General features: G+C 39.8%; 1 protein-coding gene across 1 annotated transcript; it reads right to left on the reverse strand.

Moving 5' to 3' along the window:
* Positions 1-20,026: 20,026 nt before the first annotated feature.
* IRF4 (interferon regulatory factor 4) lies at positions 20,027-58,179 on the reverse strand. The gene is made up of 9 exons (XM_075212989.1): positions 58,108-58,179; positions 48,159-48,387; positions 41,060-41,246; positions 39,369-39,463; positions 37,379-37,520; positions 25,867-25,974; positions 25,279-25,632; positions 23,598-23,710; positions 20,027-22,388 (listed from the first exon to the last, which is right to left on the reverse strand). The coding sequence occupies exons 2-9, from the start codon at positions 48,357-48,359 to the stop codon at positions 22,245-22,247; spliced, it is 1,344 nt and encodes a 447-aa protein (XP_075069090.1). The 5' UTR covers positions 48,360-48,387; positions 58,108-58,179; the 3' UTR covers positions 20,027-22,244.
* Positions 58,180-72,089: the final 13,910 nt, after the last annotated feature.

A 72,089-nucleotide genomic window follows, 5' to 3' on the forward strand; every position in this document is an offset into this window, starting at 1 on the left:
GTCGGTCATCTTCCCAGAGGGGAAGTCGTAAGACCGCTAAGTCTTTCACCAAACAATTGACCGTCCAACAGTCGTTTGCCATGACCACCAAATACGATAGTAGTCACCCTATTGCAAAGCGTATAACTGCGGCTGTAACTGCAATGTTGGTGTTAGACGTGCGCCCGGTGTCCGCCATCAGTGGAGTGGGATTTAGAGGGTTGATGGAGGTATTGTGTCCCCGGTACCAAATCCCCTCGAGATTCCACTTCACTAGGCAGGCGATACCAAAAATGTACAGAGAAGTACGATCAAGTGTCCTCAGTGCTCTTAAAAATGCGGTTGTACCCACTGTCCACTTAACCACGGACATGTGGACAAGTGGTTCTGGGCAAACGAAGGACTATATGACTGTGACAGCCCACTGGGTAGATGCATCCCCTTCCGCAGCAACAGCAACAGCTGCATCAGTAGCAGCATCTACAAAATGGCTGCTCATGCAAAGGCAGGCAACATTGTGCATTACAGGCTTTAATAAGAGGCACAACGCTGCCAACATATTAGAGAAAATGAGGGAAATTATCTCCCAGTGGCTTACCCCACTTAGACTCTCATGGGGATTTGTGGTGTCAGACAATGCCAGTAACATTGTGCGGGCATTAAATATGGGCAATTTCCAGCACGTCCCATGTTTTGCCCACACCATTAATTTGGTGGTGCAGCATTACCTCAAGAGTGACAGGGGTGTGCAGGAGATGCTTGCGGTGGCCCGCAAAATTGCTGGACACTTTCGGCATTCAGCCAGTGCCTACCGCAGACTAGAGGCACATCAGAAAAGCTTGAACCTGCCCTGCCATCACCTCAAACAAGAGGTTGTGACGCGCTGGAACTCCACCCTCTATATGCTGCAGAGGATGGAGGAGCAGCAAAAGGCCATTCAGGCCTACACAGCCACCTACGACATAGGCAAAGGAGTGGGGATGCGCCTGAGTCAAGCGCAGTGGAGACTGATTTCCGTGTTGTGCAAGGTTCTGCAGCCATTTGAACTTGCCACACGAGAAGTCAGTTCCGACACTGCCAGCTTGAGTCAGGTCATTCCCCTGATCAGGCTGTTGCAGAAGCAGCTGGAGAAAGTGAGGGAGGAGCTGGTAAGCCATTGCGATTACAGCAAGCATGTAGCTCTTGTGGATGTAGCCCTTCGTACGCTTTGCCAGGATCCGAGGGTGGTCACTCTTTTAAAGTCAGAGGAATACATTCTGGCCACCGTGCTCGATCCTCGGTTTAAAGCGTATGTTGTGTCTCTGTTTCCGGCGGACACAAATCTACAGCGGTGCAAAGACCTGCTGGTCAGGAGATTGTCCTCTGAAGAGGACCGTGACATGCCAACAGCTCCACCCTCATTTTCTTCCACATCTATGGCTGCGAGGAAAAAGCTCAGTTTTCCCAAAAGAGGCACTGGCGGGGATGCTGATAACATCTGGTCCGGACTGAAGGACCTGCCAACCATTGCAGACATGTCTACTCTCGCTGCATTGGATGCTGTCACAATAGAAAAAATTGTGGATGATTACTTTGCTGACACCATCCAAGTAGACATGTCAGACAGTCCATATTGTTACTGGCAGGAAAAAAAGGCAGTTTGGAAGCCCCTGTACAAACTGGCTCTATTTTACCTGAGTTGTCCCCCCTCCAGTGTGTACTCGGAAAGAGTTTTTAGTGCAGCGGGGAACCTGGTCAGTGAGCGGCGAAGGAGGTTGCTTCCTCACAACGTTGAAAAAATGATGTTTATAAAAATGAATAATCAATTCCTCAATGAAGTACAGCACTGCCCTCCAGATACTACAGAGGGACCTGTGGTTGTGGAGTCCAGCGGGGACGAATTGATAATGTGTGATGAGGAGGAAGTAGACACTGTAGGGGGAGAGGAATCAGAGGTTGAGGATGAGGACGACATCTTGCCTCAGTAGAGCCTGTTTAGTCTGTACAGGGAGAGATGAATAGCTTTTTTGGTGTGGGGGCCCAAACAAACCAATCATTTCAGTCAAAGTTGTTTGGTAGGCCCTGTCGCTGAAATGATTGGTTTGTTAAAGTGTGCATGTCCTATTTCAACAGCAGACCTCTCAACTGCAGCTCATCCCTCCTCTGCGGGGATAATGTCTCCTGTGCTCTGACACGTCACTCTGTGTACTCTCAGCCTCAGGATCTGACACTACAGCTACCATGCCTCTTGTAGCAGCCCTCACTCCAGGGCCTCTTCCATGTGCAGTGTCCCCCTCTCTCTTGGGTTCACTATAGTGGCATGGAGTTCTCCCCCTCATCCAGGGCACACATTCCTTGCCCTGGCTCAGTCACCACGCTCAGACTTCCAGGCAATGCTGGGGGAGCCTGGGAGCTTCCACCCCAGGTCCCCAGCTACAACTCTCCTCTCCTGTGTCTTCTCTCTCTTTCTGACACTTGAAAGATCGTGCCTTTAAATGAAAAAGTCAGTCTTGATTGCACGACTATGTGCAAGTGCAACAGGGACATTTTTTTGGGTTTACAAAGTCAAACAGTAACACTACGACCCTGTCTGTCTGGGGTCTGTCAATGACGAATTGTCTGGAGCATGTTTTGAGGAGGTATTGTGGCCCCGGTATCAAATTGGGTACCGGGGCCACCCCACTATGCAGTCCAGATACTTGTTTGGTGGAATTCCGACACGTGGAGGGTTTTTTAATTATATTGTGGCCTCGGTACCAAATTGTGTACCGGGGCCACCACACTACGCAGTCAAGATACTTGTTTGGTGGAATTCAGACCAGTTGAGGGTTTTATTATTATATTGTGTGGACCACTCTATCTATACCACACTACAACTCTATACCACTCTATTTCCTACTTTAATTCTATTTAATTCTATTTCCTACTTTAATTCTATTACTAATTAATTACCATAAAGAGGAACCAAAAAAACCAATTTTACCAAAAGTATAATATGACTTAGACTTACAAACACTACACTTGAAAGATCGTGCCTTTAAATGAAAAAGTAAGTCTTCATTGCACGACTATGTGCAACAGGGACAGTTTTTTTCTTTACAAAGTCAACTAATAACACTTGGACCCTGTCTGTCTTTAACATACTTAATGGGATCTCAATGACGAATTGTCTGTAGCATGTTTGGAGGAGGTATTGTGGCCCCGGTATCAAGTTGGGTACCGGGGCCACCCCACTACGCAGTCCAGATACTTGTTTGGTGGAATTCTGACACGTGGAGGGTGTATTTATTTTATTGTGGCCCCGGTATCAAGTTGGGTACCGGGGCCACCCCACTACGCAGTCCAGATACTTGTTTGGTGGAATTCTGACACGTGGAGGGTGTATTTATTTTATTGTGGCCCCGGTATCAAGTTGGGTACCGGGGCCACCCCACTACGCAGTCCAGATACTTGTTTGGTGGAATTCTGACACGTGGAGGGTGTATTTATTTTATTGTGGCCCCGGTATCAAGTTGGGTACCGGGGCCACCCCACTACGCAGTCCAGATACTTGTTTGGTGGAATTCTGACACGTGGAGGGTGTATTTATTTTATTGTGGCCCCGGTATCAAGTTGGGTACCGGGGCCACCCCACTACGCAGTCCAGATACTTGTTTGGTGGAATTCTGACACGTGGAGGGTGTATTTATTTTATTGTGGCCCCGGTATCAAGTTGGGTACCGGGGCCACCCCACTACGCAGTCCAGATACTTGTTTGGTGGAATTCTGACACGTGGAGGGTGTATTTATTTTATTGTGGCCCCGGTACCAAATTGTGTACCGGGGCCACCACACTACGCAGTCAAGATAGATAGATGCGTATCATAGATAAAGTACATTCAGTGGTGTGGGGCAAATTGAAAAATATTCAAAATGCACTGACATTATCAAAAACAAGAGGTTGTCACATGCTAAAACTCCAACATGTATATGATGGAGAGGATGGAGGAGCAGCCGTATGTGTAGTGTAATGCAGACCTGTTGAAGGTTTTTTATATATTTTATTGTGGTGCCCAGTGCCCACTCCTCTACGCAGTCCAGGTACATTTATTGGTGCGAATCAAACCAGTTGATGGTTTTCTTATTATATATATTGTGGTGACCCACTCCTCTACGCAGTCCAGGTACATTTATTGGTGCGATTCATAAAAGTTCAGGGTTTTTAATATATTGTGGTGACCCACTCCTCTACGCAGTCCAGGTACATTTATTGGTGCGAATCAAACAAGTTGATGGTTTTCTTATTATATATATTGTGGTGACCCACTCCTCTACGCAGTCCAGGTACATTTATTGGTGCGATTCATAAAAGTTCAGGGTTTTTAAGATATTGTGGTGACCCACTCCTCTACGCAGTCCAGGTACATTTATTGGTGCGAATCAAACAAGTTGATGGTTTTCTTATTATATATATTGTGGTGACCCACTCCTCTACGCAGTCCAGGTACATTTATTGGTGCGATTCATAAAAGTTCAGGGTTTTTAATATATTGTGGTGACCCACTCCTCTACGCAGTCCAGGTACATTTATTGGTGCGAATCAAACCAGTTGATGGTTTTCTTATTATATATATTGTGGTGACCCACTCCTCTACGCAGTCCAGGTACATTTATTGGTGCGATTCATAAAAGTTCAGGGTTTTTAATATATTGTGGTGACCCACTCCTCTACGCAGTCCAGGTACAATTATTGGTGCGAATCATAAAAGTTCAGGGTTTTTAATATATATTGTGGTGACCCACTCCTCTACGCAGTCCAGAAAGATACCTTGTTGCAACGTTTTGGACTAATAACTATATTGTGAGGTGTTCAGAATACACTGTAAATTAGTGGAAATGCTTGTTATTGAATGTTATTGAGGTTAATAATAGCCTAGGAGTGAAAATAAGCCCAAAAACTTGATTTTTAAACTTTTTATGTTTTTTTCAAAAAAAATCCGAATCCAATACCTTAAATCCGAACCGAGACCTTTCGTCAAGTGTTTTGCGAGACAAATCCGAACCTCAAAAATAACGAAAATCCGGATCCAAAACACAAAACACGAGACCTCAAAAGTCGCCGGTGCACATCCCTAGTCTTAAAGGAACCGACTAAGAATCCACAGCATCTGGACATCGATCTTTGGGAACCGCCAAACCGGAATGCCGTCCTGGGAGTCATAGCAGGAGTTCCACAAAAGCATCCACCTGCAGGGAAACATGGACAGTCCAAACTAGCATTGGTCGGTGATGTCGCAGATGAGCCCACCCAGCCTGTCAGTGAGGATACGGACTGGTCCGCAATACCAATTTTGTTTCCTCTGCAGGACTTTGCTCGAGACCAACTTAATGATGCCACTTTGGAACATGCCTTTAAAAGTGTGACTGAGGTAAATGGGGTAGCGAAAGCCGCCCAGCCTGCAGAAGGTATACCATATTTTATTGTTAAAAATAATTTCCTGTATAGAGTTGCTACTGTACAGGGGGATAAAGTAGAACAATTAATGGTTCCTCAGGTCCATGTAACCCTAGTGTTAAAAGCAGCACATACACATGTCTGTGGGGGACACCTAGGGGAGGATAAAACACAGGAACGAGTTCTGCTTAGGTTTTACTGGCCCGGTGTACACATGGCAGTGAAAAAGTATTGCCGGTCCTGTCCCATTTGTCAGAGAACCTGTCCCAGACCCATGTACAGGGCACCTCTCATTCCGATACCAATAGTACAAGTTCCCTTTGAACGGATAGCTATGGACCTTGTGGGGCCACTGGAAAAATCTGCACGTGGGCGCCAATATATACTAGTGGTGCTTGACTATGCAACCAGATATCCAGAGGCAGTTCCCCTACGATACATAAAGTCCAGCACCATAGCTAAGGAACTTGTATTGATGTTTACACGATTGAGAATACCCAAAGAAATTCTCACAGATCAGGGTACTCCTTTCATGTCTAAACTGATGAAGGACATGTGCCAGTTGCTAGGGGTTACGGCGATTCACACGTCTGTATACCATCCACAAACAGATGGCTTGGTGGAACGCTTTAACCGCACATTAAAGCACATGCTCAGGAAAGCAGTGGCTCAAGAGAAAAAGATTGGGACACTCTTATTCCCTATTTGATGTTTGCCATCCGTGAGGTACCTCAAGCTTCAACAGGGTTTAGTCCCTTTGAGTTATTGTTTGGGAGACAGCCCAGGGGTATCTTGGATATGTTAAAAGAAGGGTGGGAGCAGCAAGGTCCCAGGGAGCCAAATCTGGTACAATTTGTGTCACAAATGTATGAGAGGCTAGGAAAGATAGGGCCCATTGTGCAGCAACATGTTAAAGAGGCTCAGGAACGACAGAGAAAAGTTATGATAAAAGTGCTGTTGTTCGATCTTTCAAGCCTGGGGACAGGGTCCTAGTCCTGGTTCCCACCCAGGAAAGCAAACTTTTTGCCCACTGGCAGGGTCCATATGAAGTTCTAGAGGCTGTCGGTCTTGTCAATTACAGAGTCTGCCAATTAGGTAGGAGAAGGGAGGAGCAAATATATCATGTCAACCTCCTTAAACCTTGGCATGATGAGGAAACCTCTCCTCAGATAGTGAGTACTGCCATTGAAAAGTCTGAATTGCCCATAGAGCCAGCTTTGTCCATTCAGCAGAGACAACAGACTGAAGAAATGGTTCGTCGGAACAGGGATGTCTTCTCTTCCATTCCTGGGAAACTACCTTAATCGAACACGACATTGTCACTGTGCCAGGAGTCATTGTAAAGCAGAAGCCGTATCGTATTCCAGAAGCCAGACGGGTGGACGTGAGAAAGGAGGTCGAGAAGATGCTCCAGTTAGATGTGATTGAAGAGTCCACTAGTGAATGTAATAGTCCCATTGTGCTTGTCCCGAAACCCAATGGGACAATTAGGTTCTGCAATGACTTTAGGCGCCTAAACAGTATGTCGCAGTTTGATGCCTATCCGATGCCACGTGTGGATGAACTAGTGGAAAATATTGCTGGTAGCAATTATTTAACAACCCTTGATCTAACAAAGGGTTATTGGCAAGTTCCCCTGACTTCCACGGCCAAGCCAAAGACTGCATTTTCCACCCCTGATGGTCTCTATCAATATAAAGTCCTACCCTTTGGGTTGCATGGGGCACCTGCCACCTTCCAAAGGGCCATGAATAAATTGCTACGACCTCACACAGCTTATGCAGCCGCTTACTTGGACGATATAGTGATTTATACCCCAGACTGGGGATCACATTTAGCCAAAGTTGAGGCGGTCTTAGCTTCATTAAGGTCAGCAGGGTTAACAGCTAACACAGAGAAATGTGCCATAGCCATGAGAGAAGCCAAATAACTGGGGTACATTGTTGGTCGAGGGCATGTAAAACCCCAGCTAGACAAAGTGGAGGCAGTCAAAAATTGGGCAAGACCAGAAAAAAAGTCACAGTTAAGAACCTTTTTAGGCTTAGTAGGTTACTACAGACGGTTTGTAAGCCACTTCGCCACTAGAGCTGCTCCACTTCCGGACATGTTAAAAAAAAGTTGTCCAGATAGATTAACCTGGTCTGATTCTGCAGAAACCGCCTGGTCTGATCTTTGGTTAGCTCTTTGTTCCTCCCCAGTTCTACAAACACCGGTTTTTACCCAGAGGTTCTTCCTCCAAACTGATGCTTCTGGTGTTGGTTTAGGTGCAGTCTTGTCACAGGAGAAGAATGGAGTAGAAAATCCTGTCCTGTGCCTAAGTCGTAAGTTGCTTCCAAGGGAACAAAAATATGCCACTGTGGAGAAAGAATGTCTCGCCATAAAATGGGCTACAGAAGCTCTGCGCTATTATCTCCTAGGCAGAGAGTTCACCTTAATAACAGACCATGCACCATTGAGCTGGATGCAGAGCAACCGGGAGGTAAATGCCAAGGTAACCCGCTGGTTCTTGGCACTACAACCTTTCAAGTTCTCAGTAGAACATAGACCTGGGATTCTGCACAAGAATGCAGATGCATTGTCACGAAAATATGCGCTCCTCGCGAAGTCCGCGTGCCCCGACTTGGAGACGCTAGGAGGAGGGATATGTAACAAAAGGAGGCATTTAGCTGGCAATATACAGAGAAAGCAGGGAAGTAGAGTAAAACATTTGTGCAGTAATGCACCTAGAGTGAAGACTTATGTATGAAAAGCAATAGTTTAAATTTGGTTAAACTTACATGATCTGAAATCCTTCCTTTCAGCAAACAGACAGGGCGTGTCTGGTTGTGCAAACAGAGGCAGTGATGGGTGTTTTCTTTTAAAGAGAAGGTGGGTGTGTCACCTGTCCATCAAGCTAAGGCTGGGGGAGGAGCATCATGTATAAGAGCTTGTTTGTTTCATTTGTTCAGAGAGACCAATGCTGGGTGAGCTGGCTGGTCCTGAGAGAGAGTTGGACTATGTATAGCTAGTGTTTAGGGTCTCCATGATTGCTGTACAAGTATACGGTGTCAAACATTTACCATCCTGACAATAAAGCACCATAAAAAGGAAGTTGTTGTTCGCGTGTGCTTCTGCAGTATCAGGCTCTTGCCAAAATATATATATATATATATATATATATATATATATATATATATATATATATATATATATATACCATAGGAAGGACAATCTGGTAATATCAACCTCTAGTATCTATTTATAACAGAATGGGTTATGCATACACCATACTCACCTGAGGAAATCATGCCTATCTCAGAGAGGAAACTTATTGCGTCAAAACACATTGTGGGTTATCGGACTACTGTTCATTGGAACAGGAAGCCCTGCATTCCATGTTGGAAGGCATAAGGACTGAGACCGCACACACGTCACATAGAGAAAGATACATAAAATATTAATAGTATAACACTCTCCTTACGTTTCTAGATTTTATTGCTTTATCTCATAATGCAAGGCACCAGCGAACTAAGAGCTGTATTTATCGTAGTTTATACTATTTTTAAATAAGCCAGAACTTGTGAGTCATTTTTTGAACTGTGTTTTGGGAATCTGCAGTTAAATAAAGCTTTATACTGGAAGTCCTAAGGGGAGTACATGTGTACTTATTTCCTATTATTCTCTATACATGGCATTTTAGTTAAACTCTTAAACTTTATTCTCCATCTCTTGTTAAATTGGAATTTGTGTACTGATTGTCTGTATTTTATGAGAATTTATTTATATTCTGTTGTAGTCCTTTTAATTGGTTTATACATCTTGTTAAAAATCTAAAAAACTTGCTAAAAAGAAAACTCTTAAACTGGAAGTACCCCAGATCGCATGTTTAGCAGGATTTAGAACCCGCTGCACAAAACCTACTCCTATAAAATCTACCAGGATTTTATAGGAGTAGGGATCAACACCCCTAAAGAAATCTATGATAAAACTTGTATAGGGTTTCAAGATCTGCATATCGGCCTTTGGACAGTGGTCTGTTTCATTTCGTTGTCCATCCAAGGCAGAAAGGACACTAGGGGGTACATTTACTAAACTGCGGGTTTGAAAAAGTGGAGATGTTGCCTATAGCAACCATTCTAGTTGTCATATGTTGAGTGCATTCTACAAAATGACAGCTGGAATCTGATTGGTTGCTATGGGCAACATCTCCACTTTTTCAAACCCGCAGTTTAGAAAATATACCCCTAGGATACTGAGTTTCCATCTTATCCAGCTACCTTTGGACTCGTTACCACAATATGTATAAATAAGCTTTCATATAGTTTCTAAATTAACCTACATATCTAGATTCTATTCATCTACTATTCCTTTTGGAGGAACCTCTTGGACCTCAGGAGTAACACAGATAATCCTTTCTATTTATATATTTGTTACAAGGCTACTCACATATTTCCACAATTCACATATATAAACCTTTCTTGACGATACTTTACATTTGGGCGCCTATTATCATTTTCTCTAAAGACATATGTGGGATATTTATGAAAACTAGTACACAGGAAAAGGGTGCTATAATCCACAGCAACCAGATTCAAACTGTCAGCTCTCAGGGCGGTTTAGAAAAATAAAGCAAACATCAAATTGTTTGCTATGGGAAATAGAACCAGTTTTCATAAATACTACAATCTTATAGGGGACACAGGAGCAGTCTGCCATTAGGTAACCGATTCAGGTCAATTATAAACTCGCAGAACTTCAGCCTAGACTAGGGAATATGCCACAATGAATCAGCTCTGACTGTGAGTTAATGGAACATTTATGTAGGGTGGAGGCATCTGGTATTGAATTCGAAATTAAAATAGAGTAGTATGAAGTAATAGATAACATGAGATTATACATTCTAAACTATGCAAACAACCACTACAGCATGAAATGCATAGGATTCTGACTCTGAACCCTAGTAGACCATGGAAATAGCTAAAGAAAGCTGTATTAGAGCTTTATTTGTTATTTGTACAATGGGAACTACCTGTAGTGACAACTGACATTTCACAGTGTAGTCCTGATTTCCCTGGCTATACCCATGGGATTACCCAGACTAGCTCAAATATTATGGGAATTGTTGAACTTGAAAGTTGATATCACTTTTCAGTAGTGAAATCTTGGATCTAACTCCATGAGCCAACTAATAACATCATCTTGTGCGCTTTAACCACAAAGTGATCACTTCATAAAGCATAGGCTGACAAAACAGCGTTATCAGCTGCCTCTACTACGCAGGTGTGGGAAAAATATAATAGAAGAGGAACACAAGGGATACTGAGGTCAGCGAGTTGCAGGATGGATACCACTGAAAGGGTAGAGATAAGATAACCCTCGGGCTGCATAATAGATACTACCGGAGCTGTAGAGATGCAATAATCTACGGGTTGCAGAGTAGATACCACATGAATGGTGGAGGTGCAATAATCTGTGGATTGCAGAGTAGATAACACAGGAATGGTGGAGGGGCAGTAGTCTGCAGATTGCAGAGCAGAGATCAGAGATCAATGTGTAGCTCCAGCATAGTCGGTAACCAAAAGAACAGACACAGAACATAGGGACAAGGTGCCTTATATAGGGGAAGCTGGTTTGAGAAAGAATGGATGAGAAGCAGAGGATAAAACAGGAATCGGTTTTGCACATGCGCAGACCCGCAGTGGAGAATGGCGGCCAGCCAGAGCAGAGCAGAGGAACCGCCGGTGGTCGCATAAGTGTGCTGGGCTTTGGGTAGCAGGACCGAAGCCCTGGCATGTAACAGCTTTTGCACGGACCTGCTTTGCAGGAAAAATACAGATTCACGCAAACTATCCTTTTCCAGTTTCTCCAAATTAAAAGCTTTATCCAAACCAAGATTAAATCAACTAAACAGAGAAACTGTAGTCAGTTTGCCAGTTTGAGTGCATAATTATGTACTCATTAAACCATAAAGGAGCAATTTTCACTCTATACAATACTGGTTTATGGAATGAACTCCAATTGCCTGAGCCACACGAAACCCTATGGGAATGAGAATTGAACATTACTTTAGAAACTAAAGACACAGAGTAGCCAAAGCTTAAATCAATGTGGTATTAAATGAAAATACATACAAAGTCTATACCAGATGGTACTTTCTTAATCCCACCCAGACTACAGTCATGGTCAAAGGTTTTGGGAATGACACAAATATTATTTTTCACAAAGTCTGCTGGCTCAGTCTTTATGATGTGAATTTGCATATACTCCAGAATGTCATGAAGAGTGATCATGAATTGCGAATAATTTCAAAGTCCCTCTGTGCCAAGACAATGAACTTTATCCCAAAAACAACATTTCCAATGTATTTCAGCCCTGCCACAAAAGGATCAGCTGACATCAGGTCAGTGATTCTCTCATTAACACAGGTGAGAATGTTGATGGGGACAATGGCAGAGATCACTCTGTCATGCTGATTGAGTTAGAATAACAGACTGGAAGCTTTAAAAGGAAGGTGGTGTAGCAAACTATAGTGACACCCAGGGGACATCCCTGCCCCCCTCTTAGCATTAACGCTGATCCTGTGAATGCTGGCCCATTTTATTTGGCTTAAAAACCTGTGTTGTGAAGGGACAAATTGTCAGTATCTTGAAGATCAATCTAATTGAAGGACTGTCCATCTTTTCTGCCTACCACCAGGTAAACAGATTATTATACATAAGTGACGCTGTATATTTTCATCCCATTTGTTTTTATAACTGTTTGCAATTTTTTATTTGTATGTCAAATCTTTATCTAATTTTTTTCCATTATCTGTAAGCACTGTAACTTTTTTGTTCTGTCCTTATTGCTCTAAACAAATACATTGCCTGTTTAGAAGAGACAGATTGTTTGGCTGGATTAACTCTTTAGAGACCAGTGTGTGAAGGGTTAACTGTTCAGCTACCAGAGTACAGAGTGTGTGCAATTGGGTGATTATCATAGGTTTGCTACAGGCCTTATACGTAGCTGGTGGCAGTTGCTGAGAGGTGTGAAGCGTGTGTCCGTGTTGGGAAAGGGACTAGCAACATCTGTAGCCTTAGAGAGAGGTGAGTGTGAGATTTGCGTTGGAATCCTGTGTGTTCCCTTACAGTAAGCTTTCACGTCACAAGTGCGCAGAGAGCGGTTTGTGACAGATAAAGGGGTTCAGTAGCAGTTTCCTAACAAAATAGAGGTGATATATTATATGACTGTGGGAATATATAATAAGATATCAAATCAGGGACTAGCTAGAGGGAATTATCCCTGACAAATACCCCTTTCAGATTGTTTGGAGTATCTGGAAAAACACTTGTCTGGAAAAGCCTGTCCCAGATACAGCAATCTGAACAGCTGGCCGTGACTGGCGCCACCTTAGTCACTTAGCAATGAATACACTTTTTCTGCCACCATGAAGGATTTATTATGGTGCTCTTACGTTCACCAAAACCACTTATTAATGTTTTACACTTAAATCACATACACATCTAGCATGAGACTACCTGGGCTTCGTAAATTCACAAAGAATCACAGAGAACAAGCTAGATTAAATGTATTTAATCTGAAAAATGGCTTAATTACAACAATTAATAACGAGACATACAATGAATTGCACAAATAAGTTTTCGAAAATAAAATAGGAAATAAAACTAGAGTACTACTTACTAGTTAAGACTTGGTATGTGAGGGAACACATTTGAGAAAATGGGACATTTCAACTTGATAGACCCCCTCATGAAATTGCACGCGTTATTGTCTAAGGTAGAAGATTTTAAACCTTTTTTCGCATAGCTCTCACCCCCACCTTTGCAGTTTAGCTGTCAATAAGGACAGATTGATCTCCCAAATGTCATAGGGCTTTTGAAGAGAGCTAGGGATGTCCTGAGATCGGAATGTTCACAGGACCTTGAGTCCTCACCTCTGCTCCTTCTTGAGTGACTAGATGGTTTACAACTTTGGGGCTTCAAACTCCTTAGAGATACCTATTTCTGCCTGGTCTGGCTAATTTCAACAGATTATTGACACTTGCATTGGTTTAAACTCATGTCATTTAGCAAAGTACACATTGAGATTACATTACCAGGTTACATACAATATACATTGTCATACATGAATTCAACAGAAAATAACAATCAGTCATTAGATATACTACATAATCAGCACAGCTACTATCAGTCCTGTATCATGTCAACAGTAAAGCATCCTGAGATCATTCATGTGTGGTTTTGCTTCTCAGCCAAGGGAGTGGGCTCACTCACAATTTTGTCTAAGAACACTGCCTTGAATAAATATTGGTACCAAAAAATCCTCCAAGAGCAACTTCTTCCAACCATCCAAAAACAGTTTGGTGATGAGCAATGCCTTTGCCAGCATGATGAAGCACCTTACCATAAGGCAAAAGTGATAACTAAGTGGCTCGGGGATAAAAACATTGATTGAGTCCATGGTCAGGAAAATCCCCGGACCTTAATCCCATTGAGAACTTGTGGTCAATCTTCAAGAGGCGGGTGGACAAACAAAAACCCACAAATTCTGACAAACTCCAAGCATTGATTAGGCAAGAATGGGCGACCATCAGTCAGTATGTGGCCCAGAAGTTGATTGACAGCAAACTAGGGTGATTTGTAGAGGTCTTCAAAAAGAAGGATGAACACTGCAAATATTGACTCTTTGCATAAATTAATTGTCAATAAAAGCGTTTGACACTTATGAAATGCTTGTAATTTTACATCAGTATACCATAGCAACATTTGACAAAAAGGTCTAAAACACTGAAGCAGCAAACTTTGTGAAAACCAATACCTGTGTCATTCTCAAAATTTTGGCCCATGACTGTATGTAACATGTACTCCCAGACCTTTGACATTTGCTGTAGAAATTGTGGGAAAGTCGGGACCTTCAAGCTCAATTGGTGGGAATGCCCCCTAATTGCTCAAATCTGGTATACGGTCCTTAATATATCAACTAACTGACATTCGGGGACCATTAGACCCATTAACCCTATTCTCCAACAGGCCTATCAAACTGCTATCATCATCATCAAAGTTTATTTATATGTGCCACAGAATCCACAGCGCTGTACAATCAACAAAATATAAACAGAACAAAATACAAATAGAGAAGAGAAGCAATAGCATCAGTAAAAATGAGTACAAGTTGAGACAATAGAAAGGAGGTAGACACAACTAGAAAAGAGGAAAATATTTCAATGAGAATGAGGAGACAGGAGGTAGGGAGGTTCGTGAGAGCTAACATTCAACAGGGGCGTGCAAGCAAACAGAGACGATAGTACCGGAAGAAGCAAGTGGAAAAAGTAGGTGGAGCAAGAGGAGCGAGTTGCTTAGGTTGGGGCAAATGAGACTATAGGGGTGGATGGGATGGGAAAGGAGTGGAAGGGCTGGTGGAGCATGTGGAAGGTGCTGTCTCAGGATAGGGCAGAATAGGCAAGTGTGAAAAGAGGACTTTTGAAAGAGTGTTTGTGTCACGAATGCCCAGCCTGTCTCAGATACAGCAATCTGAACAGTTGGCCGTGACTGGTGTCACCTTAGTCAATTAGCAATGAATATACCTTTTCTGCCACCACGAAGGATTTACCATGGTGTCCTTACATTCACCAAAACCACTTATTAATGTTTCACACTTAAATCACATACACATGTAGCATGCGCCTCACTGGGCTTCATAAGTTCACAAACAATCACGAAGAACATGCTAGAGTAAATGTATTTAATCTGAAAAATGTTTCCAAGGCTTAGTTACATAAACGTTAATAACGGGACAAACAATAAGTTGCACAAATAAGTTTCAGAAATAAAATAGTAAATAAAACCAGAGTCACTACTTACTAGTTAAGACTTGACGTGTGTGAGGGAACACAATTGAGAAATATGGGATATTTCAGTCTTGATAGACCCTCTAATGAAAATGCACACTGTAATCTCTAAAGCAGAAGGTTGTAAACCATTCTTACAGGCTCTTCACCCCCACCTTAGGAATTACATTTTCAATTAAGTCAGATTGATTCCTAAAATGACACAGAGCTTTCAAAGTAAATTATCTATCACTAATATATATGTTGACACCTCAGAGAATCTCTCATCTCTGCTCGAGTGGTTAGATGGTTTACAACTTTGGGGCTTCAAACTCCTCCAAGAAGTTTATCTACCCCGGGCCTGGCTAGTTTCAAAAGGCTCTTGGTCAATTGAACAGGTCACTTAGGTCAGTCAGCAAAGCATACTTTGAGAGGTTACATAAAATATTGACGTTGTCATACATGAATTCAACAGAAAATATCAATCAGTCATTAGATATACTACATAATCCTCACAGTCTGTGTCTTTTTAAATATTTTTTGTTTTAGTGCAGCAATGCAAGATGTGTTTTATTGCTTTATCACATGATTTTTATATTTATTTCTACTTATTTATTTGAACATTTCTGCTCAACTGGGCCATTTAGATTATTATTTGGTAGGTTGAATTATTTATAATCACTTCTACTATTGTAATGTAACTTTACATATCTTAAGTTTTCTTATGCTTGGGTAAATATATAATCTATTTGCTTTTCCATGTTTATTTGCAGGTTTGATTCTCAGAATCTTTTGGGCCATATTTAGAGTTTGCAGTTCATGAGAAAATTGCAAATGAAAATGCCTTACTTTACTGAACATATGCACATGTGTATGTAACCTAACCCTCCTTTATAGTTGTTATCAAGTCAAAGATAAGCTGACAATCCATCAGTACTGGGTTCTTGTTTGTGCTTACATTGGGATTTACTGCATGCAAGTATGTACCTTAGAAAAAGAAGTTATTTTACAGTACTATGTCCAGCCCACATCCAGTGGTTCTGTAATGTTGGGGGGTGGGGGTGGTATGCAATACATGCTTAGTTAGTACTGAGACAACATAAATCTGTGACATCTAATGACATATTTATAATAACCGTAATTGCATATTTCATTGAGAATGAGTAATGTTACTCATATAAACGATGTTTTGAAGCACTAGTCTCACCCTCCGTGGTTTGGCCTCGTCACCTCTGGTGTGAACCCCTACAATTGGTTTCCCAGGTGAGCCCTTCATGCACCTGTCCGACACTGGGGTATTGTCATATTTTAGTGTATCCACACAATTGTGGTCATACTCCTTTGTTGCAGATGCAATTTGTAGATAACATCTAGAAAAAGGCATTTTTGATTGCATGCAAAAAAGTGAAACTGCTTTTTCAGGGGGTTTTCTACAAATCAGCCATTGTTTAAATGTATAACTGTTTAATGGCCGGTTATGATTTTTGAGTAGATCATTCAGATTGGCGATTTTCTAATTTCATTTTAAATGTGTAGGAAGCAAACCAAATTACTGGAAATGTAGAGTCACCATAGGTTTAGTGAGCAATAGGACAATGAGCAAGACCTATTCTGAGAAATGGCATAGATGAACATACAAAAGAGAGGGAACATTTAGAAATGGAGATTACTTTAGGAAATAGATTCAAATTTCTTCCTGCCAAACAGGACAGAAGTATAACAATAACAATAGGTTTAGAGTAAATACAGGAATTGGTGTGCACATTAAAGCACATCAACTTGTATATGTAGCGAAATGCCCTTATATACAGTCAGGGGGGCATCTGCCCCCTGGACCTGTCCCATAGTGGGCTACCTTGTGCTGAGTCACTGGGCCACCTGCATTTTTTTCTCTTTGAAATAGGCTGCCGAGTCGAGTCTTGCCCACAGGTATTGCTTTTAAAGCTGCACTAATACCTACGGAAATATTTTACAAACATGCTCCTCCCCCTAACCTGAGCCCCATGGGCTGCTACATGCAGCTGTCTGTCCATGGATCTGACAATTATGTAATACAGAACTGGCAAATTAATGTTGGTACTATTCTGTAGAGGGGAGGGGGGCTGCGGGGGAAGCCACAATCTCTTGATGGTTAAGCCATCCCCTCCTCCAGCCTTTGGTTTTCAGCTTAGTTGTAAGAGGAACAGGGTATCCTAAGGTAAAAATTTAGCAATCCCCAGGGCTCCAGCTAGGGAAGGGCAGGTTATACCCCTTACTCACCAAAATCCCAGGTCAGACACAGAATAATGAATACAGTTTCAACCCGTGTTGCAACCTTTCACACTGCACTTTGGACCCAGGTACATCCCCGGTCGCTGCCTTTCACACTGGACCCGTATCTGCCCTGCAATTTTAAGTTGCGCCCCTCCAATGTGCTGCTTTTGACTGAACCCGGGTCGAATAACCCAGGAACACCTTTTAGACAGCAGCATACAGGGGCGGGCTGGCCCGGGGGTCAGACGGCTATTAGGGCCCGGGGATAGGCATATAGTTTCCCCCCCGCGGCCGCATCTGATGACATCAGATGCGGCCGTGTCAGCGCACAGGCGGCCGCATCACATGACAGGGGATGCGGCCGCGGCATCAATGACGCGGCTGCATCACCTGTCATATGATGCGGTCGCCTGTGTGCCCCCCGGCCATCCCTCTCCCAGCCCGCGCCTGGCAGCATATCTGACTCCAACCTGAGAATAACACTGGTCGTCACCAGGGTCGTGGACCCGAGTCGCCCCATTCACACAGACACACAACCTGAATTATTCCCGTGGTCCATGCCTCTGTGTTAAAGGGGTATTAGTCAAATCTTTACCTAAATATGAGATAATTTAATAACATTACACTACATAGACAATTCCTTTGCTTATCCTTACTTTCATAGATCCAGAATATCTGTTTAGGAAAGCTATCATCTCTGACACGAAAAGTGATAAATGGAGTCTAGTGAACATGGACTTTGTAGGGATTAAATCCATGAATTCCAGTATTGTTTTTTTTTAATGTAATATGGTGTATATCTGTATCATTAAACATTATTTTGCAAGATATGAACTCACTTTCTGAGCACCTACTACTATCTACTATCCATCTACACAGTATGTAAGTGGGTATAGGGATGGGACCTACTGGTTCCAATGACCCCAAGACCCCATACCTACTGACGTCTGCAGTCAGGAGCCGCAGACCCATTATAGTGTTATCTGGACGATGCCTGCTCTATTTACTGGCAGTCACTGCAAGAGAATACAAGGGGTTAAATGGAGTATCCTCCATATATAATCAGGAATTGTTTAAATTTACTAAAATATGAACTACTGGCATATCCCTAATGCCAGTGGAAAACCAGCCTGTTACATAATAAACAGGAGAATGTGTGTTCATATACATTGTACAACAACAGATATTTTTTTATTGTAACCACATAAAAGCAAATAAACCACTTTTCACACATATCACATCTTCCATATATGCACACAACCCAAGGAATCATTTTTTAAACAATTTTATTTATTTTTGTACTTACTGCAAAATACACAATTCAAATTTTACAAATGCAAGTAACTGTCAGTTTCAGTTTTTCTTTAATGAAAGTATAGGGTTAATATAGGGATACTTGTGAGGTGCTGATAAGATACATTTATTGCAAACACATACATGTGAAAACAATATTGTTTACACCTTAACTGCCTACATGGATCACACTTTCAAAAAATATATTATGGTGAAGCAAAAAATAATAAGTGGTCATTTCTATCTCAGTAAACTTATGGAATATATAAACATGAAAGTATTACAGTTTACTCCAATGCAGGACAAATGTAATGAGAGAAAACAAGGAAATAAGTGACTAAATTTTATAGGCGTTTATAGTTCATCAGACAACTTTGACATTTCTAACTACTGTGACTAAAATGACTGTTATCATTATGCTCTCAGAACCAGAGCCGTTACTTAGAATTCTAGCGCCTGGGGCGAGAAAGACAAATGTCACCCCCTTAGCCCTCAAATTTAACCAAATTAACCTAAAATATTCCTAAATTGCGCCCCCTTCAGCGTTGCGCCCTAGGCGGTCGCCCCCTGTCGCACAGGGCTATTTACGGCCCTGCCCAGAACCCCTTTTTAACCCTACACTCCAAAAATAGCAGCATACAATATAAGTGAAAGAGGTCACATTACATATAAAAAAATACAGAAACTACGATTTTTATTTCTCCACAACTTCTTAATTGGGTTTGTAATATTTAATATACAACATAATATAACAGTCATGTCAAAATATATCCCATGCATATCTTAAATTCCTTTCTATCAGGATTTATTATTTATTATTAAACAATGTACCCCAGAAATTATTACTTTTATTTTATAAAATTTCTTATGGAGTTCTACATTATATTGCTTATATTTGTAGGTGTACAGGTAAGCTTTACAGAATTAGAAGATTTGATCAAGAGTGACAGAAAAGGCTATTTACAGAATTACTATGTATGCCACGGTCCAAACACATTCTTATAGGTTATGAACCAGAGTGTGTGTTTGGGGTAGAAAACTTACACTTCACTGGGTAGAACTGGCGGTATGGAAAGGTATGTGAATGTAATTGCGCCCCAAATCACAAGCACAAATTCACTAGAAAAGCAATATAAAAAGCAGCAACTATCACTCGATATGTACACCCCTAACATATGCTACAACTCCCCATGAAAAAAATCCTCAAACACACACATAAAAGCATTATATATATATATATATATATATATATATATATATATATATATATATATATATATATATATATATATATATATATATTATCAGCATCATCATCATCTATTTATATAGCGCCACTGATTCCACACCGCTGTACAGAGAGCTCACTCACATCAGTCCCTGCCCCATTGGAGCTTACAGTCTAAATTCCCTAACATACACACAGACAGACAGACAGAGAGAGAGAGACTAGGGTCAATTTTGATAGCAGCCAATTAACCTACTAGTATGTTTTTGGAGCGTGGGTGGAAACCGGAGCACCTGGAGGAAATCCACGCAAACACGGGGAGAACAAACAAACTCCACATGGTCAGGAATTGAACTTATGACCCCGATGCTGTAAGTCAGAAGTGCTAACCACTTAGCCACAGTGCTGCCCATAATATATGCATAATGTAAGCATCAGCAGAGCATACGCAAACAGACACAAGCGGTTCACTATAGCTGGAGACCAGCCATCATCTGCTATTTGCACCTGCTCCAGACTACCTGCAAATAATATGTCTTGGACAGGTGTACAATCATCTGTTTCAGAGTCTGCTTCTGTCCGTAATTGTGAAATCACACCCTTACTGTACTCAGCCTACGTTAGAACACACCTTCCCTCCATCAGCAATGATCATTCTAATAACCGGTGGGATACATACATTTCTTTTGTCTAACAGTGAAGTTTGAGGCTATGGATATGTGCAGCAATTGGGGGGGGGGTGGGAGGGGAGAGGCTAAAAAAGGTAAATGTAAACCTGGTTATTGATCTATATTTTTGTCCTAATGATGTCCACAATTAAAAAATTAGATTTAATTATATGGATATGTAATATGCATTAGTAAACAACACCATGATACAGAGGGGCTCTAATATTGATATAGTTTCTTTACAGTCTTTATTGGTACTTTATAGTTACCATAGAAAAATAAAGCAAACTGCAGGGTCCAACAGCATAACTAACATAGCCTAGTTCTCAGTAAAATAAAGCAAAAACTAATAGAACAAACGATATAGGTAATAACAAATTGTCATTGTTGTTATGAGTACAGGCAACTAATTGTGAGATATTATATCCCAAAAGGTTACATCTTTGAGATGCATATTTCTAAACCTAGCAAATGTGTTTCAAAAATTGTAAAAATTCAATGGGCTGAAAACTTTCATATCAATGCCATGTGCAGATCTGGAGGCTATCTAAAGAAATGCATTAGTCTACCTACCATTATTTAAAAACATTTTAAACAATAAAACATGACTTTTAAATGAGCAAAAAGTAATGTGTTGTAAACTGCACATTGGTTGTTCAATGATATTACCAATTTATTGATGTCTCAATAATAAAAATTAAGACATATCCATAGGTCCTGGTGACATTTGAAGCGTGTTTGCCGACCATGTTAACTTGGCTCCATGTATTCCAACAGTACAACCTGGCAGAGGTCGGATCTAAATACAGATTCAGTTGCTCAGCCTGATAACACCTTATTTCACCAGTTATGCCCCAGTCAATTTCATGAATAGAAATAGAGTGTGTGAAATGTTGCCATGCTAAAGACACAAGAGAACTTGCACTGGAATATCAGGGCATTGCCACAGGAAACCCTAACTGTAATTAGTAGTTTTTTTTTCATCCAGTCTCGCAAAACCCGTGTAAACACATACTTGCCAACTTTTTAAACCTCTGGGAAATACTGGAGCAGAGGTCATGTGACAGTGGGTAGGAGGTGGCGTGGCAACGCTATTGTATCACTGTAGCCCCGCCCCTGCTAAGAAATGCTAACTTGACGATGCAAAATTGCATCATTAAAGATAAAACCCTGCCCCCACCACGCCCGGGAGAATGGCTGCTCAGGAGCCTCCCGGACATTCCGGAAGAGTAACAAGTGTGTCAGTAAACAATAATAACAAATGTGAATGATGTGACTGGATTCTATAATTAAATTGAGTCAAAGACACATTTTGGCCTGGAGAGGAGATGTAGCATCATGAATATTTGTGTCAGTTTAATACTAATGAACAAATACCTTTTATACAAATACCTTTCATACAAAAAATATATATATGTATATAAAAATAATGTGTGATCTCAGGTGACCCAAAGCATCATCAGTTTTATAAAAAAATTCTCAGATAAAAAATGGAAGCTCTTGCTTCGTTCAATCCCTTGTCAATGAAAGTTCTGTTGCAGTAGTTCAGCATTGGTACATGTTCATGTCAGTGCTAGGCTCCTATCAGTTACTAGCAAGTGATCTTCATTCCTGGAGAGGTATATGGCGAATCGGCCGGTGATAATCTTCTGAGCTGCTAATGAGATCTGAGAATTCATATCCTCTCATAAAATGTCCTCCATTTTGTTCTGCAAAGCCAATTAGCTGTCTGGCGTACACGGGCTCAACCTAGAAATCAATTAAAGTATTTACTTTTCTGTTTAATTTATGTATTGAGATGTTCACATATAAAAAATAAAACAAAAATCTAAACACTATAGAACTCATTTAGAATTTGACCCATTTTGCGCCCAAGAAAATTGTGGTCTTATGTATGTATGTTGAGCTGTACGTATCTCAACTAAGAACACAGCGGTAGTTCTGCGTCAGGCATACATGTGTGTGTATTTACTCCCCATAATGGCATAGAGATGCAGCCTGACTATAGTCATATTGCTCAATGTGCAAACAATATCATATAACAAAGTGTCATATGCCATACTTGCCAACTCTCCCGTAATGTCCGGGAGACTCCCGAAATTTGGGTCGGTCTCTCGGACTCCCGGGAGAGCAGGCAAGTCTCCCGCATCCCGCAATTCCCTGGCCAAAATAACACGATTTGCGGTGAATCGCGTCATTTTGGTCCCGCCCCATGACAAAACGACATTTCCGTCGTGGGGGCGTGGCCAACATGACGCAAGTATGTCATATACAAAATAGAGAAAACAGTGTCTTGGCAGTGTTATTAATAAATGCTAAAGTCTCATTTTCCATATTAAGTGTAATTTAATACAAACACCTCTACATCTATAATTTACCACTCAATAAATTCAATGGAAATCTTATTTCCTGCAGTTGCCAAAATAGAAATGACAAATAAATACAAATATATTAGCATAACTTAGCATAATATAGTCACCGCGCTAATGACTGAAGTACTGTCAGCTGGAGGTGTCAGTATGCACATAGCCAATCAGAAGTGCTATACAGTGCTGCAACTATCATAATCACCAGGGCTACAGTACCTACAGAAGATACGCCTTCTAAGAAGCGTATCTGGAGATGCGCCAAGTATACTGACTTTCTATCTCCAGGGGGTGTGCTATAATTATGTCTACATGCCCTTTATCCAACTTATGCTTACCTGCACACATTCCACCTCTCCATGAATTCTAGTTTCCATGTGCAGTATGAGAATTTGTATATTTGCATTGCACAAATGGTTGTATGAGGCCCATGGTGGTGATCATTGACCTTGTTCCAATTATATATTTTTATTAAAAGCCCTGGAGAATGCAACATCTGATTTTTTCATAGGATAAATAAATACGATGGTACAATATGGGCACTTTAAAAAAAAAAAGTAACAAAAACTACTGGTATGTTACATAAACTTACATGAGCTGTAATTAGTTTCCTTCCTCTCTGAGGGTCTGGAAATTCTTCTCCAAAACACAATGTAATCTGAAATCTTGGAACTGGACGTCCATGGTGAGCGAACGCCTGCAATTCTGGTAAAGGCAGAAAGATCTGTTAGTTGATTGAACTCATATACTCTGCTAAGAATGGGGATCAGTATGGTTTACACTGGGAGAAAAATTTGAATGGCAGCATTTGTAATAAGCAGCATTTAAGAAATCATCCTTCCCAAATGTTATATCCTTTCATGTAAATGACTATGGATTCCTACGTGCAGATCTTTCTTCCTTTTGCAACTCATGCTCCTTTTCTGTTGATAAAATTGGGATCAGGCTTCTCACGGTGCAAAGTTTGCACATTTTGCAACACAATTTGAAATAACAACACTAATAAACTGGAGTAGGACTGTCACAGGAGGCTTACACAGGAAATCCAATATGAAAACTGATCAGAATGCATACGATTTACTATGAACATTTTATAGATAAGGATGAGTTACTTTACACACCAGAAAACATGATAGTAGATTTACAAAGGTATACTTTTTCTTTATTAATATAAATAATTTGAAAATAATTGCAATTTTACCGAAAAATGCAGCCAACGTTTTTTTGCGCTATATTTCAGCCATTTTTATTACAACGCTTTTTATAAATATGGCTCAGTGCTTCTTTGCTTGTGCCAAAATTGGCAACCACTGCTGTGCCATTGAGTCTCAGTAAGAGTCACAGGCACTGTTCTCTGCATGTTCACACTTTTAGCACATTTTAGTAGTACGTGATAATGTTGAGGTACTTACAAAGTCACTGCACAGCTAACTAATTCTATACTACTTAAGGAATGTGTACACGGGTGGTTTCATACATCATGTCACATCCTTATTAATGCTGGAAAAATCAAGTTCACTGGGACACATGGCAGAAAGGGATCACTGGTCACTATAGATAAGTAACATTGTGGCACAACGGGCTACATCACAAGGGTGTGAAGTTCGAGTAATATAATCTTTGAGTTCCGATTTTGCTTCCACATTCTATGCAATGTTATTCTACACTCTATCTGTAAATTCTCACTTTGTGGATTTTATAGTCTATGAATAGAGCTGCGAGCACAATGATCAGTTTATTCTGCTGTGTGGGGTGGTTGGCGTACAAACATTCAGGACCAACTTCTTCTGGCAAAACATACAAAATTCCATGGCTAAATGGAACGAATTGAATATTTCACTAAACAGTTTATAAAATATTGCTCATCTCTATTGATTACTACGAAGAGACAGTGCATGTAGCCCCGGCTTCCTCACATAGTGCATGTTCTCATTCCTCCTAGTACTGGTTTTTATGTCATCTGGAACAGGTCACAATTGGAGGGTCAGGAGGAAACCCAAAAAACAGGTTCCTTAGTAATCAAGCATCCCTTTTTAGGCCACGTTGTACCTACCCTTGAACCAAAACCAGGGGGTATATGTATCAAGCTGAGAGTTCTCCAGTGGGTTTGAAAAGTGGAGATGTTGCCTATAGCAACCAATCAGATTCTAGCTGACATTTTGTAAATGACAGCTAGAATCTGATTGGTTTTTCAAACCTGCCGGAAAGCTCTCAGCTTGACACATTTACCCCCAGAACTTTACATTTTAAAGCTAATAATGTAAGTAACGTACCTGTTAAAAACTGCTGGGTATCAAATAATTTGCAGGCCAAGTCTCGTTCTAGCTTATTAGGGCGATCAGAGTACATAGACAAAGGTCCCTCCCAGTAAATTCTGCTCTGGCACAGTCTCTTGGCATATATTCCATCAGGAGCCATCCAGAGAATTACACCACGCTCCAGGTGACTCAGCAGCTTCTCAATGTTTTTCCGCAGACTGTTGTCTTCCGGGTAGGGAAACAGGATTTGATCCAAGCGACTTATTTCTAAGCATTGTCCATGTGAAATCCGGCATCCTTCTGGATTGGACGTTGTTCGCTCTCCAACCAGGGTATCACGGTAATATAAGCTGATATGAAACCGGCAGTCTATGATATAAGACAAGACCGTAAGAAAAATCTAAAAAGGTAGCCTGAAAACATTTTTACTGTACTGTTAATAATGGATTATATATAGTGCAATCTAGGTAAGCATAGAGTCGAGAGAACCTGGAGAAACACCTATTTGACAGAACACATCACCATGTGCATTAAATCAGTCCTGACTGTGGACTTGGCAGCTTTAAGACTGCAGCATGAAGAATGTCAATTTGTACAGCTTACCAGACAATGCAATGGCCTCTCCAGGCCGAATACTTGGCTCTAATGGAAGTCCAGGAGTTTGGGACTCTGATGGTGGACAAGCATAAAATGATCCAGTTACTTGATAGCCTGAATGAAAAAAATATGTTGACATAATTCACTTGTATGATTATAATTAATTATACATTTATTGTAGAATATAAAAAAACAGCACAAAATAATTCACTTAACAGACTGCCTAAAGAGCACAACATTCTCACACATCATGGGTCTCTAGCACTTATGTAATGTGGTTTACCCAATAAGCCTACAAGCACAATAAGCTGTCATTTGTTCACCTATTGGTGTGAATAATATTCATTCATTTACATTTGTGCAACATCATAGCAAATCTTCCGACAACATAATTACAAATGTTTCCTATCTTGGCAGGAATATTACCTCCATTTATATAGTTGCCATCTATTTAAATTAGTTTTTAGGTATACTTTGCTGCATTTAAGCCATATAGTTAAGCATGTGGCACACAATATTATCTTGGTGAATTTGGACCACTACAATTCCTAACTAACATGTCTCCTAGGTTTGATTGATACATTTTTTTGCATTTTAAATTAGGGATGTGCACCGGCGACTTTTGAGGTCTCGTGTTTTGTGTTTTGGATCCGGATTTTCTCGATGTTTTGGGTTGGGATTTGTTTTGCAAAACACCTGCCGAAACGTTTTGGTTCGGATTTAAGGTTTTGGATTCGGATTTTTTTTTTTTAAAAAAACTAAAAAGTGTAAAAATCAAGTTTTTGGGCTTATTTTCACTCCTACGCTATTATTAACCTCAATAACATTCAATAACAATAATTTCCACTAATTTAAAGGCTATTCTGAACACCTAACACCTCACAATAATTTTTTTTTTTTAGTACAAAACGTTGCAACGAGGTATCTTTCTGGACTGCGTAGAGGAGTGTTCCCCACAATACAATTAAAAACCCATCAACTGGTCTGAATTACACCCAAAAATAGTATCTGGACTGCGTAGAGGACTGGCCACTGGCCACCACAATATAATATATAGAAAACCTTCAACAGGTCTGCATTACACCCAAAAATAGTATCTGGACTGCGTAGAGGACTGGCCACTGGCCACCACAATATAATATATAGAAAACCTTCAACAGGTCAGAATTACACCCAAAAAAGTATCTGGACTGCGTAGAGTAGTGGGCACTGGGCACCACAATAAAAAATATATAGAAAACCTTCAACAGGTCTGAATTACACCCAAAAATAGTATCTGGACTGCGTAGAGGACTGGCCACTGGCCACCACAATATAATATATAGAAAACCTTCAACAGATCTGCATTACACCCAAAAATAGTATCTGGACTGCGTAGAGGACTGGCCACTGGCCACCACAATATAATATATAGAAAACCTTCAACAGGTCTGCATTACACCCAAAAATAGTATCTGGACTGCGTAGAGGACTGGCCACTGGCCACCACAATATAATATATAGAAAACCTTCAACAGGTCAGAATTACACCCAAAAATAGTATCTGGACTGCGTAGAGTAGTGGGCACTGGGCACCACAATAAAATATATAAAAAACCTTCAACAGGTCAGAATTACACCCAAAAATAGTATCTGGACTGCGTAGAGTAGTGGGCACTGGGCACCACAATAAAATATATAAAAAACCTTCAACAGGTCTGCATTACACTGCACATACGGCTGCTCCTTCATCCTCTCCATCATATACATGTTGGAGTTTCAGCGTGTGAAAACCTCTTGTTTTTGATAATGTCAGTGCATTTTGAATATTTTTCAATTTGCCCCACAACACTGAATGTACTTTATCTATGATACGCATCTATCTATCTTGACTGCGTAGTGTGGTGGCCCCCGGTATACAATTTGGTACCGAGGCCACAATATAATTAAAAAACCCTCCACGGGTCAGAATTCCACCAAAAAAGGGTATGGACTGCGTAGTGTGGTGTGCCCGGAACACAATTTTTTACAGCGCCAACAATATAATTAAAAAATTGGGCATCAACTGTCACCGTTGTTTAATATCTGATACACCTAAATATGGACTGCACAGTGGAGTGGCCCCGGTAGTAAATTTGGTGCCGGGGCCACAATACCTCCTCCAACTTCCAAGTGTAGTGTTTATAAAGACAGACAGCGTCGAAGTGTTATTAGTTGACTTTCTTAACCCTAAAATTGTCCCTGTTGCAAATATTCGTGCAATGGACAGTTACTTTTTCATTGAAAGACTCCAGCTTTCAAGTGTAGTGTTTATAAAATATAAACAACAATACAGTAGTTTTAGAGCACGTCAATACCTCTTGTTTTAAAATTATGACAGGGCATTTTACTTTTGGTTTAATTTCTTGAATTTGTTTAAATTTGGTTTTACTTTTTGAACATGGCAAACGACTGTTGATTGGTCATATAATGCAAAAAAAAAAAATTCCAAGATGGAATTGTCCTTGGGCCCTCACACCCACCCTTATGTTGTTGAAATAGGACATGCACACTTTAACAAACCAATCATTTCAGCGACAGGGCCTACCAAACAACTTTGGCTGAAATGATTGGTTTGTTTGGGCCCCCACACCAAAAAAGCTATTCATCTCTCCCTGTACAGACTAAACAGGCTCTACTGAGGCAAGATGTCGTCCTCATCCTCAACCTCTGATTCCTCTCCCCCTACAGTGTGTACTTCCTCCTCATCACACATTATCAATTCGTCCCCGCTGGACTCCACAACCACAGGTCCCTCTGTAGTATCTGGAGGGCAGTGCTGTACTTCATTGAGGAATTGATTATTCATTTTTATAAACATCATTTTTTCAACGTTATGAGGAAGCAACCTCCTTCGCCGCTCACTGACCAGGTTCCCCGCTGCACTAAAAACTCTTTCTGAGTACACACTGGAGGGGGGACAACTCAGGTAAAATAGAGCCAGTTTGTACAGGGGCTTCCAAACTGCCTTTTTTTCCTGCCAGTAACAATATGGACTGTCTGACATGTCTACTTGGATGGTGTCAGCAAAGTAATCATCCACAATTTTTTCTATTGTGACAGCATCCAATGCAGCGAGAGTAGACATGTCTGCAATGGTTGGCAGGTCCTTCAGTCCGGACCAGATGTTATCAGCATCCCCGCCAGCGCCTCTTTTGGGAAAACTGAGCTTTTTCCTCGCAGCCATAGATGTGGAAGAAAATGAGGGTGGAGCTGTTGGCATGTCACGGTCCTCTTCAGAGGACAATCTCCTGACCAGCAGGTCTTTGCACCGCTGTAGACTTGTGTCCGCCGGAAACAGAGACACAACATACGCTTTAAACCGAGGATCGAGCACGGTGGCCAGAATGTATTCCTCTGACTTTAAAAGAGTGACCACCCTCGGATCCTGGCAAAGCGTACAAAGGGCTACATCCACAAGAGCTACATGCTTGGTGTAATCGCAATGGCTTACCAGCTCCTCCCTCACTTTCTCCAGCTGCTTCTGCAACAGCCTGATCAGGGGAATGACCTGACTCAAGCTGGCAGTGTCGGAACTGACTTCTCGTGTGGCAAGTTCAAATAGCTGCAGAACCTTGCACAACACGGAAATCAGTCTCCACTGCGCTTGACTGAGGCACATCCCCACTCCTTTGCCTATGTCGTAGGTGGCTGTGTAGGCCTGAATGGCCTTTTGCTGCTCCTCCATCCTCTGCAGCATATAGAGGGTGGAGTTCCAGCGCGTCACAACCTCTTGTTTGAGGTGATGGCAGGGCAGGTTCATGCTTTTTTGATGTGCCTCTAGTCTGCGGTAGGCACTGGCTGAATGCCGAAAGTGTCCAGCAATTTTGCGCGCCACCGCAAGCATCTCCTGCACACCCCTGTCACTCTTGAGGCACCCCCAAATTAATGGTGTGGGCAAAACATGGGACGTGCTGGAAATTGCCCATATTTAATGCCCGCACAATGTTACTGGCATTGTCTGACACCACAAATCCCCATGAGAGTCTAAGTGGGGTAAGCCACTGGGAGATAATTTCCCTCAGTTTCTCTAATATGTTGTCAGCGTTGTGCCTCTTATTAAAGCCTGTAATACACAATGTTGCCTGCCTTTGCACGAGCAGCCATTTCGTAGATGCTGCTACTGATGCAGCTGTTGCTGCGGAAGGGGATGCATCTACCCAGTGGGCTGTCACAGTCATATAGTCCTTCGTTTGCCCAGAACCACTTGTCCACATGTCCGTGGTTAAGTGGACAGTGGGTACAACCGCATTTTTTAGAGCACTGAGGACACTTGATCGTACTTCTCTGTACATTTTTGGTATCGCCTGCCTAGTGAAGTGGAATCTCGACGGGATTTGGTACCGGGGACACAATACCTCCATCAACCCCCTAAATCCCACTCCACTGATGGCGGACACCGGGCGCACGTCTAACACCAATATTGCAGTTACAGCCGCAGTTATACGCTTTGCAATAGGGTGACTACTATCGTATTTTGTGGTCATGGCAAACGACTGTTGGACGGTCAATTGTTTTGTGAAAGACTTAGCGGTCTTACGACTTCCCCTCTGGGAAGATGACCGACTAACAGCAGCAGTGGTAGTAGTAGGCGTACTGCTGCAGGATTCCTCGGATGAATCCCGTATTGAGGAGGACTCAGTCTGGCTGCTGACTTGGGCTGCAGGACTAAATCTGATGGAGATTGTGGAGGAAGTTGACGAGGAGGGTGTTGCTGGTGTGTATCCAACTGGACCACGGGATTTAGGTGTCCCTGTACCGATGAGGGTCCTAGCCCCAGTTCCTGAACTAACCACTGAACTATGAAGGTTATTCAGGTGACGTATAAGGGAGGATGTTCCTAGGTGGGCAAGATCCTTACCCCTGCTTATTTGAGCTTTACATAAGCTACATATGGCCATTTATTGGTTATCTGGATTTGGATAAAAATAACTCCAGACCGAAGAGGTGCATTTTTTGGTCTTCTGACCAGGCATGACGATGGACTTTTTCATCCCATGGACATCAGCTGTTTCCCCCCCCCCTGGTGCCTCATTTACAATAACCACATCACCATCCTCATCATCAAGTTCCTCCACAGCGCCAGCTACATCATCAATAGGCTCCTCCCGAGCCACCTCTTCCCGTACAGTGATGGGAAGGTCAGGCTTGACAACCACCAACACCCTTGGACTCGCCTTGAGGATTTGTGATAATTTCTCTTTAGAAGGCAGAGTTGTTTGCTGTTTTGTTGCTGACAGCATAACTCTCTTCAATTTTTTGTAGGGGGGGGGGGAGGAGGAGGAGGGATAAGATCCGTGGGTGAAGTTGAACCACTAGTCATGAACACGGGCCAGGGCCTAAGCCGTTCCTTGCCACTCCGTGTCGTAAATGGCATATTGGCAACTTTACGTTTCTCCTCAGATGATTTTAAGTTTCTCTTTTTGCTACTTTTTCTTAACTTGGGCTTTTTGGATTTTACATGCCCGGTACTACGAGATTGGGCATCGGGCTTGGAAGACGACGTTGATGGCATTTCATCGTCTATGTCATGACTAGTGGCAGCAGCTTCAGCATTAGGAGGAAGTGGGTCTTGATCTTTCCCTACTTTATCCTCCAAATTTTTGGTCTCCATTATATGTAGCACAAGATACTGCAGAATGTGTGAACTTGGTAATATTGCAGTACCAATGGACTTATACTGCTGGATTGGTTTTGCAAATTTGGTTATAATTATTATATATTTTTTTTTTTTTTTTTATTTTTATTTTAATTTTTTTTATAACTTTTTTTTTATTTTTTAAAAACTTGGGAATATTGGGGAAATAACTATGCCCTTAGAAGCACAGAGCACAGGACACAGCACAACTGGACTGAACAGGACACAGCACAGGACCCAGCAGCACTACTGAACTCAGCAGGACAGAGCAAAGGACACAGCACCACTGGACTGATACTGAAGAATGTGTGAACTTGGTAATATTGCAGTACCAATGGGCTTATACTGCTGGATTGGTTTTGCAAATTTTGTTGTAATTAAAAAAAAATTAAATTAGTTTTTGGTATTTTTTTTAAATAACTTTTTTTTATCTTTTTAAACACAGGGGAATATTGGGGAAATAACTATGCCCTTAGAAGCACAGAGCACAGGACACAGCACCACTGGACTGAACAGGACACAGCACAGGACCCAGCAGCACCACTGACCTCAGAAGGACAGAGCACAGGACACAGCACAGCACAGCACAGCACTGAACTGAGCAGCACGAGATATAGCAGGACAGAGGACCACCTAACACACCCTCCCTCTACCCTGATCAATGCCCGAGTGAAGATGGCGGCGACTAGCGGGGAATTTATAGGAACCGAGTATCGCGAGATCCGACAATGGGATTATGAGTCAGAGCCTCAGTTTCAGATTTGAATTTGGCGCCAATACCCGGATCTGTCTCGGATCCGACTCGGATCGGCAACGTTCGGATGGGCTCGGATTTCATAAATCCAAGTGCGCTCATCTCTATTTTAAATACTACTCATAAAAATATTAACTTATAGAACACAGGTAATATTAGTAAATGGTAACATGTTCTTTTGTTTAGCGTAGTTGGTCCATTTGCAAAAATAGGGACAATTCCAGAGCCAAATTTCCAGAGACAAATCAAATATCTATTTACAGAATTGTTCTTGAACATCATTCATAACTAACTGTATCCTCAACTGATATTTTGCACTCTCATCCTTACTAACATTCCAACTGGCCACTTAACACTTCTGCTGGCATTGCACGTGGGCACAACCTCCTTGGCAATCTTTCTGATACAAATTAATGTAAAAAGCAGCTTCAGGCACAAACATCACAAAGAACTAACATTGCACAAGTAAACAATGGGAAACATAAATTCAAAAACCTTATATAGACATTTTGGGAGCCAGTAGAAGATTTACCTGTACGTACAGTAATAGACCTATATCTCAGCATAATGCCTACTAAGGTAGGAGTACAAAGATGGAGTACTGGAAGCTATGCACTAATGCCACAAAGTCTCACCTTTTCAGTTGAATGCAAACGAACAAAATAACCATACAAGTTCTATTCTACTGCCTCCTCCTAACCTCATTATCTCAATGTTCTATTGCCCAAGCTCCAGCATATTCTGGCATAAAAGTAAACTATTTTAACATTTTAATCTATTACAATGTGATAACCTGATGCAGCTGTCACAGACTGTGGATCCACCATGCTGCTAGCTGCTATCTCAACTTCTTGGCCTATTTATGAACCTCTGGAGAGGTTTATATCATGGTAAATCCCATGAAAACAGCATCTGATATCTGCTGGGGTCCCAGCATTTTCTATCGCAGATGCAGTCCCCATAGATGTCCACGGGGACTGCAAAAATACCTTATTTATCAACTTCTGAAATTCGGAGCTTGACCCCGACGGCCAACGCTATCTAACCTATGAATAGAAGATCACAGTAGAGGGATCTTCGGATCCCTCCAAAGCAGGCTTCATGCTCCTCCCCTCTATCCTGTGGCAAATTGTGCAAAGAACAGGTCAGAACCCGTAAGTACAGTAGGTGATTTTGATTAATTTACTATATACGTTTCGTCGGGACAGGCTTCTATTGCCTGAACAATTTTTATGAATTGGCACGTTAAATCATTTCTTATCACTGCGATAAGAAATTATAAGGTAATTCATGTAATTAAGACCCCCTACTGTCTAATGGAATCATCACCATCTTGTGGGACAAACTCATAAGCTGCAGCCCAGAGTTCTGTTCCCCTACATATCAGCCAAACACAGTATGAACAAAATGACTTGGGGCTAGACACAATCATGGTCAGAGACATATAAGGGTTTGGGATGGACAGCACAGGTAAGAGGTCAGAAAATATTTAGGGTTACTGGTAGCCAGGCCAGTTTTAATTACACAATGAAATGCAACCAGCAATGATGAACATGTTATACACATCAATGCCTAGGGCTACTATGTGATAAATGTTTGCAGGATAGGCACATTTTTCCCACTAGATTTTGTTTTATAAGAGCTTTATTGTAAGCAGTTAAGTTACCTTAGTACAAGAGTGAAGTGTAACAAGTGCCTACTATATCACATCCTTAGAACAAGTGGATTTTTATAATAAAAAGATTGATTTGATATCTATAACCAACAGAAAATTGATCCTATACAGAGAAGAGGAGAAGTACACACAGGGATAGGTAAACAGTGCCTCACATGCCAATTCAACTGCCTGGGTACAAAGAGCTCCAAGGGATATATTTACTAAACTGTGGGTTTGAAAAAGTGGAGATGTTGCCTATAGCAACCAATCAGATTCTATCTATCATTCATTTAGTACATTCTACAAAATGACAGCTAGAATCTGATTGGTTGCTATAGGCAACATCTCCACCTTTTTCAAAAACGCAGTTTAGTAAATATACCCCCAAGGATGTAACCTCACACCAACGGTGGCACATCATTGTTTACATAAATTGTCTTATATAAGGAAGGCCTGAATTAATGATGCTTATTTAAAAGATGGGACAGAGCCAGATGTGTGGTCTTTAATGTAAGTTTCCTGATTGGAACTATGTCGTAAAAGCATGATGGAGATACAGAAACAGCATTCAGTTCTACAAATTATGTAGCTCTTTAAGAGAACTGAATATGATTAAGCAGACATTAGCCATTAGAGTCTAAGGTTGTCCCATATTATTGTATTTGGACTTGTTCTGCATGGATGTGTTGGCATGCAGCACACACTAGAGTACATCTATAAATTGAGCAGCTTATTATAAACAATGGTGACCCACATTTTACAGCCAGCAATGACCAGTATATTATTACCTGACAATGACCAGGATATAACACTCAGTGATTATCAGCATATTATATATATGTCTGATTGGTCAGCATTTTATACTCAATAATAATCTGCATAATAGACCCATCAATAACCAGCTTAACATCAGTAACCAATTTATAACATAACCAGTATGTTATACTCTTGAATGACCATCATATTATATTCAACAATAAAGAGCAGCAAGTTATACCAAGCAATGACCAGCATATTACACTATGTGACAACTAGCATATTATACTCAGCATCAGACAGCATGTTATACTATGTGACAACTAGCATATTATACTCAGCATCAGACAGCATGTTATACTATGTGACAACTAGCATATTATACTCAGCATCAGACAGCATGTTATACTATGTGACAACTAGCACATTATACTCAGCATCAGACAGCATGTTACACTATGTGACAACTAGCATATTATACTCAGCATCAGACAGCATGTTATACTATGCGACAACTAGCACATTATACTCAGCATTAGACAGCATGTTACACTATGTGACAACTAGCATATTATACTCAGCATCAGACAGCATGTTACACTATGTGACAACTAGCACATTATACTCAGCATTAGACAGCATGTTACACTATGTGACAACTACCATATTATACTCAGCATCAGACAGCATGTTACCCTATGTGACAACTAGCATATTATACTCAGCATTAGACAGCATGTTACACTATGTGACAACTAGCATATTGTACTCAGCATTAGACAGCATGTTACACTGTTATACCTAAATAGAATGATTTAGGGGAAATGTCAGAATTAATGAAGATTAATTGCTTACTGTAAAGTTTTGAGAAGCAATTATTAATAACGTGAAATTATGTGAAAATATACAAAGAGAATGCATCTCCTTTTTTATTTATTTTTCACTTTGTTTTCTTATGTTTGTATATTTTACCCAAAAGCTTTTAACACAATCTCTAATGAAGGAATAGACAGCTAGCCAACCAACCATAGGGCAACCACAACTACTGGCAAGTTTCTATTTTAATCAGCCAAAAGATTGTTACGCACTACAGAGATGTTACAAAGTATTCACTGATTTTAAGATGATCTTTTAATCTATTTCCATTTTATAGCACACAAGGTTACATGATATACAAGAATGTGAATATTTATGAATAACACTGAAATATCTAGTTAGTGATTTAGTATATTGGTTTAAAACATACATTATAAAGTGTTACACACCAACATATTATGTGGTATGTTTATATATTGTTTGTTGTGATAAATTTATTTATTTGTATTCTAAGTACTAATCATGGCGTTAGGTTTCACTAGAAACTATGATGTTACTGCTTGGGAAATCAGTTGTTTTCCATTGAAATGAAAGAGTTACTATTGGTTGGTTGCTACTTGCATAAAACATACACATTAGCAGGTTCCTATGTATATACCTCTGATGAACTCGTTAGTGAGAAACGTGTTAGGTAGTCTTTAATACACTCATATGACTATTATTCATTTTAATTCAGATATATGTTTACCACTTGGATCTATATAACACTGATTGTACTGACTTCATATTTTTTTTTAAAACTGGACTGTGAATAAAGGAGTATTGCTTCTTATTTGATAGACCTGTTTTTGGACAAAGATTTGTTTAGAAAGGAAACGTGAGAGTATATTTATACTCCAGATCCTGTATGTTGAATGTCTATGTTTCTGTGTTTAGGGCATACTTGTCAACTCTCCCGGAATGTCTGTGAGACTCCCGCATTTTGCGTGAGTCTCACGGACTCCCGGGAGAGTGCGGGAATCGCCTTATTTTGGCCCCACCCCGTGATGAAATGACGCAAAACGCGCCATTTTTGGAGCCTTGCCCCCTGCACATCCACCTTCCTCAGCAGGCTCCCGGATCATACTTGCCATAAGTTGGCAAGTATGGTTTAGGGGCTTATTTCCAAGACTGTCGTAAATTGTTTATTAAACTCTTATCAGCATTATCATTGAATGACAATCCCCTGATTTCATGTTAGTCCACAAATATATTTTAAACATTGTGTATAAATCGGACTATCCCTTTTCAGTAAGCTATGCACTGTTTTTTAAAACCGATAGTTGGATATTTTGAACAATTAAGTCATATGAATATTGTAACACTGTGTGTTACAATGTGTTTTTATATTGTGGTGGTTGGAACTAATTATATGTGTTAATTATATTGTTGAATCAAATACATACAATGTTTTTGTCACTTAGAGTGTATCATATGCTAATATATTACGTTCTGATCAAGCGGATAGTGATTTATTTATTCATTTGCAAATATTTATATTTGCTTTAATTATTGTTGTTATTGTTGACCTCACCTATAATTTACTGTGTACATATTCAGCTCTTGTATCCTTGTTCATATCACTAATTGATTTCTTCTATGTCAACCTTAGATCCTCAGGTTGCAGTCACAAGAGGGGATCACTGTCATCAAGCACGGTGTACTGTATACAGTATGAGGTGTTCAATTCAGGTTACTCATTCAAAATATGTAATTTCGAGATCTACACTGAGGGAACCAGCAACTTCTAGTGAACTGTTATTAACAAGTGGTTCTGCTTCAATTGATTTGCTCTGATCAACATAAGCAAAGAAGAAATAAGTAGAAGTGAAGCGCTTACTGTTATCACAGGAAGTGTTTTGCCATAGGTGACTGCGTGCTGCAAAGGGGACACTTGCACACTGGTAAGGAAGCTCAGGATGTGGTTGTTCTGGTGCATAGTCTCTCCAGCTCCTTTCATGAGACACCATAAAGTGAGGCACCTGTAAGAGGGGAAGATGCAACATTTAGTATTCTCTGCACACAGCACATGAGCTAGGCTGTAGCAGGAGCTGTTATACTGATCTACTGTTGTGGATGCGAAATTGTGAACAATTGGAGAAATATGTAACCATAGAAACAGAAACTGGTCACTCCAAGGGTTCTCTTTTCCAAGGGAGAAAGGAACAAAATATTGGTTGTAAAATAGCTGCAAAATTACTCGATATTCTGAAAACATTTCCAAATCCAGTTTACCATGGTACAAAAATAGTAATAGAATGGTGTAAAAATGGTGTATTTGTATACAATAAGGACCTGGAGTATATTTACCACCAAACTAACTTCCAGAGAACCTTACTGATATTTGTAAGCACCACTGAGATTCTTTTATTGTCTGAACAAAATTAGCAAATTAAAGGAGCAAATCCAAGCATATCATAGTATGTAACACAATTTATTACACTGGCCTTCCTGGCACATTGAAACAAGATGCAAATGCAATATAGCATGATATGCATTTTTTTTATTTGCTTTCAAATATTTGTAACGTTCCTTTATACTTAGCGTTGTCAGTGAGATGCACTCATTATGGGGTTATCGCAGAGTATTGCCTGCAGAGGGGGATTCAGGACCTATTGGTGGGATTAGAGGATTTAAATAAAGCCCAGCCAATCCCACTGTGAGCTTGAATGCATAGAGTGAAATTTGATCTAGCTGATGGTCTGAACTATTTATCCTTTACTGAGGCCCAATAAGATAAGAGGAGAGTGAGCAATGTCCAATTCAAATCCAAATTCAAGTTCAATGAGAGAGGTTTGTAGGTAGCGGACCAGAGGGCTGCTATGTGGAGAGCTGGAAACAGTGCTAATATCGAGAGATAAATTAGGCAGAGTACCAAGAGACAATGGACACTGGAGAATCAATTGGAGTTGCACAGACATTTAGTGCATTTCTGAGTATGCTTGGAACTGCCTAACCTCTTACTTTGAGTACAGTCTTGGTGACAAGAACTCAATTCCATGAACAGAGCATGGGGACTCATAACGTGTGTAACATTTCCAGATCATCATCATCAGTTACTTATATAGCGCCACTAATTCCGCAGCACTGTACAGAGAACTCATTCACACCCATTGGAGCTTACAGTCTAAATTCCCTAATATAGACACACACTCACACACAGACATAGACAGGCAGGGAGACAGACAGACAGACAGAGACTAGGGTCAATTTTGATATCAGCCAATTAACCTACCAGTATGTTTTTGGAGTGTGGGAGGAAACCGGAGCACCCGGAGGAAACCCACGCAAACACAGGGAGAACATACAAATTCCACACAGATAAGGCCATGGTCGGGAATCAAACTCATGACCCCAGTGCTGCGAGGCAGAAGTGCTAACCACTAGGCCACTGTGCTGCCCAGATAGTGTAAGGAGACAAGGGAAAGGTATTGCTTGAATATTGGCATTGCTTACAGCATTCAGATGTGGTGAAGCTTGGAAAAATACAACACAGTATGCTATGATGCGTAGAAGCTTTGAGGCCAGTTAATGAATGCACTCCTAACACTCTGTTCTGGCAAGGTCAAAGGTCATGTCCATGATTTACCTGTTTTACAATGTCTGCATCAACAAGCCTGGGGTCCATTATTTCCCAAGGAGCCTATTGTATTTTTGTCAATCATTTTCAGCCATTGGTCTGCTTGAATCACAGTGGTAAGCAAAACTACACATTGCCCTTTGCACTAACACATTCATTAATGTCACAATATGTATTCATAAGTTAATCATCATGATGGGTTTTATAGGCTAAATGTTTTTTTTATTTCACACCTCGTTGTGCAATGTACCTGAGAATGTGGCTGTAAAGAAGTGTAAGCTTGAGGTACAGCAAACGGATGGTTCACAATTAGCTGGGTGTCTTCTGAGCCAAGCTGCTTTATTCCTGTAAGATTTCATAGATAACAATTGTATTAACAAAGCACTATAGAATAACATCTGTAGACCACTTTTAGTCCTCTTACACACAAGCAAGTGCAGAAACAATCTATGAAGAAGGAAAGTAAAAACATATATCCTATTTATTTTAGGTAGATTTCATCCCCCTATTAGATGGCAATACTTATTGTAAGCAGCTCTCATAATGAGAATGAATCAGAACAGGCAAAAACATGAAAATATCTTCAGTGCTGCCATCTAATGATACATTGACCTTTTGGGTTAAGTTATGAAAGCAAAAGCAGCACCAAGTGAATTGTGTTCATGCCCAGAACTGAAACGCTATGCATGTAGTTATAAATGTAAGGAAATTCCCTTTCACATAATACAGATGGAACCCCTGTTACAATGATAACGATTAACACATTTGTCATGATTTGTATTAGATCATTCATCTTATTATTTTTGGATTTGCAAACACCTATTGTGAATCAAGTTGAATATGTGCCTGGGTGGCTAAATTGTATTCTAAAATACTAATGGCCAACTTCAAACATCTTATGTAGGCCTACATCACAGCTTGCTATGATACAAGGACTGGAATAACCTGGAACCACCCTCCACTGTACTGTAGAAGATTTTTACAGACCTGATTAGGGATACATAGATCCTGTAAGAGGAATCATAATCTATAGGGGTACCTTTTTGGCATGTATGGAAAATGTTACTTTTTCTTGGTAATGTTTCAATGTGTAAATGTAAGTCTATTTTATAAATTATCACAAAGCATACAATGGTGTTTCCTTATTCACTTCCTTTTATTTATTTATTCTTTTTATTATGTTGCTCTGGTTTCCACGAACTAATGATATCAGAAGCGCCAGTATTTGGTTGTTTAAAACATGCCACACTTTAGCTGTCTTTGAGCTATATTTACTAAACTGAGGGTTTGAAAAAGTGGAGATGTGGCCTATAGCAACCAATCAGATTCTAGTTATCTAGTTATCATTTATTTAGTACAATCTACCAACCGACAGCTCTGATTGGTTGCTATAGGCAACATCCCCACTTTTGAAACCCGCAGTTTAGTAAATATAGCCCATGGTGTTTCAATAGAAATTGAATCAGACATTAAATTGCCTGTATTTCAGAATGTGACTATATTTGGTTAGAACGGGGAGCCTAATCAAACTTGCGCTTCAGATTGATTTCCATCAAGAATTTTGTCATTTATTGCTGAAAGGCTAAATAATAGCTAGACCATTATTGGTGTTTGTGTATTGATTTTAATTGAGGCTCTAACAGAAGACTTATAATAAGAGGCAGGAAGCAACAAGAGGATGACAATAATATGGGTCTGACTGCTGGTAACTGAGTAGAATTTGATGAACTTGTTATAACTATGGCTACTCTTGGTAAAAACACAACACAGATATATGTCATAATAGTAACAAATATTCAGCCTATAACCCTTAAAACATTTCCCATTTCTTCCATGGTTTGCTGAGACTGCTATTAATAAAATCATCATTGCAATCAGACAGTGTTGTCTTTGCGATGACCAAGTATGAAAGAGGAACATATAGGAAGAAGGATGTCCTACCTTTCTTTAAACCCTCTGGAACGATTTTGTACACCTTATATGGGTCTGATATATCCAGCTGACTCCTCTCAACTAGTTCTTCAAAGTCGTTACTCTTGTTGAGAGCACAGCGCAGTCTTGTCTTCCACGTGGGAGGGTCTGGCTTGTCAAAGCCTTCTCTGTATTTGCCTTTAAAAAGTGCCCAAGCCTGTGTAGTATGATAAATATGCACTGTGATCTCAGAAGTCACTTTCTAATATAAAGACACAGATGATACGACACTAAGGGGCATATTCAATTGTTCCGAATCCCCGCAGCGTTAAAACTATTACCGTTATTACGGTAATAGTAAGCTGGATTTCAGCGGATTTCAGTTTGTGGCTCAGGGAGCTGCGAGCTGAAATCCAGCGAGAAAACTACCGTAATAACGGTATTTACGCGCACTATTACAGTAATAAGGGTAATAGTTTTAAGGTTTCCGCCAACAATTGAATATGCCCCTAAGACAGCAATCATTACGGAGCAATAACAATACAACTGTTTAGTGAAATAGTTGCAATTATTTGTTGAATATGATAGAATTGCTAATGTGTCAAATCAGTATTTGGAGCAGTAGACTAAAGTGTTACTCAAAAACAAACCATAAAAAAATTCATGTTCACAGATTGGTCTTGAAACCATACACAAGAAAATTTAAACTTTTATCTTTATTCATTTTTAAATACACAGGTAGAAGAAGCCAAACAAAGAGTCAGAAGAGTAGAAGTGCAGGGAAGGGAGATGAAGTGTAGAGGAGTCAGCAACCACTTTGCACATTATAGTGCTTTATCAGGAACATAAAAAAGCGCTTTAGAAGACAAAATAGCTGCTGAAGTCCCTTTGTACTTCCATTTCATTCTCCTGAACATTGGCTCTTTAATGTCATATCTGTCTGTTACACGTCTGTTTTATGGAACCAGCATTCCATAAAACAAACTCTCTATTAATAATCTTGATAAACCACTATTTTACTTAAAATGGCGGATCATGTCTCTCTACAACCTTCCTTCTCCACTTTATCTCTTTACTGTAACACATAATCTTTTTAATATGTTTAGTTGCCTTTGATGAAGGCCAAAGCACCTGCTATAATCATTCTTCATCTGCCCCTGATTGGCTTGCACCCAATTTTTAAGTGGGCGGTGATTTTAGAACCTGTATCCAATCATATCACCTGAATGTTCACAGCAGTGGGAGATAAGTGTACTTATGTTGCGGGAAGCGGAGAACTCTCCACTTGCGTTATATGAGGCCAGGGCTACCTGAAACATGGATACTGTTATAATGTGAGGAGGGGGGTGGAGGCAAGAGGGAAGCCACAGACTGACAGAGATAATAGGAGGAGTATAAAATAGTGATGTGAGAATACTGTCCAACTAATGTGTGAAGTCTATTGTTAAAAATCCCTCTCTATGAAGGTAAGTTCATGCATATAACTTTTTATAGAACCAGTGTTTAAAGTGAATAAAGTTACATATATTAATTTTTGCTTGTATGGTGTCCATGTAATTATGTTTGCTGTATAATTATACAGCTGCATCTTAAGTTATTGTACAGCTTGTAGAATCTGTGTACAAGTGGCAATATATGGTCCTGGTTGGTGTAAGGTCGTGATGGGATTAGTGCACTAAATTAAACTAACAATGAATAGGTTTATATTTCCTTGTGGCTGGAAGTGTACTGGATAAATAAGGACTGAATAGTTTCATGCAGTGCGGAACTAGTGGGTAATGATTAATCACCTAGAAACTGACAGAAGGTTAAACTAATTCATATAATAAATACATATATGTCTGTGGTATCTCTAATCCTGACCCAAATTTCCTCTCCCTGCCTTAGTCTCTACTCTCTCTTCTACTTTTTACTTCTCTACCCCAAACCACCAACTCAGTTACTATATAAATTATGACACTTATTTTTGTTATGAAATATTGAACCCCAATATATATTGGATAACGTACCCACTGATGTGTATTACCATGTAGCAAACCTTCAATTAACATTTTACATATCACATGCAAATGACAATTTAAGGTTTGCAACATCTGTATACAGTTATTAGAAGTCATTGACAAGATCCCTGACATTATAAAGTACAAGGTCACAGGTCCATCACATATTATAATCACATTTATCACATATTATAATCAGAGGACTGATGCCCAATTTAGGATATTTTTTACCAAATTCCAAGGCATCATTTTGCTGACTAAATTGTAATTTCAATAAGCTTTCTGGTCCCTAATTTGAATTGAATAAATTGGACAATAATTAGCCATCTGCACATACTTTTTTTCACAAAAACTTCTCCATATGTAGATATTTTCCATGTTAGAAGAAAATGTTAATCAAAATTAATCTAAACTATTGTAATCTACTGAAAATTGCCTCATGTTTTTTTACGCATTATACTTGAAATTTAGTTTTTTTTTTATACTTTCCCAGAATTTACACCAAATTTTCCTGGTTCCTTGAGATGCGTAAAATGGGAATTTAGCAGTCTATTACAGATAAAAATTCCATTGGTCGTTATAGAATTTTGACTATGATTAGTGATGACACTGGACCCACAAAAAGAACAGTTCTTTGTCAAACAGGTTGAAAACGGCCAAACTGCACATCAATAGCCGGTGTATACTATGGAAAAGTTATGTTTACTTATAAAATGGTCTACCGAATGGCGATATATTTCTGCTCTTGTCTGTACGGTATCCTGGGTTAATGACTTAGTGCTTTTTTGTAAGAAAAAAGGTGGCGGAACTCACATCACATAATCAGTCACTGTACACACACCCACACACGTCAGTTGTGTAAGGCAGTAAGCACTAAGCGCGTGCCCACACAACCAATCACAAGCTGAGGAGTGCCACAAGCCGAGCAGTGCCATCACAAGTATGCATGCATTGGACTCGACATACAAGCATCCAGCATGCACCGTTTTAATGATTTTGCCGCCGACCTGCTACGTTCAACAGGGCGATTCTAGTCCACGTGGACCAAACATCAAATGTTCAAAGGTTACTTTTAAAACTTCGAAAATCCATCGAAAAAAGATGCTGGAACTCAGTTCTGTGAGTTCTATGACAAAAAAAAGCAATGGACTTAGACGTGTAAATAAACTGCATTATTAGAAGTAATCTATTGCAGATTTTTGTTATTCCATTAAAATATTTCAGACTTAACATGCTATTTTAACTTGCTACAGCATCATTTCCCAGACACTGAATAACCTCTTGTAAATGTTTCAATGTTTGATATGTCTGTCTGCAAAGTCATTCTCAGTATTATGTTATAGTGCTAAAAATGATGCTTTCATACCCTTACAAATGAAGGGTTATTTATCATGTATTTCTTCAGTAAAGGTGGGTTTCAAGTGGCAAGAGACACAGCTCACAGGAAGAAACACCACATTCTAGTCTCTCCTGTATCTGATAAATGAGCTGAATATTCCAATATAAAGCCTCATGCTTATACTACCTAGAAAAGGAGACAACTGCTGGTAAATGAGTCACTAAAAAGTTCTCATTATAAGGACAATCGGTGCTAAATCAGTAAGTGTGGGAGGTGGAAAGAAAATAAGGTTTCTTTTTTTGTTTTACAATAAAGATATATTACGTGTTTTAGGGGGAGTTTGATGCCTTCATCTATTTCATCTATACGGTGTTATGTGTTATGATTATTTCTAAAATACAAGAGAAAAATACATTAGAATTGTTAGCAATTCATACATACTGGGGCTACACAACATGATATTCTACTCTGGAAATATTCGGAACACTAGTGGTATTTTTACAGACACTATTATTATTAGTGGTATTATAAATAGTGATACCTGTTGGTTATTTATAGAGATTAGAGTTGAGCGAAATATTCACTCCCGGCGGTGAATTTTTCATGTTTTGCCAACAAAATTTGGTGTTAAGTATACTAAGTCCTATCACAACTGTACAGCAGGATGAATTGACCAGCGTCATCCCAGATCTATTCATAGGCTACCAATTCCGCAAAGTGCGAATCTACAAATACAGTCCGCAATGGCATTCCAAAAAGGCGGAACTCTATGGTTGTGGCGCCAGAACGTGTTATGCAACATAACTAGACTTTTGCAGCAATTTTGCTCATCTCTAATCATCTATAAGTTAACAAGAATAAATTCAGACAATTAAAATGTCCATTTAAAGATGGTTATGATTAGTGCAAAAACAGCAGACTGGCTCTCAAATGTGTCCATTTATATTTACAGAGACATCAACGTACAATTTGCAGCAAAGTTATTCAAATATATAATTCAAAGCCACAAGCAGTAAAACGCAAACATGAAAAATAGAAATTGACAGTTTGGGCTATTATAAAATGATCAATTGTGTATGTGAAAATAAAAGGTATGTATGCACCAAGTTCTTGATTGGCTGAACAGTTTACTTATCTTCTTCATTGTAATCATATGTCAATTAGAAAATGGTTATGTTATAAACAGGACAGAGTTTATGTATTTTCAAATTCTATATTATGTCATTGGAGTGAGCTATATTTTTAGGATATAAAAACATCTATATAACCGAACCAGACAGCGGTAAGAAAAGTTATAAGTCAATTAGCTACATGTGTGTTATTTGTTACAGAGACTGAGAGCTAGATTTACTAAGCTGCGGGTTTGAAAAAGTGGAGATGTTCCATATAGCAACCAATCAGATTCTAGCTTTCATTTATTTAGTGCTTTCTACAAAATGACAGCTAGAATCTGATTGGTTGCTATAGGCAACATCCCCACTTTTTCAAACCCGCAGCTTAGTAAATCTAGCCCTGAATGTCTCTGTAACCTGTTACCTGTGTGTGCCAACATGTCAAATGATCAAAAAGGGACACTCAATATTTGTTACAAATAGACACACTTTTTTATGCAATCATGACATACGCATGGCAGACGTTTGGATAAAATTATTGCGAAAACACAGATTGCTACACACAGCTGATAGAGCCACACACAGCACAGTGCCATTACTACTATAAATGTAACAGACAAACAGAAACTTTCAAACCATTATATTCCTCTGATGGAGAAGTATGCACATACAGATCTATACATTATTCCCAAACAATTTAGAGGAAAAGAGTGACAGAGAGAGAGAGACACACTAGGGAGGTACACTTGTACATTAAAAAAAATCTTAATAATTTAGGCTGGAGTTCATACCTTCCTCGCTCTGCACACAAGAGCCATAAAATAATAAACATATACTATGGTGACCCACATATTAGAACAATAAACGTATACCATGGTTCAACGCATATTTCATGAATGAACATATACCATGGAACCTCATATGTTAGAAGAACAAATATATACCATGGCGCCTCATATGTTAGAAGAAGAAATATATACCATGGCGTCTCATATGTTGGAAGAACAAATATATATCATGGTGACACATATGCTGGAAGAACAAATATATATCATGGTGCCTTACATGTTTCAAGAACAAATATATACCATGATTGGTGCAGCTATGGAGCTGGTGGGTGGAGCAAGACAGGTACAAAAGCAAAAAGTGCTTCAATTTATTATCAAAAGTAAAATCATATGAAAATGAAATCAGAATCAATAGACCACATAGAAGCAAAATCACATATGACACACAAATAGATGTTTTTCGCTGATTAATGATTGTAGCGCATTATGAGCTACATTATTCTATATTGTGCTTCCGTTTTCTGTGCAGGCTTATTTCTAACACAATTAGAGAACTCTATTCAGGCATACCAGCCTCTCCCACTCTGCCATAGTGGGTTTTAAAAATTTCTCATTTATGCCCATGGCACAGTGCTTCAGTGTACCACGTCAAATAAGTGTAAGTGGAAAAACAATCTGAGTTATCCTACCACACAAACACATTCCAGGGTCAAATATAGATCATAGGAGAAAATCAGAGGAAACCATAGCAACAAGCATGCATGTGAAGTACATACATACTGCATAGAGTTGGAGTCCAACCCCAGGCTCCATTGATGTGTGAGGCTGCACTAATAACCACTGTGTCATCATGGTGCTAACAACAAAATGCAGTTGTTTTAAGCAAATGTTTTTTGTATGCTTACTGTACATTGTAAACTGATTAATCAGCTTAGCGAGTTAGCACTATTGTTTGGCTTCTCAAACAACATCATTAACAATTGGAAATGTAGTGTAAAGAGCTTCATAATGTGCCCAGGTCCACACACAACATTAGTGGCATTTTATTGTTGAAAGCAGTTTACGAAGGCCATATGCACAGGTTAGTGGGTACCACAGTCAAACAATTTACACTGCCACTAAACATTAGTGGCACCGATATATTAAATAGCTCTTACTATCTAATATATCAATGCCACCAGTGGTCGAAGTAGTCCGGTATTCGGTGGTATGTCATACCGCCACTTCTACTACTGCTTTGATTGTAAAACTATCAAATGCCATTAATTTAAATTTTCCATACTGGCACTTTATAAATAAAATGATAATACAGAACTAAGGCCTCTAACATGAATGATATTCTATAATTACCTCTGCCTATACATAAGTATATATCTTATAGAACATCTCACTCTTAAAAAAAAAAAAAACAAGATTTTTGCAGACTCCATCATTTCCAAAATATCTTAAATTCATCCCCATTTCAGGAATACTGTTCACTTCCAGTGATCTCCCATCAATCCATCCCCAGAATAGTTATTTTAACCCAAATATATATGATTAAAATAAGACAACATAAAAGAGATAACCTGAAACATACACTCTTGCATACAGACATATGACTCATACCATGCTCCTCATCATTTTGCATACTGTCGGACAGATTACCATTGAAGTTAAGATTATTTATTTAACTTTAAAATTTCAGATTACATGTGAGGGTATGCAGGGAAATATGCTATTAAAAGGGAATTTACAATTATGCAAATCATTTAACAAGAAAACTGGATAGATGATCAGTTCATAAGCATGTGCATCATATGGCAGAAGTTAGTCATTACCATGTGGGTACACATATATAGCATTTGCTGTAAATATCTAATTTTGGTTTTGAGGGGATAGAAATGTTACCTTAAAGAGGGCTGCGTCTTCGTCTCTGTTGTAATCTTGTTTCCCTGCATGTTTCCACGGTATACGAAAGATGGTCCTGTCTTCATTCTCCCACACCAAGCCAGGATACTTTCCACTGTCAATCTGGTCTATCAGCCACTGCCTCAGTTTTCCATTTCCACAGCTAATCGGTGTCATTCCACACCCTCTGTCCTGGTTCATACCAAATGTACCCTCCTTTTTCACTGCACTGGGATGAAAAGGATAAGAGACAGATTGGGAAAGTGTTATAATCCATAAGCAATAGCAATAGAGGCTCTCTTATATTGCTGTATTGTTACCAGACCTGTGTAAGTTATCCTCCACGTTTGTAACCAAACTGCTCACAAATCAGACTGGATTGCAATGTATGCCATTATCTATGATATTTGCCTATCGTTAGGTATATTGAAGGTCACAGTGGATTTCCATGACTATAAACAGAGAGGAGGCCACTGGCCCAATGTTTTACATAAAACACAGAACTCCAAGATTAAAACTACAATCCTTAAAATGTATCACACATCATTATAAGTGATGAAGAGAATTCCCTATTATAGATATATGACTAGGGCTCCCATAATTTTAAAACAGAAATCTTGGACACCCTTGTGATATGAACTTTGCTCAGTCTATAATTGCTAGCACGTGAAGCTGCACTACCATCACAAGGTGTCCTCCTCCGCTACCCAGAGTCTTGGGGGCAGCTAATTGTCTGCATGTTCTACTTAAAGAAGCCCAAAAAACACCACATATTGCTATACAGCGTCGTTACTAGTATAAACAGAAACACTTGGAGTTGGAACAGGAGGACCAATCACCAGATCAGTCCTCCACTTACTGTCCCCCACCCCATCCCTGGATTTTGGCCAGGGCTGTGAGAGAATTGGAGAGCCTGGAAAAACAGCTGCATGAAGCAGTCCCCAGGGCTCCTGCTTGGTGGAGAGAGCACCTAAAGAAAAATATTTTCCTAGATGATAATTATTGGTTCTTGTCCCTACTAATATTGCCTATCTAAATGCATCAGTATACTGAATTTTAGATAAATCTTTATTTTGGGTTAAATGTGCAGAGAGCGGAAAAGACTCAGCTTGTCCTGGATAAACTGGGACAGATGGGAGCAGTGTTCCCTCTAAACTGAGCAATCTGGAAAGGAAGGTGTTAAAAGGTCACTCCAATGAGGGCTCCACCCGAAAGGTTTGCATTCACAATCTGCAGGATGTTTCCTAGTAAGGTACAGGCTTAACTCTATCATTTCCAGATTGCTCAGCTTAGAGGGAACACTGGATGGGAACACACTATATATATATATATATATATATATATATATATAAAAGAGTTCATAGATATTTTAAGACCATATTTTAAATCGTAGACTCAATACTAATTATCGCAAAATAAATCAACTTAGATGTAGAGTACTAGTTAGCCCAAATGAATCTCTTAGGTTATCTGGGATAATTATTTCTGGAAGCATTTGCTAAGCCCCAATCAAGGCTAATTTAGTTAAATTAAATGACACAAAATATCTATGCATACAGGGGTCATGGCTTCCAGTCCCCAGGAGTAGTGACTAATGTACAACAGGCTGTGGCCTGCTCTTCTTCATGTGTCACCAGATCAGTAACTGGAAACTGAAGACATCATGTGAGTGTAAGATACAGAATGAGTCGTCAGGGAATTTACTGCAGGTGCTAAGAACTAGTAATCCTTTTTTGGTTTGGTTTAATGCAGTAAGACCCTTCTTATAACAGAAGGTATTCAAAGCCTCATAGCTAGTATACAGTAACTGGTTTTATCCCGTAGAATAGTGAAGAGTTAAACCTACCCCCCATACTTGGTGTATGTATACAAAGAGTATCTTGTTTGTCCCTATTGGCCAACCATGCACGCAGACCATTAATTCAACCTGTAGATAGCATGTTTTAATCTTGTTAGAACTAATCAATACCATGGCTTCTAGGGTTGGAGAGGACACAACAATGCACCCAGTAGTGTTATATTGAGGTGGGTTACAAAGAACCTAAGAACCCTAAGTCATTATAACCCCACTGGATGCACTCTTTAGTTTAGTTTACATTTTGCAGGCTATAGGAACGAAATATATATATATATATATATATATATATATATATATATATATATATATATATATATAGTTAGGATACAGGTTGCTTCTATATAAATTAGTAATACATGAAATTGCCTGTGATTGTCAGGCTGAGCCATGTTACTTTTTGCAGTGCACTCCTTATTCCCATTAAACAGGAAAACTATGAATGCTACAGCAAAAAGTAGATTTTTACTTTTAGCAGAAATGATATACTACAATAGTGGAAACCATTACTACTGCTACAGTTACAGTTTACACTTCTGTGCAATGTTAATGACTAACCCTCATAGACATGATTGCCAAAATGCAATTTAACTCACACTTGAGTGTTTCATCATTTTAATAGGAATAAGTGATCCTATGTCACCAGTGTACCGCTGTGTGTTACTAAATAAACTTCCACATGTGGGATGCGGGGGCCTCACGTTGAGCTCTACATCGCTGCTTTCCTTAGCAAGCAGGAGGTGGGGACAGCATCCTTTCCTCCTGGGAGTGGGAGTGTGACATCAGAGCCAAGTGCCACATTCCCAGCATAACACTGACATGAAGGAGCAGTAGGCAGTAACCTCACATGTATGATGTTGCTGCCAGCTTCTCCTTCATGTCAGGGCTGGCGCACAGTGTGGGGGCACAGCGGGGGCATTATAAACATTGGATGCCTGACATTATTTCACTCAGTGTTTTAGGTTCATCCACCTATGTATGTGCTAGGTGGACGAACAGGAGCATTTGCACATAATTAAACCACTGCACCTCTGCGTATTGTGGTTAATAAATGAGCCTTCTTGACTGCATGTGAATATATTTTCTATCATCCCATTATCCTGAGCAATTATTTGATCAGTAATTTGATTATTATTATTTAACAGCTATTTATATAGCATCTACATTTATTTATTTAACATTTATTTATACAGGGTCTACATATTATGCAGTGTTTTATAATGAATATTTTATCATTCAAATCAGTCCCTGCTCCAGTGGATCTAACAATCTATATTCCCTACCACACAGACTTACTCCTAACTTTAATTCAAGCTCACAGTTAGGATGTTCCCTTGTGCAACAAAGCCTCCTTGTATGTAAATTATACTCATCACGTACATACAGTGCAAGCAGCGGTTTTGTGAGCTCTGATTAAATCAGGCTATTATCCAGCGGAGAAACGTGTAAGATAGGAGTCACTAATGAATGAGTATCTGATTGGCTGATGTTACAAATTATGGGGATGTAAGTTTCTTATTATTGCAAAAATCAGAGGTCTCGCAGACTGTTATAGCTCTCACTGACTGCCGGAAAGTATAACACTATGGACCAACTGAGGGAAATGGAGATGTCAGTAAAAGTCCCCCCTGCAAATATACTTTTATTGACAATCATTCTTGAAGGACTGTGCTCAAAATCACCTTATATTACCACTAGAAGAACAGAAGAACTGCCACAGGTGGCCTAAGCATGTACCACGGAGCTTGAGGATTATCGTTTCCGTATAGTGGTTAATAGGCATAAGGTAGTGAACAACTGACTGTGCAAGTTACATTTAAATTTAAATATAAAGACTTATGCGATAATAAGACTTATTACATTTTTATTATTGATCCTCTGAAGATATACTTTGAGACGTTTAAATGAGTTTTGATGTATGCAACATCGAAATCTTAACCATACCTGGCGACTTTTGGAACCTCCCCTCCAGGAGATCCCGAAGGTCATGTGACAGGTGTATTAGAAGGTGTGGTGATTGCATTACAGCACCATGGCCCTGCCCCTTGCCAGATAATGGCCAAATTAACAGCAAATTCCCCTCACTGAGCCCCGCCCCCACAACGCTTTGGGAGGATGTCTACTCTTCCTGAAGGCCGGGAGGACTCCCTGAAATGCAGGAGCCTCCCAGAAATTCTGGGAGGGTAGGCAAGAATGTTTTTAACTTGAACAATATTATTTTCAGTGTACATTTTCTCTATTTTATGAGGTTATGTAATTGTATTTATGATCCGTATGTTTGATTGTTGTTTTTGAAATAAATTTATTATAGAATTTAAAAAAAAAACCTGTGGCATTTTGGATGGTGTGTGTTGTTCATTCGCAGGTGATATCTATGCGCTTTTTTTTTTTTTTTTAATCTTTTTGCTTAGACATTTTGTGAGCGGAACCAATATTTATAGTACCACATGCCTCAGTAGCATCACTAGTCATTAGTGTCTCAATAGGCTGTATTCTAATAAAAATGTGTTCAGCCAACAATATGGCTACCTACGCTGTGTGCTGGCACAATGTGCACTTTTAAAACCCTGGTCTCTTCTGACAAACTAAACCTAAATTAACAAAAACACTGACATATTTTTGACAACGGCACTATGAAGACTGTTGGAGTTGTAGTTCAAAAATAAATAACCTCACAGTCAATACCACATCTGCATGATATACAATAATAATAATATAAGCACCATGTAAAGTATATCTTGAACAGATGGCACGTTTACTAAATATATATCTACCAATGTGGATAGAAATCAACATTGTTCTTTACTCTAGAGATTTAGAGCACACTAGAGAAACGTATTTTGTTTATCTGTATGGCAATGCTTCACAGACCACTGCTGCTGCAATGGTGCGTACAGAACCTCTACTATCTACAATAAAAGAAAACTTACATATAGCAGTAAAAAACCCAAAAACAAACAAAAACATTGGTCCATAAGATCTATTAATTTAAAGTATAGGAAAACTATATCCGTGCTCCACCAATTACAGCTAAAAATACCTTCGAAACCGCATCAGTTTCAATATGCAATGTATAAAAAGATGAAAGTCTTTCTGCGCTGTTGCAGTATATAAAGAAATAATAAAAATAATAATAATAGGGATACTTACATTTTTAATGTGTTCTGCTTGAACTTCCTATTTCTGTTTATTTCTCATCTTTCCAACAGAAATGTTTATTCTTTAAAGCTTTCCACAATATTTGTGGAATGTACATGTATTACCAAAGGGAGAAAACACAGTGCATTTATATATCATGTGCACTTCTGGAATTCACAAGTTATATTGTGGAATAACCTCTTTTGAGTCTTTTTTTAATCACTAATTCTTGCTGCCTACATAACCTGTGGACTGTTTTTTTTGAAAACTTACTATAACAAATATTGTTTATTATCTTTTTTGTCTTTCAGTTAAAAAAAAAACTTCTATTGGAGAGACAACGAGATAGCAGATCAAAGAGGAAGTTGAAGCAGAACACAAAAATGTAGGTGTTCCTACTATTATTATGTTTATTATTTCTTTTGTACACTACAACTGCACAGAAAGGTTTTCATATTTTTTTCTTATACATTGGACCATAAGTTGTTTTAAAAATGACTGGGGCCATGTTCAAGATTGTGAATTATGGCACATAATTTGCCAACAGACGTTCTGGTCTACAGAGGTTCTGTTTTATGTGCCATGCACATTATTTTCTTAAGGAAGTTTATTATTACACACTTTGGGCTAGATTTACTAAACAGCGAGTTTGAAAAAGTGGAGACGTTGCCTATAGCAAGCTATCAGATTCTAGCTGTCATCTTGTAGAATGTACTAAATAAATGACAGCTAGAATCTGATTGGTTGTTATAGACAACATCTCCACTTTTTCAAACTCATAGTTTAGTAAATCTAGCTCTTTGTTTTGGCTAAGAAGCATGGAAAAGTCTTGTGCTACACACCTTATTCTACTGAAGAAGTTCAGTACTCCAAGCTTTGTTCTGGTGAAAATGTAGGTGTCATGTAAATTATTTTGGTGAAAATATTTGGTGCTACACACATTGTTCTGGTGAAGATATATGTGTCATGCACATTATTTTGGTGAAGACGTTTGGTGGTACATACATTGTTTTGGTGAAGATACATGTGTCATGCACATTATTTTGGTGGAGATCTTTAGAGTACATTATTTTAGTGAAGAAGGCTTATGACAGACACACTCTCTGAGGATTCCTTCATCCAACCTTTTTATTTCAATCTGCCAAACACACTACTTTGTGGAGAATAATGCCACATATTACTTTAGTGAAGAAGAGTAGTCCCAAAAACACATATCTGTATGGCAAAGACATAGTTTGCCAAATACTCAATAACTAATACATAAGTACTGTGGTGAAGAGGAATAGTTTCACACACAACTCTGAATAAGATGAATGGAGACAGACACATGTATAGATGATTTTTTTTTACTTGTTTAGATTCACTGTAAAAAAACAAAACATTGGGCCAAAATGGGAAATTATTGGAGGAAGGTGATGACAATTGCGGCAGGGTGAAGTTAAGTCTCTCTTATGAACCAGTTTACTTTTTATTTTTATAGCTTACATTTATACTTGTGGATGCTTACTTCCCTTTATAAACTTCCCTGCTCATTCACCTAGGCTGGGTGGAGCCATGTGACTGCTTTTTTGACCAATGAATGGATAACCTCTATAGAATCCAGAAGTATCTAGTTAGAATGTACTTTTAGCAGTGGTAGAGTCTTTATCATAGTAACAACTAATCAAACAGACTATTTTCTGATCTGTAACAACAGTTATTTATAATTGTATCTCTGCAGTTACAGAACTGTTGTGTTTTTATTGAGGCATCAGGATGGTGGTTGTGTGCTCCGGTAGTCATCACCAGTATTGCACAGCTGCAGTCATATACAGCACGTGCATCCAGTTATTAGTAATTATCCCTATAGCAGGTCCTAGGTGCTTAGACATAACTTGTCATACTGCATCTAAAACACATGGGTGGCACACCGGTAGAGCTCATGAAGTGACCGCACTATCCCAAATATACCCAAACATATGGACAGCCTCATTAGACACAATTTAAGTGCAGCTAATTGTTTGTTCATAGCCAAATGGAAAAATTGATTAAAACTTGGCATGTATTCTGAATGAAGTCTATAACGAGCATCTTGCATGAATACCCAAATAAATTTAGCAATACCTGTTCTGCCTGGATTGAGTATTTTGAGACTCCTATTTTCTTATTACAATAGCATAACATTACCTCCCTTCTTATTAAATCATTCTATTTTATATATAATTGTTAACTTTATATTTAATATTTGTCATTTTTAATATTTAAAACTATATTAGGAAAGGATTTGTTTTATATTGCCCATGGCTGTTTCAGTTTGTACTTTGTGTATCATGCATTTTAATTTATGCATTCAAAACCTTTTGTCTATTGCTATCCCCCCCCCACCTTTCGTTGCTGTAATGTTCCCCCAATGCTATCCGCTCCTTGCAAATAATCAATGGAATTGGTTTTCTTTGTTGTTTTTTTAAAGGACTGCACTTCCATTCACTTCCATCAGCTATGGCATTGAGAATTGTGGGTTCTCAGTCTGCCCTTGAGCAAGAAAGGATCAATGCACATTCATGGACAAAATGACTACTATTTAATTTCTTGATCGTACAATTAATTATTTTAATTATTTTAAAATAATTAATTAAATAATTATTTTAAATAATTCATTATTTTTCTAGATATGAAAACCCCCCGGAACAATCATATACCAAATATCTATTTTTGATCCAAATAATTGATAATGGAAATAATAAAAGTGCACCTAAACATATAATAGCTTTGTATTGTACACTTTTTCCATGATCATTACAGCGATCACACTGGCTAATAACCTGTCCTTGGTGCAATACATATGTGAAATAGAGCAGAATCCAGGGCACATCAGTGGCTCCTCCTCTAGCAGTATATATATATATATATATATATGGTAACCAATACCACTTACTTGTGAAAGAGATGTATCTATGATAAACATACAATACCGCAAAGGTATTTCACCACCATCCCCAACAAACACACGCACACACACATACACACCATTAACATATGGAGTGCGACTTACATATATGTAATTGTTCTACAAAAGTTGTCCCAAAAAACACATTTACACCTTGCTCATAACACACAATCAAATTAAGACTTAAACTATAAATAATATAACTACCATTCATGTTTTCTCTAAACTGAATGAAAGAGAAATGATAATAATCTGATGATGTCTCCACCCTGAAAGGTGTCATTGAAAATCTGCTGTTCTGTGCCATTCACAGAGTTGGATATTTCCAGGTCATCCCTTAGTGGGGACCACAGATAGCACATAAGTTCTGCATTATTTGGACTATAATATAACTGCGTTAAGTAATGTTAAAATAAACTGCTGATATTTGTGCTTTGTGACTGATATTATCATTTACACTGAACGTCCAATATATGTATTTCTATAATATATATAATACAGGGAATCTATTGGTCTCACAATTTGTCCAGATTACACCGAAAACTAAAAGGTAACAGATAATGATTCATTCATAGAGTTCCCCCCCCCCCCCCCCTCCCCTCCAGCCCACAAATTTCTTATTATCACCGGCTCAGACATTGTATTCCTCAATATTTTATTATTTTTTAAGAACTGTAAGAGCGTGGGAGGATTTTTAAATTGCATCAATATTATTTTAATTATTCGTGCTTTACTGAGTGTTTCACCGCGTTCCTTATTCTGTTCAAGGAAATAAGTAAATATCACGGATCTCCAAGTTTTTCTCTTTTCAACAGCACTCCTAGAAACATTATACAGTATTGATGGTAGCATGGCATATACTTTACTGCTAATTAGGGAGACTACAAGCCTTAATGAAGCCATGACAGATAAAACAAGTGAGAGTCTTTCTCTTCTGACAATCAGTTTCTGCCTTGTACAACATTCTACACAGAGCTGAATCTATCTTCTTTTACTACTATAGTTCTTACTTTGGTAAAACACTATCAACCACTACTACATCCTCTACTTTGTATCTGCTCATGAAGCAAGAGAAGTGTTTAACAAATTGTTATCATAGAACATATTCATCCTGTTTACAGTAGTATAATTGAAAAAAATAACTACCTGTTACAATATTGCCTGTATACAACCTAAAGTGTGTATTTTGTATGCAGAACCCCAGTGAATAATAGGAGCTCTCTGTAACTTATAAATGACTAGTGAGAACCTTAGCGTACACATTACATGTCACATCCTGCAAGGTAAGTGTTAGTTACATTGCCATGTGACAGCAATTCAGTGCACAGGCATATCATAAAATAGACTGCTATACAGGGGAGGGCTGGCAAATTTTAGCCCGGGGTGCAAGACTCAACTTTTTAAGGGAAAAAAATGACAAGTGGCTCAGTGACCCAGCCTAGGTAGCCCACAATGGGACCGGCCTGGGGAACAGATGCTCCCCTGCCCAGTCTGCCACTGCTGATATACTCTAAATTAGTAAATTAAAAAAGACAACTTTAATGAAATGCATTCATAATGTGTACTACTATCCATTATATGAAAACATAAGACTGAATCTGAAAAAAATCAACTATAAATGAAATACAATACTTAACTCTTGATATGCATTTTGAATGCTTTATACAGCAAATCTTTTGCGTATTGTACTTAATATCAGAAATACCATTATGCAACATTCATCATTTTACTACTTAAAATAATTGAACTAAAAATAAACACTGCTAACACATTTTCTTCCATTGAATATATTACTCTGTATAGGAATATATCATCTATCAGACAATTGCTCTGTTTTTCAAGTTATTAATATTCATTATATTTAATTAAAATATGACTTAATATTATCATTGCAACTTAAGTTAGATAAAAGTGCTGTGCAGAAAACACTAGACGGCAGGAGAGAGTAAAAAATGACAATGGCTTTAAAAGTTAGAGTTCAAAGATCTAGTCAGTGATATTAAGAAGGGGAGAGCGGACGCATGTCTTACCTCTCCTGTGAGTGAGTCGAGAGTGAGAGTTTTCTTTACAGAAGCCTAAAATATTAAACACTACTATAGAAAAGGGGAACTTCCTATATGTGGGGAATAAATTAGAGAAAGGGGTGGATTATACACAGTAGGAGGGGACACAAAGTATTAAGGAGATGCTCAGAGTTAGCAGTCGTGCTGATTGGAGCTCTGCAGTGCACCTACTATCAATAGACCGTATGGGAAACCCCAGCCTCTCTCTGCACATAACGAGCTGCTATTGAAATTTACTGTAAAACATGGTACAGGAAAGTTTTCTCAATCATCACAACGAATTTTAAACAACACTTTTTTTCTACAGCAGATACAATAAAAAACATAAAAAAATAATACAATACAATACAATACAATACAAGTACAGAGCATGAAATGTGGAGTTTTACTGTAAAGTTGGTGCAAGCGAAATTTGACAGTGTGATATTTTGGGGATGATATTTGTTACAGTAATTACATTATTAGTGTGAACCAAACATATAGAAGTTAACAATAATAGTGTAGAGCAGCATACCTGCTAGAGAAAGTATTATTTTGCATCGAGGAAGGAACAAATATTTAAGGCAGGGAGCAACTTGAAGGGAAAACAATGATGGTATTATAACAACAATTATTATACTATTACAAATGAACGTGTTACACATATCTCAAATGTGTTTTATTTATCACTGTTGTCATTAAAGATACTTTATGTAAATGTATTATATTAATGCATGCAGACACTATTACACTACAGTCAGTATGTTTAGTATAATTACATTTTGTTTGCAATGTGTCAACATGTTAAATATTTTGAAAGCATTAACCTAGATCGAACAGGCAATGAGGTGTGGACCCTAACCAAAAAGGCTTACAATCTAAGAAAGATAAAGATTAGCCACATACAATGTACTTCCACTTAGTTTTTAAGTTTGAATAATTATTTTTGACTTTTACATTGTGTATAATTTAATATCTGTATGATAAACATACATTATTTATTAGCAAAGTTTTATTTTGCAATCATATTAAAATGTGTCTCCTTATCGGACTGTAAAAATAATCAGCACGTCTTCAAGCAAGTATGTCAAATAATAACAACATAAAACAGCTAATTTTTGCCAGTAGGCGTTCCAATGCTCATGATTTCTGTGGGCCTGTGAACCCCCCCCCCCCCCTCCCCCATACCCCTCTCACTTACTGTCCCCTCACAACCATTGCTTATTTGAAACTGTTATGTTGTTTAAGTATTGCATGGTTAGTGCAGTACTTAATGTATAGTGTAGGGTGTCATATCTTATACCTTATGTTGTGTATTGTACTAAAAAGTATGAATGTTTATGTTTCACAGTATATTGTGCTTACAGCTGCACTGAGATGCAATACACTTGAATGTAATGTATTTTATGTTTTTGTACCTTTATACAAAATATACTTTTCAATCAAAAATGCTCATGATTTCTGCAAAGGAAAAATATTTGACACAACAAACTAAGGAATCCTAGAGAGTAATGTTGACAACAGATCTGAAAAGCTAATATATTAATTTAGTTTTGTCTCCAGTAATAATTAATTCAAAAGCGAACCTCTTTAAGTTGTTGAATTTTCTTTAAATATATTGTTTTTATAGCATTTTTCTTCTGCAGAGGAGTTGATGAAGCTTGCTTTTTAATCAAGGCTTAATTTCCAGTCAATATGTAAAAATCCCAAAAAGTTATGCCTTTGTGTTACATATTAAATGCAGTACACTAGATCTGCCATGTGGTGATGCTGCAGCTTAAGAAACAATGGGACATATCGTCTTCTAGTTTGTCTATGAATCAGTAGATAAGTAAATGTATATTCTGGATAGTTTCATACTTTAATGATATTGGTATGTCAATAATAAACATTTAAACATATAAAAAAAAATACATATAAATGTGTTCAGCAAATAAAATTTAGACTGGTATAAAGGTTATTACAGGAGAATTAGAAAAAAGCTATAGTTTTTAATAGAAATGCCAAAAATATTTTGGAAAATTATTGACCCAAATATTTAATTTACTAATTATATTGTATTACAAGTTATATTGTACTAATATCTCTTGAGGAACAGGTATCAGTTCAAGATCAATTCAAGATAATCAGATTAGCACCACAATTATTGTACAGTCTTTAACCAAATTCACTTAAAAAATAATAATATCAAAGTCACAGTATGATGCTATAAATATATAAATATATCATTTCCAAATAACACAGCAGGTCTGTATTTTCATTAGCGAAACTATGGGGTGAAGTCAGGGCCGGATTTACCACTATACAACCTAGGCACTTGCCTAGGGCCCAGCGGTCCCCCATAGGGCCCTCCCAGGGCTAGCGGTGAGACCAACCTTTAAAAATGGGCCACTACTTATGGGACAGTGCTATGTGCTGGCCCCCCTGGGCTAAAGTCTGCCAGCCAGGCCCTGAATAAGGCTATATGTTATGCTAAAAACTATAGTGCTATGGATTTTTTCAGGGAGGGGGCCCCAAACCAGTATCTTGCCTAGGGCCCCATGAGGTCTATATCCGGCTCTGGGTGAAGTGCACTATGAGCCTGATGCTGAGTTAGCAGCAAAGCAGGGGAAAAAAAAAAAGAAGTAAATTTGCTCCTTGACAAACCATGCTACAATGCAAGGGGGTGCAAATTGATTTATTTTTTTTGCACACAAGGAAAATACTAGTTGCTTTTATGTAACTCACACACATATTCGATAGCTTTGTCTTTACACTGAAATGTGAAGTTGACCCAGGACATGTCCTCACACACTAAATCTGTCTCCACATTTTAAATTTACCCCCCCCCCCCCATGCAACATGGTTTATCCAAGGTGCAAATTTACTTTGTGCTTTGGTCCTAACTCAGCAACAGGCCCTATGTGGTTAAATAATACATGACGTAAATACTAATCCATACTTCATACTAGCTAACCACATTTTTTTTTTTATCTGCATACAATTAAACAAGTGTTTGTAGGGATAAATAGTAAAGCATGTATAGATTTCAATGCTGATAGGATCATTGCCTTTAACAATTATTTTAACCATATTGGTTCTAACATTTTTCATGTTGAATGAAGACCAATTAATAATACACTTATTGTAGTATATTTTTCAGAAATAATTTTTTTCCCTATACCTGTGTGTTTGGTGATTATTGCATATAATGTATTTTCTTTACTAAAATATTCTTGTGCATTTAAACAAATATGTATTCTGTCCTGACATATTTCTGATAATGACACTTTAAAGCAGGGGTCCTCAAACTTTTTAAACAGGGGGCCAGTTCACTGTCCCTCAGACCGTTGGCAGGCGCGCACGCAGGGGGGGTTTCTGAGTCTCCAGAAACCCCCCCCCCCTCAGTGGATCGGTCGGCCCAAAGCATGTTTTTAAACATGCCAAATATTTTTCCTCTTACAGCACCACCGCGACGCTTCTGTCACAGCGCCGCGGCCGCTGTATATCTCCTGTTCGGCGAGAAGAAGCTGCTGCGCATGCGCAAGCGCAGCAGCTCCTCCCTAGAATACCCGGCATCACTGGCTGGATTCAAGAGGCACGGTAGGGCTATTTCAATGGATAACAAAGATTAAATAATAAAAGAGCTGCAGGTACTCCCCACAATGAATCTGATGTAGTTTTTTTATTAAAAAACTAAAGACTCCATTTCTGGGCAGCCTGCAGGGTATTCAGAGCTGTGTTATTGTATATAAATATTGTATTATAGGATTAAAAAAGAAGAGTATTCCTCTAATAAAAAAACTACATCAGATTCATTGTGTCCAGTCCATCTCATTTCACCCTGTAACCAAATAACAAATCTATATAAATATATATATATATATATATATATATATATATATATATATATATAAACATATTTATATACAAGTTAACCCGTGCATGATACTCATGCATTCTAGTCAAATCAAGATACTTAAGGTCTTAAAAAGGTTCTTGTCATGCATTTGGGCCTAGCCCAGGCCTCCTCAGGGGAAGATCGTTACTTCCCGACGCAAGCGCCCTTTTTAATGTGTGTTCATGAGGTAAAATGACCTCACGAAAATGAGTTTGACCCCTCAACTTGTAAATTTAGCCTTTACTACCCCTCCCACGGGGGGAAGGGGGGATGATGGAAGTTAACTGACTTGACTATTCTAATTTTTTTGTCAAATAATGTCAGTATACCAAATTTCAGGTCAATTGTATGAGCCCTTTCTGAGAAAATAGTTTTTTCCCCACACACACACACACACACACACACACACACACACACACACACACACACACACACTAACACACGCCTCTACACATGTGTGTTCATGAGGTAAAATTACCTCACGAAAATGAGTTTGAGCCCTACCAAATTCCAGCCCTTTTTGAAAATTTTTTCCCACACACACTAAGAATTTAGTAGGTCAGTGTATACCTCTGCCCAGCAGGTGGCGCTGCAACTTGTTTTTTTTTTTCCACACACACACAGACGCCACTAAGCATTTATATATTAGATATATATATATATATATATATATATATATATATATATGTGTGTGTATATGTATATATACGTGTGTATATATATATATATATATATATATATGTTAATATGTATGTGTGTTTATATATATATATATATATATATATATATATATATATATATATATATATATATATATATATATAGTCCAAACTTGTGTCATGTTATAAATGTTTTTTTCTTGTTTTTGTTGTTCGTTTTTTTCATGTACATTAGCATTGTTAGTTTTAATGTGTGTTATCAATGCTATTTTGATGTGCGGTATCAGTGTTCGTTTTAATGTGGAGTATCATTGCTAGTTTTAATGTGTGTTATCAATGCTATTTTGATGTGCGGTACCATTGCTAGTTTTGATATGGAGTTTCAATACTCATTTTAATGAAGGGTTTAGATTGTTTTAATGTACAGTATTTTAGTGTGTGGTAGGAATGATTTTTTTATGCTTTATTTTGCTTTGTTCCGAATTCAACTATTTGGAAACCCCCCCTTAAAAATCCTGCGTTTGCCCCTGGTTGGAGGGCCGGACTATAGTAAAAACAAAAACTATGAACAAATTCCTATGCACACTGCATATATCTTATTTTGAAGTGAAGAAACAAAACGGGAACAAATACAATATTTAAAATGAAGTAAAGTTAAATCAACAAATTTACCAGTATTTCAATGGGAACTATGGGCCTACTTTTGGCTAATGAGATGGTCAATGTCTGGTTCCAGTGTATGTGTGCCCAGGGTGCCTGTACCAGTGTATGTGTGCCTAGTGTGTGTACCAGTGTATCTGTGCCCAGTGTCAGCGTGCCAAGTGTCTGTCTCTTTGTATGTGTGCCTAGTGTGTGTACCTGTGTATGTGTGCCCAGTGTGTATACCAGTGTAAGTGTGCCCAGTGTGTCTGTACAAGTGTATGCGTGCCAAGTGTGTGTACCAGTGTATGTGTGCCTAGTGTGTGTACCAGTGTATGTGTGCCTAGTGTCCATACCTGTGTATCTGTGCCCAGTGTCAGCGTGCCAAGTGTCTGTACCTGTGTATGTGTGCCCAGTGTGTGTACCAGTGTAAGTGTGCCCAGTGTGTCTGTACAAGTGTATGCGGGCCTAGTGTGTGTACCAGTGTATGTGTGCCCAGTGTCAGCGTGCCAAGTGTCTGTACTTGTATGTGCGCCCAGTGTCATTGTGCCAAGTGTCTGTACCAGTGTCAGTGTGCCCAGTGTCAGTGTGCCAAGTGTCTGTACCTGTGTATGTGTGCCCAGTGTGTGTACCAGTGTAAGTGTGCTCAGTGTGTCTGTACAAGTGCATGCGTGCCCAGTGTGTCTGTACAAGTGTATGCGTGCCCAGGATGCCTGTCCCAGTATATGTACCAGTATATGTGTACCAGTATATGTGTGCCCAGTGTAAGTGTGCCCAGTGTAAGTGTGCCCAGTGTAAGTGTGTGCCTAATGTATATATCAGTGTATGTGTGTCCCTGTATTTCTTGAAAATTACTCACCTTAAGATTCCTAGCTGTTGTACAGGACGGCAGGGCGCAGCCACAGGTCAGAAGAAGTGGGCCCACCGCGGAGTTTGAACAGGAGTGGCCATCAGACGTGAGGTAGGGGCTGTGCACTGTATCAATAGACTGCACAGTCTTCACTTTGAAAAGGAAGCAAGGAGAGACTAGGGCGCGCTGCACATTCATTCATTACTTAGGCAGACTCCGCGACCATCCTCCCGCGTAGTACACCCGCACCAAGCGCTGACGTGCGCGCTGCGTGTACTTGGGGGAAAAAATGCCTGAGACTGCCTATTGGCGGCGCTGCAGGGTACCCCTCCCTTCCCCTTGCGCCGACTGCCGGCACACACGCCGAGTGTATTTGAAAAAGAAATCCGGCGCTGCTGACAGGTGAGATGATGCGGGCGGTGGGGAGCCCTTGGAGTGCCCCCTCTGCCCCCCCCTTAATCCGGCCATGCCGGTGGGCCATATAAATGTCCTCAGAGGGCCGTATGTGGCCCGCGGGCCGTAGTTTGAGGACCCCTGCTTTAAAGCATTGAAATATCAGAATTTTATACTCCAGTGCTGTGTGGTTCACTCACTATGAGGAAACGAAGGGCTATTTCAACACTACCATTGCAGTGCCCCGTTTCTGTGATCAGTATACTTTTTAGTCCTGTTGCTAATCCCCCCCCCCCCCCGATCCTCCAGCTCTCCAGTTATGTTTTAAGCCCATACAGTTATTTTATATAATTTGTACATATACTAATAGGGCCGGACTGGCCATCTGCCACTTCTGGCAAATGCCAGAAGGGCTGATGGCCAAATGGGCCGGTCTGCTTGCCCGCCGAGCAGCAGCACTCTGCGCGCTGCTCGGCGGATGGAGAATCAGTGACAGCCGCCTATGCGACCAATCACATGGGATGGCACCTGTCACGGGGTGCCGTCCCATGTGATTGGTCGCATAGGAGGCTGTCACTGATTCTCCGTCTGCCGGGCAGCGCGCTGAGTGCTGCTGCTGGAAGTAAAAAGGTAAGTGTCTGTGTGTGTGTGTGTGTGTGTGTGTGTGTGTGTGTAAGTAAGAGTGTGTCTGTGTGTGTAAGTAATAGTGGGGCTAACAAACAGTGGGGCTAACAAACAGTGGGGCTAACAAACAGTGGGGCAAACAAACAATGGGGCAAACAAACTGAGGCAAACAAACAATGGGGCTAACAAACAGTGGGGCAAACAAACAGTGGGGCAAACAAACAATGGGGCAAACAAACAATGGGGCAAACAAACAATGGGGCAAACAAACAATGGGGCAAACAAACTGGGGCAAACAAACTTGGGCAAACAAACAGTGGTGCAAACAAACTGGGGCAAACAAACAATGGGGCTAACAAACGGGCAAACAAACAATGGGGCAAACAAACTGGGGCAAACAAACAATGGGGCAAACAAACTGGGGCAAACAAACTGGGGCAAACAAACAATGGGGCAAACAAACAATGGGGCAAACAAACAATGGGGCAAACAAACTTGGGCAAACAAACAATGGGGCAAACAAACAATGGGGCAAACAAACAATGGGGCTAACAAACGGGCAAACAAACAATGGGGCAAACAAACTGGGGCAAACAAACTGGGGCACACAAACAGTGGGGCAAACAAACTGGGGCAAACAAACAGTGGGGCAAAATGGAGCAAACAAACAGTGGAGCAAACAGTGAGGCAAACAAACTGGGGCAAACAAACTGGGGCACACAAACTGGGGCAAACAAACAGTGGGGCAAACTGGGGCTAAAACAAACAGTGGGGCAAACAGTGAGGCAAACAAACTGGGGCTAAAACAAACAGTGGGGCAAACAGTGAGGCAAACAAACTGGGGCTAAAACAAACAGTGGGGCAAACAAACAGTGGGGCAAACAAACAGTGGGGCAAAATGGAGCAAACAAACAGTGGAGCAAACAGTGCGTCTAATAGTGGGGCTAATAGTGTGGCTGTGGGGCCCCATGTTGCTATAGTGTGCATGTGTGTTTGGCCATGTTCATATAGTGTGCGTGCGCAGTATTTTATATATAATATGTGAGGGAAGGGAGGATCTTAATATAGTGTTGGGAGGTAGGCTATTTAATTGTGGAGTGTAGGTGGGGGTTAATTATTTAAGGTGAGGTGAAAGAATCTTTCATTTAATGCTGGGGTGGGCTATCAATTGAATATGGCAGTGGCGCACGCAGGGGGGGTTTCTGAAGCCCCAGGAAACTCCCCCCTGCGCTAACTAAGTGGCCGCTATAGCTGCACTGTCCTATACAGCAGCCGCGGCGCTGTCAAAGAAGCGTCCGCGGCGCTGCTGTAGTGTATACAGCAGCGCCGCGGACGCTTCTTAGACAGCGCCGCGGCAGCTCTTGCGCGGGGTGTTTTTTTTTGGGGTCGGAGGGGAAACACCCCCCCACCCCCCCAAAAAACACCCCCTGCGAGAGCTGCCCGATAAATCTCCGTTCGCCCCTGTATGGGGCTGATTTTGGGGAGGAGAGCTATTTATTAAATGTGAATATGAATTATTTGTTGGGGATGGTTGTGGAAAATGGCTATATTTATTAAACTTTAATGCTATTTAATTTATTGTTGGGACTGTTTGGAGGGAGGGAAATATGTTTTGAGTAAATGGGTATACTGTTAATTTAATGTTGGGGCTGGTTGGATGGAAATAGGTCTACTTATTAAATGTGAATATTATTATTATTGTGGGGACTGGAGGGAGGCCTAATTATAAAATGTGAGTGCTATTGTTTTAACCCCATTTTTTTTTCAAAATAGGGCATCCAATATTCCAGGATCAAGACAAGAAATAACTGAGCTAAAGAAACCAGCTGCTACAAGTGGTGAAAGTGAGCAAGACAGGTAAAAGAGAGCAGGACAATCTGCCAACTGTCCTGAATCTGGTGGGGCAGTCCTGAATTTGGGTGACTGTCTCACATAGTCAGGATTTGGTTTGACTGCAAGGACAGTTGGGAGGTATGTCCCGCTTCACTACGTACTGCTTGTGAAGGCAAAGCTGTGTGCTTCTAACAGTAGGGTACACAGTATTGCCTGTGTATTTGTCTAAAATGATAACCATGTTACATAATAGGGCCCTGCTGTCTTAAATACCCCGGGCCACCTGCGCCTTAATCCAGCTCTGGTTAGGAGAAGAGAACTGATAGCTGCTCTCAGTTCCCAGACAGGACACAGCCTGCAGCAAGCCAAGGAGCTCTAAGTATCACAAGATTTTGTAATCTCATGAGACAAAGAGCTTCCCTGCTCACTCTGCAGGAAGTTCCCACCCTTATGGATGTCAGCAGCACCAGAAGCAGAGATAAATGTAATGTTTTATTATGTATGTATCAATGCCCCATGTTGGCCACACCCACAACACAATGCGGCCATGCCCTTTTCGGCGCCGCCGCACAGATTTCTTTCATGATTGAACTGAGGTGGGCCTATGTATGTTAAATGCCAGTGCTGATTTTTAGTCCCAGTCCGGCCCTGTATACTATGTCTGTGTAAAAAACTGTAGTCATGCTAGCAAGAAAGTGGTCAACGCTGGAACAATACTGTGACAGGATGGGCCTTCTATGCCACCCTGTCCATGTTGTGTTGGGGAATGGCTGGTCTTGCCTTGTCACGTCCCCTTTCATTATCCTAAATGCTCCCCTTAACCGCAGTAGGAGGGGCTTTTACTGCTGCTACCACTAGGCTCCTTAGCTCCTAGAACCACTTCCTTCTGGGGAACTCTCACTGCTGACCAGCTCAGGTGTACCAGCATATGTACAGTGTGGAGCTGGCACGAGGTCTTACACATAGATACTGAGATCCAGTATTAACAGTGGTGCCGCTGCACCATAAGGGCCGTCCCGGAACAGATATACCAGGTCTGGCTAATATAGGCTGGTATAATGTTGCATTTGTACCCCTTGTGGGATGTATGACCCATTTGCCCTAGTATGACGATGTTAACCATTTCTTGAAAGTGCTATAATTATTGTTGTCATAAAAATGCTAATATTTTTATTATTTGCCTGGCTGGGAAAGTATGTTATGTTTCCAGGGTACTGAGGACAAATAACCTGTGGTTGCCAAAGTATCATGACATTTTGGTGGCAGATTACAGAATCATCCAGTCCCATTTAGGCAAACTGGGTAGAGCTGCAGGGAAATGTACAAGTTCTGGGGCTCTGCAAATATTTGACATACCACTTTTTGTGTGATACATGTACACTGGTGGTGAAAAGCCACTGGAGGTTCCGAGGTTGACAAAAGTATTGGCTTGGTGGAGACGTAGACACTAACTGAGAAGTACCACATGATGGGCTGTGTCTCGCAAGGGAGATCCCAGAGGGGTGACCCCAGCATTAGGCTAATGTAATGATCTGTCTAGATGAAGTCTGGTCAGGGCTGGTACACACAGGAAGATGAATCCATGGATGCAGAACGCCCAACACAAGGGCTCTGAATAAGAGTGTGGGCGAAGCACAGGCTGGGGGAAGGGCTGTACACCCTACCAGTAATACTGAGCGTGAGGACTGGGTGAGTAGCATTAGATAGCCTAGGTAGTAAGAGCAGGTCTGAACCCCCCATAAACCCTGGAAACAGAAGCAAAGGTGGGTCCATCTCCAATGGAAATGAGAACGGACTTGGGCTAGAGCTATGGTCTGTCTGTGTTCCAAATTACTGATTGATGGTGGGTCCATGTACCCTGCCCACAATATTAAGCTTGAGGACTGGAGGAGCCTTAGCCAGGAGGCACCTGTAGTGTGAGCTGGTCTGGACCCTATCATGATTGGTGCTCAGAGCCTGGAAGGCCTAGGAGCGGCAAGCAAGGATTGGGACTCAGACACAGTAACCAGAGTGTGTACAGCCCCACTAGGAAGAGATAGTTGCATTATGTTAGGGCTATTGTCTGCCTAAGTGCAGACTGGGCAAGAGTCTGTGCATCCACCAGTGATCAATTGAATGGTGACCCAGGAAGGCAGATCCCAAGAACAGGGGACAAACTTTAAGTTGTACCAGTAAGAGAAGTGGAATAGAAGACAGGGTTCGAGAGCCTGTGAAGTGGGTCTTAGCATTACTGTGATTGTAGGCCCACTGGAAGTAGTGAGATTGATATTAAGCTAGGTCTATGGTCTGCCTAAGTTTTGGCTGAGGAAGATATGCTGGGGAGGGTGTGCCCTCCCTGCCAGCAGTGTGAAGTGTTGTGCTATGACCCAAGAGCTGGAAAACCACAATGAGATGGACCCAGTAAGTGTTAGTAGGTCTAAGTCCCACAATATTGTTTGTGGGTCCCAGCCCCATCAAGAGTAACGGATTCCAGCCCTGTTAAATTGTGTTCCTGAGGAGAAGCAAGAAGTATAATCACCTTCTTGAGAAGATGAAGGCCCCGATTCAGGAAGTACTCCTACTGCATTGTGGCCAGACATCCAAGGTGTCAGTCACTGAAACATAAAAAGTGGAGGTTGAAGAGGAGTGGCCAAGATATTCCAAGAAACATTTCCAGGAGATGACTATGGAGGAACTAGAAGCCGAATCAACTTCAATGATTATCGGAGGTTAATTCATATCCCAGACAAGTCTTCTGTAACAGATGGGATGCCTCTACAAATGCTTTGAATTGGAAGAAGAGACTTTGGACTGGGGGCTATTTGATATCCCACTCTAGTGATACCAGTGCCGCTGGGTGTATACCATTGCAGTGAAGTAATTCTTACAAACTGTGGACTGTAGCCATGATGTGCCCCCCCAGATCCTCCAGCACTCCATTTATGTTTTAAGCCCATACATTACTATATATAATGTGTGCCTATATGGTGTCTTCATGTTAAATTCAGTAATATGCTTCCTAAAAAACTGTAGCCATCTTAGCAAAGCATCATCCCTGGAACAATACACCTAGATATTATTTCACCATCAATTAGGTTCCTTTCAGGAGATCATGTGTGTGAACCTGGAATCTGTGGACAGTGTGGAGCTGTTTCTGGCAGGGGGTCTGACTCAAAAATGGGTAGCATCTGAGCCCAGCCCTCAGGGTTAACCCAGACAGAATGCCAAAATTAATCACATCCCCAGTGATTAGGCTTTGTCTCTGATCCATGAGGAACGGAGTGTCAGGACTGGCTAGATATTTCGGTTCTGGTGAACTGACTGAATCAGAGTCTTACAGAGAAGGACTGCAAGTATCAGCAAGTCTTCTTTCTTTTACTGGAATCTGTGAGACTTGTGGATTTGTGAGCAGGGGCGGATCTAGGAAATGACTATACCCGGGGCGATGTAGGGAGGGCGATTTAGGTCCCGCCCCCTTTCCGACTTCTAAGGCTGCCGGCGGCTGCACAGTATGTACAGGTCCGTTCAGCAGTGACAGTGTGCTGTCCCGCTGCTCTGATTGTGTTTAAAACACAATCAGAGCAGCCGGGCAGCACACTGTCACTGCTGAACGGACCTGCACAGTGTGTAGCTGTCGGCAGAAAGCCCCCCCCCCCTGGATCCGCCACTGTTTGTGAGTCCACCAAAAGTGGAGTGACAGTGAAGGGGTTAATAAAAAAAAACCTTGGTCTGTCTAAAAATTACTAAAATGCCCCCAAAAAACTACTGTTAAAAACACCGTTATGAAGCCTTCAGTTACTCCCTGATTTATCCCAACATGCAAACACAACTTAAGTGAATCAGAGATACCAAGCCTATCTGAAATGTGAATTTTTTAAGATCACAAAGACAGAACATTATTAAAAATGGAGTTTAATATGCCAAAAAGTTACAATGATTGTTGAATAAAAATGGTGATAACTAATTGTCATACAGAAATGATACATCACGGCAAGAAGCATGCTGTTATGCTAATCTGTTTTACAACTGTTTAATTATCTGTTGTTCAACACAACTAGTAATGCATTTTATAAATATATCTCTTTAGGAGAGATATAATAATAAGTGCACTAAAAAGGGTAAGTTTTTCTACATATATGCATAGGAAACGTGATTATGTGCTATAGATTCTTTGGGGAGACACATTATCTCTCTACCTTCACTGTCGATAATGCATTTCATGTGACTGGTTGCACTGGTCACAACGTTGTACAGAGCTCTCTCCAAACATGGATTATGTAAAGTAGTTTTGGTGTATTTTCCCTTCAGGGAATATGACTGTATTTTGAGAGACCACAACTAATGCAACAATTCAAGCTTGGTGACAAAAAGCAGACCTCTGCTTAATACATTAAGCCCTTGTTAACTTACCCACAGTGATTTGCTTGAAGCTATGTTATTTAAAACAACTCATAATTTTGAGAATGATCATGCCACATTTATATATTATTTTATTATATAATTACATATTATTTCCTTACTTTTCCTGATTAGGCCGTAATAAACAGCAGTATGGCAGTAGCAGACAATATGTAGTTTAATTAAAAAAAAAATTATCACAGTGATTCAAAACTGTTACAATGAAGTAGATCTATACAGTTAACTGATCTTGTTCCACACCCATCCAATTCAATAATCAGTTTCTTTGGTAACTATGGATTAAGTTGTCTCAATCTTCTTGTGCTTTCATGCAGTGCCCACTATTGACTGTTATTATTATCTAGAAATTTAAACTATTAAAATTGATTGTTTCTAGCCACGTAAAATCAAAATTGACAGACGACTTGTAACCTATGTTTGCCTGTGGTGTGTTAGGTTTACATTGTAGTACCGTTGTATCAACCACCTGACTGCAGCTCAGTCTCTCCCCAATCTCAGGATCCTGTGGGTTAAAGTTAGCACATGCAGGTCTAATAACAGATGCAGCAAATGTACCTTCTGATAAAATAAATACAATTTGTTTAAATAAACTTACTTTGCAAATTAAATGTCATTACTGTCATTACATTGCAGTAGTTTTCACATTATAATTTAATTACTCCACAGAGTTGGCTGAAGAACTGACACTCTCACT

Source organism: Mixophyes fleayi, chromosome 5 (assembly GCF_038048845.1).
Source record: "Mixophyes fleayi isolate aMixFle1 chromosome 5, aMixFle1.hap1, whole genome shotgun sequence".
Classification (NCBI taxonomy): Eukaryota; Metazoa; Chordata; class Amphibia; order Anura; family Limnodynastidae; genus Mixophyes; species Mixophyes fleayi.

Coding starts and splice junctions, on each gene's coding strand:
- IRF4 (XM_075212989.1), bottom strand. CDS start 48,359: ATGAACCAGGACAGAGGGTGTGGAATGACACCGATTAGCTGTGGAAAT. Junction 41,247..48,158: donor AAGACGCAGCCCTCTTTAAG/GTAACATTTCTA, acceptor CATACTACACAG/GCTTGGGCACTTTTTAAAGG. Junction 23,711..25,278: donor TACCCAGCAGTTTTTAACAG/GTACGTTACTTA, acceptor TGCCTTTACCAG/AATTGCAGGCGTTCGCTCAC.